Raw genomic sequence first — 71,866 nt, 5'->3', positions numbered from 1 at the left:
CTTAAGGAACAGCAGATCTAATCCCCTCCTGTTTTGCATTACCACCTCTGAAAGCGAGGTGAGGGATTCTTTTAACTGAGTTATGGAACTTTCTAATGCCCGGAGGTCAACATCTACAGCCTGCCTTAAGGCATCATAATAGTGGGGTTGTTGGATGAGGGCTGTTGTACCCATTCCTACCCCGGCTGCCATTCCTAGTCCTAGGAGTACAGCCAGGGTGAGTGTTATGGGTTCCCTCTTAAACCTTCCTCTGCCCTCATATTCATCTAGAAAGGATGAATCTGAATGATAAATGAGTCTGGGGACCAGCTGAACTAACACACAAAAATCGGTTGAAGCTTTAAGGACCTCTAAAGAAATGCAGGGGGTCAATCCTGTGTTACATGCCCACCATCCATCCGGAGGAGGGAGGAGATACCCTGAGCCCTGTGGGAGGCTTAAATTGGCACAAAGATGTCGGTGGGACGAGGGGGGCGTTCCTACACATGTACCGTTTCCTAATACTGAGGCCAGGGTCAATTTACTATTTCCTTCTTGTTTCCATCGACATTGATCTGGAGTGTTAACATTATTATAATTAGAATTATATCCTATAGCATCATAATAAGGGGGAGGAGCAGCATAGCAAAGCCAACATGATTTGGTAGCCTCCGGGTTTGTGGCATTTAAAACCTCAAAAGCCGCCTGGACCAATGAGAGCATTCGGTCCCGGGGGGGTCTTGGGCTTGATTGTTATTCCTTTTGGCTCAGAAGTTTGGTTTCTTATCTCTGGTAACGCTGTGGGAGGGGCCAAAGGTAGCGAAGAGTGCCCTATCTCAGGGTTGGGGCTTATAGGAACTGGAGTAGGGGTTTCAATTTTTGGTTTGATGGTCATTAGTAATCCATCATTATATCCTTCTTTATAAAACCTGATTCCCCATGAATGGCCATTTATCCAGTTTTTATCCTTTTTTCCTGGTTCACTAAAAGAGATCTTAAGGGGATGGCACCATTTAATACATTCAGGCCTATAAGTTAAGGGGTTGGTTGGGTGTGTATAATTGGCTGTCACCTTAATAAAGTCCCAGCCAGAGGTGGGCTTCCAATAGGTGTCTCCTGTGGTTTCACACCCCCAGCTTTTACAATAAAAATGTTCCTTTCCCCCACATTGATAATTTAGGGACCTATGGCGATGAAATCCCGGGCATACATAAAAGGTAGGGTTGCTAAGTTTCTGTCGCGTACCCGAGTTTTGGCAGCCGTATTGGCCGGCCCGACCGGGTATGGATGGGGCATTTTGACGATCATGGGAGTGTGCTGTGTCCCAATTGGGAGCTCCTATGGCTAATTTACAAACATCGGGGAAAAGGTCTGGCCACCAGGTCCAAGGAGCAGCAGTATGGCTAACAGACCATATTACATCTCCAGTTTGGGAAATTACCTGCCAGGTTAAATGCTGGGGCAGGTGAGGACTAAAATTACTCACAGTCAGTAGGGGTAACAAAGTTAAAGTTATAAATCTGATGATCGCAGAAGCTTGAGCTTGAGCGGGTTGCTGGTCTTTTGGGCTCGCCATTCCGATGTTGCAGATGCTGGTGCGGCCTTCACGTGTGAAGCGTGGATCCACGCAGCGATGCCGTCTACCTTTATAGCCGTGGGGGTGGTGAGCAGGACGATGTATGGTCCTTTCCACCGAGGCTCTAGAGTCTGGGTTCGGTGCCGACGGACGTACACGGAATCTCCGACTTGGAAGGGATGAGCCTCTGCTGGTGTTCCTGGTCGGTAAGCCTCTGCCAGCTGGGACCACACCTCCTTTTGGACCAACTGGAGTCCCAACAGCCTAGCATATAAGTCAGTGTTATTCTGGCAGTCAGGACTTAATTTCTCCCTTAGCGTAAAAAGAGGAGGTGGGGCCCCGTATAGTATTTCAAATGGAGCAAGATAATAGCAGGAGGGGGTATTTCTAGCCCGGAACAGGGCTAAGGGAAGGAGCACCGTCCAATCTGTACCGCCAGTCTCTATGGACAATTTAGTTAGGGTCTCTTTTAGAGTTCTATTCATTCTCTCTACCTGTCCTGAACTCTGGGGTCTATAGGCACAATGTAATTTCCAATCAGTCCCCAGGTATTTGGCCACACCCTGACTTACCTGGGCGACGAAGGCGGGACCATTATCTGATCCTATTACCTTTGGTGCCCCGAACCGGGGGAAAATTTCTTCTAAGATCTTTTTGGCCACCACAGTAGCTGTCTCCTTCTTCGTCGGGAAAGCTTCTACCCATCCTGAGAAGGTATCTATAAAAACTAGAAGATACCTGTTACCGTACCTTCCAGGGCATATTTCAGTGAAGTCGACCTCCCAATAGGCTCCTGGGCGGTCTCCTCTGAGCCTTTTTCCGACCTCAAGTTTTCCTTTATGGGAGTTTACCTGTTGGCATGGAATGCACTCTCGTGCAATCTGCTCAGCTATTTTGGTTAATCCAGAGGTATCATAACCTGTCTTATGTAATAGGGATACCATCTTCTTGGTTCCCAAGTGTGTCCATCTGTGAATCTGTTGTAGCATGGATTTTGCTTGTTGAGGAGATAATGTTCCTTTAGTTATGGCTGGGGTAATTGTTCCCCTATCATTTGGTTTCCCAGGACTCTCATCTGATAGTTCTAGTATGATTTCCCGTAGAGCCACTTCTCGTGCCACCCTATCTGCCATGTTGTTGCCTCTTGTCACCGGGGTATTGTCCTTCTGGTGTCCGGGGCAATGAATGATGCTGACTTTAGTGGGGAGCATGAGGGCAGCTAGCAGTGCCACTATTTCTTCTTTGTTTTTAATTTCTTTGCCCGCCGAGGTGAGCAACCCTCTTTGTTGGTAAATGGCCCCATGGACATGGGCGGTAGCAAATGCGTACCTACTGTCCGTATAGATGTTTACCTTTTTGTTTTCTGCTAGTTCCAATGCTCTAGTCATGGCGATTAGTTCAGCCCGTTGGGCCGATGTCCCTTGCGGTAATGCGGCTGCCCAGATGACCTCTTTCCCGTCTACCACGGCAGCTCCCGCCCGACGCTTACCTTCCTCTAGGAAACTGCTTCCGTCAGTAAACCAGGTAACGTCGGCGTTGGGGAGGGGCTGATCCATCAAGTCTGGTCTGCTACGGTGTGCTGCAGCCAGTACTTCCTGACAATCATGGATGACGGTAGTGCTTTCCAGGTCAGGGTCGGGTAGCAAGGTGGCCGGGTTGAGTCCTGTGGCTGAGGTAAACTTAATACGATCTGAGTTTAACAGCAGGGCTTGGTAATGAGTCATCCTGGCATTTGTTAGCCATCTGTCGGGTGGCTGGCGAATTACACTTTCTAATGCATGGGGGGCTGTTATCGTTAGGTTCTGCCCCAAAGTCAGTTTGTCAGCATCTTTGACCAAAGCGGCCACCGCGGCGATTATTTTTAAACAGGCGGGCCATCCTGCTGCCACAGGATCCAATTTCTTTGATAGGTACGCAACCGGGCGATTCCAGGGGCCCAGTTTCTGAGTTAGTACTCCCTTTGCGATGCCTTTATTCTCGGCCACGTACAGATGAAAAGGCTTAGTAACATCTGGTAGCCCCAGAGCCGGGGCTGATAGTAGGGCTCGTTTAATTCGGTCAAAAGCCCGTTGTTCTTTATCACCCCAAGCAAAAGGGATGCCATTTTTGGTCAGGGGATATAAAGGGGCTGCTAATTCAGCAAACCCCGGAATCCATAGCCTACAAAATCCGGCCGTCCCCAAAAATTCCCTAACTTGTTTGGGACTCTTGGGGGCCGGTATCCGGGCAACAGTGTCTTTCCTGCTTTCCGAAAGCCATCTCTGTCCTCCTTTTAACAAGTACCCCAGGTAACTAACCTGTCGTTGACATATTTGTGCTTTCTTGGCTGAAGCCCGATATCCCAATGTTCCCAGTTCTGTTAACAGCCTCTCGGTTCCCTTGATGCAGTCCTCTTGGGTTTCAGCAGCTAAAAGAATATCATCGACATATTGAAGTAGAGTTACCTGGGGATTGGATTCTCTATAAGATGCCAAATCCTGGTGGAGAGCCTCATCAAAAATGGTGGGGGAGTTCTTGAATCCTTGTGGCAGGCGAGTCCATGTCAGCTGGCCTGACATCCCAGAGGCTGGATCCTTCCACTCGAAGGCAAAGTAAGGCTGACTGAGAGAAGAAAGTCTCAGGCAGAAGAAAGCATCTTTAAGATCCAAAACAGTGTACCAAGTGTGCTGAGGTGGAAGAGTACTTAAGAGATTGTAGGGGTTGGGTACCGTGGGGTGGAGGTCCATCACCCGCTTATTTACCTCTCGTAGGTCTTGTACCGGTCGGTAATTATTAGTTCCTGGCTTTTTAACTGGCAAAAGAGTGGTATTCCATGCAGATTGGCACCTTACCAGGATCCCTAATTCCAGTAACCTTTGTATTTGAGGACGGATGCCATCTCGGGCTTCTTTACTCATGGGGTATTGGCGGACCGTCACTGGGGTGGCGGTTGTTTTAAGTTCTACCACCACAGGGGGCCGATATTTTGCCATTCCCATACCGGCAGTTTCTGCCCAAGCCTGTGGAAACCTAGTCATCCAATCCTGCATGTCAGCTTGTGGAGGCGAGGGTGTTTCATATATCCTGTGTTCATCTTCCAGTTTCATGGTCAAGATTTGGAGTAATCTCCCTTGGTTGTCAGTTATGGTGGGCCCTTCTGGTTGAAAGTGGATTTGGGCCCCCACCTTAGAGAGTAAGTCTCTACCTAGCAGAGGGTATGGGCACTCAGGTATGACCAAGAATGAGTGGGTTACTCGTCCCACCCCAAGATCTACTGTCCTTCGGGTGGTCCATGAGTACTGCTTATTTCCAGTGGCCCCCTGGACCCATGACCTTTTAGTTGAAAGGGGGCCCTTTGAATGAAGGAGGACTGAGTGCTGGGCTCCGGTGTCCACCAAGAACTGGACGGGTTCCCCCTCCACTTTAAGAGTTACCCTGGGCTCGGGGAGAGGGTCCGAGCCCTGACTTCCCTAATCTTCCTCTTCCAATGTTAAGATTTTATCTCTGGTTGGCCTTCCCCCGTTCCTTTTTTTAGGGCATTCTCTTGCCCAATGACCTTTTTCTTTACAGTAGGCACATTGGTCCTTGTCTAATGGCCGCCTTCTATCCGTTGTTCGCCCTTCCTGTCTATTTCTGTCTCTACTGTTTCCTCCTCTGACTACAGTGGCCAGTATCTTACTCAAATGTCTTTCTTGCCTCTTATCTCGTCTTACCTCACGAGCCTCTTGTTCCTTCTGCTTTCTTTCTTCCCTTTCTTCCTCTGTCTCCCTCTTATTATATACCTTATCTGCCTCTTTTACTAAGTCCTGAAGGGAGAAACCTTGTAGGCCATCCAGCCTTTGTAACTTCTTTCTAATATCAGGGGCCGCCTGGTCAATAAAGGCCATTGCTATGGTGGCCTTATGTTCCTCAGAGGTTGGATCATAAGGAGTGAATCGTCTAAAAGCCTCCATTAAGCGTTCTAGGAACACGGTTGGCGATTCCTGGGGCCCCTGAGTTACCTCTCTTACCTTAGCCAAATTCGTGGGGCGCCTGGCCGCTCCATGGAGACCCGCCACCAGAGCCTGGCGATACATTTTCAGGTGCTCCTTACCTTCCAGGGTATTAAAGTCCCAATTCGGCCTGACGAGTGGAAAACCGGCATCAATCTCATTAGGCAACTGGGTAGGTTGTCCATTGGCGCCTAACACATTCTTTCTAGCCTCCAGGAGAACCCGTTGCCTCTCCTCAGTTGTGAGGAGAGTCTGGAGGAGCTGTTGACAATCATCCCAGGTGGGTTGGTGGGAGAAGACAAGAGACTCTATTAGAGCAGTAAGAGCCTGTGGGTTTTCAGAGAAAGTAGGGTTATGCATCTTCCAATTATAAAGATCTGCGGAGGAAAAGGGCCAGTATTGAAGGGGCCTATTCCCGTGGTTATCGGGGGGGGGGCCATATTCTCTAAGGGGTAAAGCAGTAGAATCCGGGGAAACAGCCCTCCGGCTTCTGGTGCCCGCCGAGGGACCCCCCCTTTCCGCCATAACAGGTGGCCCTACTGGTGCGGAGGGTTGTGAAGCTGGGGGTCCTAGGGGCGACATGGGATTTAGGGCCGGAGGATAAGGAGGGGGGGAATCTAGAAGAAGCAAATCAGACTGCAGGTCAGGATATATCGCCTTTGGCGGGTCCGGGGCAGCAGATGACTTTTCCGTGTCTGGGGTTTTCTTCAGGGCCAATATCTCCGATTGTGCTGGAGCGCATGCAGACGTGCCTGTTGAGGAAACAAAGGGCCGGACCCACGGAGGCGGGGAGAGAACTAGATCTTCCCAGACCAAGATATATGGTATCTGGTCTGGGTGTCCGTGGGGTCCTGTGTTAAAGACCCTAGACTTGACTAGCCCAACCTTATCTAACAAAAAAGATCCTTCGGGTGGCCACCCTGTCTGAAATGTAGGCCACTCAGAGGTACACAGCGTTTGCCATTTTCCTTTCCTTACTTCTACCGAAAGGTTGTGGGCCCTAGCCCTAACTTCGGTCCAGTAGCTTAGGGTAAGAGAAAGAGGAGTCGTCATAGTTTGTCCCATTGTCGTCCGTCAAAAGAAAGATAATAGTACAGAAAAACAATAAAATTTCAAAAGACACACATTGATATTGCCGCCGCGAACTTAAACCCGAAACCAACTCAAATTCAGATGGCAGCTTATATAACCTGCCAGAACCAGCCGCCGCGAACTTAAACCCGAAACCAACTCAAATTCAGATGGCAGCTTATATAACCTGCCAGAACCAGATGAAGGGGAGACAAAATTTGTTTCTCCTTCCAGATGGACCACCAGGGCGTCCCCCGGGGCCCGTGGACACCAGCTTTCGGCACGTCTGCCTAGCCAGGAGTCCAATACAGATTCCACAGCAAGCCGGTTCGCACGGCTTTTTCCTAATGGCGGCTAGCAACAAACAAACGACAAACAAACAGACAATTGGGCTCGAGCCTACCTGATACCTCCGACTCCCGATGTTCTTGTGACCCGGGGGCGAGTGGGGATCCCGGACGAGCCCCCAAATGTTAGACCCAAGCGGTCTACGAGGGATTCCAACTCGCCCAAGAACCGCCAAGAGTCGAGAGCCGTTGCAACACGCAAGAGGTTTATTAGGAGCCGATGCACCGGGGTTCCCTGAACCTCACGCAGGAGGCCGATGGGGAACCCCTAAAAGCGGAATCACATACTTTTTATAGGTTTATTTACTCATAGGGCGGGTATATTCTCACAATGATTGGGTAAATGTGGTGACTTTTGAATTCATTGGCTTAGGAACTTTTGTCCCACCTTCTGGCCGTTATAGTTGTCTGTTCATTGTGGCGGTTAGGGCGTATACCTGTTATGGGCAACTGGAAAATTACCCGCTGTCTGGCAAGTCCCCGTCAACTGAAAAACTCCAAGAATTGGTTTCGATAGGGAGAAGGAGTGGCGCACGATAGGGGGAAGAATTGGTTTACGGGAACAAGTGAGGGGGTGGAAAGTCCCTAAAGGCCCCACAATTCACATCAAGTAAAGTTCTCTGAATTTTCTTTTGACAGAACATATTTATTTTACAATTTCAGATTGTTTTATTACAACTAGTTCTTGGTATGCTAAGAGTTTTGCTAACTTTGTCTCATTGTGGTTTGTTTCCTCGTGTGATTTGTAATTCTTGATTGTAAACTCATCTTCATTAGATTATTTCAGTGGGTGTTTCATGTGCCTTGGGTTGTGAAGCTTCCCTACAGAGAAAGTTTTCATTTGCCTCTGTCATGGCCTTGAAGGTTTTACCAGGTCTAAGCCATTTGTGTGTGTGTGTGTGTGTGTGTGTGTGTGTGTGTGAATTTTTAAGAATTCTGCATCATATGATTAATGTAAATTCAGACTCCATACCAATATGTGAAACAGCTTTGGTGTCTCAATTCCTTGCATATGACTTTTCCTTGCCACCTCTGGCCCCAAGTCCTTGGCTGCATTTTAGATTCTGAGATTGGGTGAGTAGTGGATGGCATGTTGGAAAACCCAGAGCTGGTATGTTAAGAACATGTAGATTATGACCTGCTGAATAAGGAGGAACAAACCACCCACACTGGTCAGCAGGTAGCTGCTCCCTTTGCATCTGAGATCCCACTTTAGGGAAGTGAAAACCCCTGGGGCCATTTTGATTGAAGGCTTGGTTTCAGTGCAGTCACATAAAGGAAGTAAAGCTGCAAGGTTTATTTCTTACAAATCCCAGAACAAGGGTGCAGTGAGCTGGGGAAGGGCAGTCCTTCCTCCGAGGTCACAAGTGAGCAGGACATAAGAGCAGGGTAGCAAGCACCTATTACTCATGAGATGGTTGAGGCAGAAGTCACTAATTTTGAAAGTGGGTCCACAGGCTCAACTCAGAGTGGTCTTTTTTAAAAAAAATATTTATTTATTTAATTTTGGCTGCATTGGGTCTTAGTTACGGCATGCAGGATCTTTCCTTGCGGCACAGGGGTTCTTCATTGCGGCACGCGGGCTTCTCTCTAGTTGTGCCACCTGGGCTCAGTAGTTGCGGCATGCTGGCTTAGTTGCCCCACAGCATGTGGGATCTTAGTTCCCCAAGCAGGGATCGAACCTGTGTCCCCTGCATTGGAAGGCGGATTCTTAACCACTGGACCACCAGGGAAGTCCCCGAGTGGTCATTCTTAAAGGTGCCTGGGGAAAAGCATGGTGGGAATCCTAAACTTGGGTCCTTATCTAAATGTCCAGACCCTGGGTGTAAGCAGGGTTGTCATACTGTAAAATGCCTAGGCAACAACTCAAAATGACTGTTTTCTCATCACAGATGGCCAGCTCAGAGACGTATCAGTCTGCAGTCTGGGTGCTAATGATGTCAGAAAATGTATGATAAAAATCTCATTCTGAAAAAAAAATGAGAATCTGTATATTTTGGTAATTTTGAGGTCATCTATTACAATCTTTCATCCAATGTAGTTTTTCCCTATGAATCTTTGATCAATGGTCATCTAACCTCATGTGGTTTAATATTAATGCTTCCAGTGACACTGCCCATTACTTCTTAGATTATCCAATTTTTTTTTTTTTTTTTTTTTTTTTTTTTTTTTTTTTTTGCGATACGCGGGCCTCTCACTGCTGTGGCCTCTCCCGTTGTGGAGCACAGGCTCCGGACGCGCAGGCTCAGCGGCCATGGCTCACGGGCCCAGCCGCTGCCGCGGCATGTGGGATCCTCCCGGACCGGGACACGAACCCACGTCCCCTGCATCGGCAGGCGGACTCCCAACCACCGCGCCACCAGGGAAGCCCAGATTATCCTATTTTATCTTTGAACAAAATATCTGGTTACTTAAAAGTTTTTTTTTTTTAATCCAAATTTGCATTCTTGTAACTTACACCACTGGTGTAATTTTTGCCTAATAGAGAATAAAGAATAAGTTATTTCTGTCTTCAGCATCATGCCTTTCAAATATTTCAAGACAATTATCATGTATAATGGAGAAATGTCCAAAAACATTAACGGTCCTTATGAAATTTTCAGTCCTCACTGTTCCCTCCCAACACACATATATCTGTCTCCCTGCAGCCCCATAAATCAGTTCCCTCTGTAGCCCTTCTGCTATCATAGACATAGGGGAGGGCAAATGCTACTCCCAGAAGAATGTGACTTATGCAAAATGTCTGCTGCAGTAGATGGGGACTAAATCCTGTCTGTCTGGCTTTATTGAATACAGGACAAAGGAGAGAAGAGAAAGAGGGAGAGAAGCCCTCTCCCAATACACACACACACTCTCTCTGTCTCTCTCTCTCTGACTCTCTGTGCTGAAATCTGAGTGTGTGTGTGTGTGTATGTGTATTGGGAGGGTGTTAGGTAGGTTGAGAGACAAGACAGAAGCAGAGGGGGCTTATGTCCCACCACTCCTCTGGGATCCTGGAAAGGGACTGCCATTCCTTGTGGCCCAAAAGGACATGTGGAAACTGTTGGAGTACAGAATGGTTAGGCAGAGAGAGGGCCTGAGGTAGTGTTCCTGCATCACCCTCTGTGCCCAGGAGATGTAAGGGCACCAGAAATTCCTCTGTGCCCTGCGTGGAAGGTGGATGAAGGCTGCACGAGAGCCCACGGAGCTGCCGTGGAGTCAGGGATGGACGAAGTAGCCCTGCAGTGGAGCCTGTGGGGTTGACTGCCAAGGCCAGACAGAGGCCCTGGGTGAGGCTCAGAGGGGTCTGCAGCAGGTGCGATTGCTGGGGTGGGACAAGCCAGTGAGTGAAAGCTCTGTCAGAGCTAAGAGTCAGACCAAGGATTTACCAGTGGCAGACTTTAAACAGCAGGGGCCAGCAGAGCGCCTAGTGACCAAGAGATAAGGGACATCACCATGGAGACAAGAGAATTTAGAGGACCTACAGGGCCTGCACATGCTGATCGGAGGCCTATCTTTTTTCCAAATGTTTTGAAATCTTCTCCCCTAATGTACGTTGTCCATGTTTGATTCTGCCCAGTTTTATCTCAATTTTGAAGTTCTGAAAGCTACATTGTGAGAAAGAAATAATACCCTGATGTCCAGAACTGGTCATTTTTTTCTCCTGTTGGAGGCAAACAATCTCAAACAGTCTGAGGAATACAAACCTCAGACATGATTACCCCGGGAACATGATAGAAGGAGACAAAACAGGGCCATTTCATACGTCTGTCTAAGCACACACAAAAACAAGATAACTGTGCAACCCCACGAAATACCAAACATGCTCTCCACTTGCTAAATGAATGACTTATACTTCTTTATCCACTCATACCCCTGATTTCTGATAGTATTCAATCTTGAACAAATCCCTGCTTCTTTATGCTTTCCCCAAATCACTCGATGGAAGCCCAAACCTATAACAGGTTCTCTCTAATACACTCTTACTGAGACACCCACGGTTACCTATGGTGTGTGTCCTCCCTTGTTGCAATGAATAGTAAAGCCAACTTGTTTAACTCTATGTGTAGTCCTGGTGTTCTTTGGCAGAGGGCATTGACAGATGAAATGGTCACTTTCCCCCAGTTCCTGTCATTGCCGTATCACCAACTACTGCTTTCTTCTTTGTTGGTCTATACTAAGTCCAAGCAACTTGAGCATCAAAATAAATATTCATAGTAATAGATTGTAACTCTTTGAATACAGCAGGGATTCATGAATCCATACTGATGTAAATCAATCAATGAGTAAAAGAAGAGGGAAAGCAGACCTAGATGAGATGGTTTATCGGAGACACTAGACTGCCATCTTCTCGGTCTGCTGGCTTTCCGAATAAAGTTGTATTCCTTGCCTCAGCACCTGTCTCCGATTCATTGGCCTGTCGTGTGGCGAGCAGAGCAAGCTTGGACTTGGTGCCAGCCTGAGGCCCTTTCTGATGAGGAACATGAACAAGACCCCAAAGAACCTAAAACTCCAATTTGCATGACTAGAGCCCATCCTTCCAACCTGTGATACTGAACAGAGAAGAACATCTGTGCTTATTTGGGTAGACTCCTAGGTACTCCAGAACATGGGAAGGAACCAAGAGGGAAAAAACTCCCCTTGAAGAAAGAAATGCTGTTTCTTGGAGGGAGGAGGTGGTTTTCAGGCTGAGAGATGGGAGGGGGATTGGATAAAGGCAGAGAGCAAATCAAAGGTGACAAAGCCAGGTATGGGGGAAGACAGATGCAGGGGAGAGAAGCATCTACGTTAGCTGTACTGGCACTGTCTGATAGAAATAAAATGTAAACTTTAAAATAGTCTCTGTGAAATATGCTAATTTTAAGAGGTTATTTTGGAGAAAATTATTAAAAGTAAATTTTATATAAGCCAGCCACACATATAATCTTAAATTTTCTAGCAGCCATAATTTTAGTCTCCAGACGCGCAGGCCCAGCGGCCATGGCTCACGGGCCCAGCCGCTCCGCGGCATGTGGGATCTTCCCGGACTGGGGCACGAACCCGTGTCCCCTGCATCGTCAGGCGGACTCTCAACCACTGCGCCACCAGGGAAGCCCCATAATTTTTTAAAGTAAAAAGAAACAAGTGAAATTAATTTGAACAAGATGCCGAAAATATCATTTCAACTTGTAATAAATATGAAAATATTAATGGAAAAAAAAGAGAAGAGGGAAAGCTCTACTTTACATTAGAATGCCAATGAATGAGTGTAGAAGAAGTGATAGAATTAGAAAATCACAATTTTGAAAAGATCATAGAATAAGTAATTCATAACAAGTAAATCATATTGAGAAATAATTCATGATGAGAAATGGGATAATTACATATTCTAAAGTATCTCTCCACAAAACACTTATAAGTTACTTATTAAGTAGTAAGTATGGCATACTTACCAATTATCTTTACAGTGGAGAAACCTGGCAGACATCATTTTAACAAGTGATAACAGTTAATATCCCCAGTAAAGGGACAAATTGACATTGTGCACTTCCTATGATATGCTGAGAAGAACCCAGCATCACTTCTTGGGTATTCCTGCAAAAAATGCATAAACTATGAGTAAATATTAGACAAATCCAAGTTGAGGGGCATTTTACAAATAAATAGCCTGTACTCTTCAAGAAAGACAAGGAGCCTGAGGAACTATTCCTAACTGAAGGAGACTGAAGAGGTATAACAGCTAAATGCAGGATTGGATCCTGTGCTGGTAAGAGACATTATTGGGACAAGAGGCAAAATTTGAATAGAGCTTATAGATTAGATGGTAATATTGGACTGATGCTAATTGTCTCATTTTGATGGTTGTACTGTGGTTATATAGGAGAGTGTCCTAGGTTTTTGGGGGTTTTTTTGCCTGCGCTGCGTGGCTTGTGGGATCTTAGTAGTTCCCCGACCAAAGATTGAACCCGGGCCCTGGCAGTGAAAGCGCCGAGTCCTAACCACTAGACTGCCAGGGAATTCCCAGAGTGCCCTTGTTTTTATGAAATACACCCTGAAGTATTCAGGGTTAATGGGTCATCAATTCTGCAACTTATTCTCAATGATTTAGAAATATTTACAGTTGGGGAATCTGGGTGAAATGTGCACAAGAGCTCTTTGTACTATTTTTGCAACTTGATGTGAATTCTAAATCATTTTTTTTTATAGGAAAAAAGAAACATAGGAAGGAAGGAAGAAAAAGCTAAGTAATCTGGAGGTTCTGCATGCATCCTCTCTTTCCTTGGAGCCAGAGTTGAATCATGGGGTATCAACCTCCAGGAGAGGGCAGCAGATCTCGTGGTGGTGTGGTTGTAGCCTTTGGTCATAATCTCAGTTATTATTTCTTTTTAATGTTTACATGGTCACATTTTTACTTCTTTAATTTGAATCTAGCATCTTCTTGGCTTCAGCTGGGGATTCATATAACCGATCTATATAATTTAATTAATATACGGATGTCTAGGAGTTAAGACTTAGTGAATCTTTTTTTTTTTTAATAAATTTATTTATTTTTGGCTGTGTTAGATCTTCGTTGCTGCGCACGGGCTTTCTCTAGTTGCAGCACGCAGGGGCTACTCTTCGTTGCGGCGCACGTACTTCTCATTGAGGTGGCTTCTCTTTGTTGCAGAGCACGGACTCTAGGCGCACAGGCTTCAGTAGTTGTGGCACGTGGGCTCAGTAGTTGTGGCTTGTGGGCTCTAGAGCGCAGGCTCAGTAGTTGTGGCACACGGTCTTAGTTGCTCTGCAGCATGTGGGATCTTCTGGGACCAGGGCTCGAACCTGTGTCCCCTGCATTGGCAGGCGGATTCTTAACCACTGCACCACCAGGGAAGTCCAAGACTTAGTGAATCTTTACTTGATATTCTTGATATATTCTTGATATTTTCTTACAGTAAGCTTGTATATTCATGGTATATAAAGTCAGGATTATTATATGTTGTGTCTTAATATTTTTTATTTGTAAAGCTTATATTCGTCTCTTTTTATAAATTAGATGTAATGTACACTGTCTTTGAAAATAGAATTAATTGTTATGCTTATAATTATTTTGTCTAAAACTTCTTTTTGGATTGACTTTATCTTGTTTTGCATGCCACAAAACAACTAAATTTCCTTGTCATCTGTGTAATTCTTGTACAGTAATGCATTTTTTGTTTTTATAAATTTATTTTATTTTTATTTTTGGCTGTGTTGGGTCTTCGTTGCTGCACCCGGGCTTTCTCTAGTTGTGGCGAGCGGGGGCTACTCTTTGTTGCAGTGCACGGGCTTCTCATTGCGGTGGCTTCTCTTGTTTCAGAGCACGGGCTCTAGGTGCTGGCTTCAATAGTTGCGGCACGCGGGCTCAGTAGCTGTGGCTTCCGGGCTCTAGAGCGCAGGCTCAGTAGTTGTGGCGTGCGGGCTTAGTTGCTCCGTGGCATGTGGGATCTTCCCAGACCAGGGCTCGAACCCGTGTCCCCTGCTTTGGCACTTAACCACTGCGCCACCAGGGAAGCCCAGTAATGCATTCTTATCAGACCTTTCACTTTTGAAAATTATTAGTAATAAGCTAAAAAGCTAACTACAGCCATTTAAAGTCATCTGCAGACAGTGTTTTATATGATGCTTCCCTGAAAGCTTGATGATCTACTGCAGGCCAGAGTACTTTGTCTTCAACAAAGGAATGCCTCAGTGTCCTGTGGAAAAGGACTATGCCATATACTTTGGGGTACAGGCTTCTGATGGTACCACTTAAACAACTTTGAGGCCATGTAGTGGACTGAGCAGGATTTCTAGAACTGTAGTCCAGAGGCCCATGGGTTCATGAGACTGCTAGCCTGAGATACAGTGAAACAAGAATTAATTACATAAGACTGAATGAACTCATGAAGGATGATTACAGTTTTTGTTTGAACTATTGTTGATATTTTTTGTAATGTTCTATTTTCTGGATATTTGAGGAAGACCTTTTTCTCTCCTGTTAAGCTAGCTATATCTCATAATTTAGTAATTATAACTGTTTTTTTGACTCTGCTTTTGTAAACTGAAATGAAATATTTGTAAACGATACCTTTCTCCTTGCCTGACCCCTTCAGAATTTGGAAACTCTTGTTGAATATTCTTAATTTCATGACACATAATGATCATATTTTCATAACAATATGGTTACTGGCATAGATTTAGTAAGAATCTGTTTCCTTTTTACCAAGACATAATTGGAAATATTGATTATACAACCAAGGCTATGCCTGGAATGTTATGTTTGAGAATGATGCTCATTCAATCAAATGTGGTCAGACACTTCTAAGGAACTAAGGTTGACTTTATGGAGCCAATGCTTACAAACCCTTCTAGGAAAACTGGCTGCTACCTGGCTTACAGCGTTACCAGCTTCTAGGTAGGTAAGGCCACCTTCTGCCAGACACAGGAATCTTAGGTCTTCAAGAACAGAGGAATTCACCCAATGGGTACTACAGGTGAAAACTTGTGGTGAGTTCTTGGTGCAGCTATCTAGCCTCAAGAGGCTTTTAAAAGTCAAATTTGAGGGCTTCCCTGGTGGCGCAGTGGTTGAGAGTCTGCCTGCCGATGCAGGGGACATGGGTTCGTGCCCCGGTCTGGGAAGATCCCACATGCCGCGGAGCGGCTAGGTCCGTGAGCCATGGCCGCTGAGCCTGCGCATCCGGAGCCTGTGCTGCGCAACAGGAGAGGCCACAGCAGTGAGAGGCCCGCGTACCGCAAAAAAAAAAAAAAAAAAAGTCAAATTTGAGATTTTTGGAAAACCTACAGCAAAGCAAACTTAAGCAAACTTAAGAATGCCTAAATGGCAGATTATCACTCTTTTTGCACCAGTGTCAACAGTGAAGACAAATGTTATGAGACCAGCCTTATTTTGTGATCAAGAATAATCTTCCACTGAGATTATTTTTGATTAAAAGGGAGGAGATTATAGAAAAAAAATTGTACTTCAATGCGAAACTATGCATTGTCTTGAGTAAGTGTTCTCAGCTGTCTGATTCTAGCCCTATTCATTGCCTTTGAATTATTTTGCAGCTCTTTTAAAATTGCAGGTAACTGAGGAATATTGTCAAAGACAAAATCAAACGATTAAGAAGGTTGGCTTTATTCAGGCTATTGCAATAGGGAGATCACCCAGATCCTCGGCAGGGTGGTTTTATTTAGACTTTTTTATAGAGAGAAGCAGACAAATTATAGGTGGAATGATTTACAGTTGAGATTGTTTTGTAATCAGGGAAAGTCTCAGTCAGTTGAGCAGGAAATGTTTACCTCTGTGTCTAGCTAGTTTCAGGGGATAAACAGTGCTAATCTCAGTTAATCATCTATGTGACAAAGAGCTGGTAGTTGGAGACTGTGTGCCTGGCCTTGTTGTTGGGGTCTGAACCAAAGGGGAAAAGTTCGTGACTGGCCTTGTTACAGGTAAACAAAGGAGAGGTGAGAAACAGTGGATAGTGCATCTTATCTAAGTCCTGGGGGAAGAGTGGTTCTTTGCAGTCAGTCATTTCCCGGAACACAAAAGGGGATTTCAGAAAGCAAAAGAGTGGGAGGTGGGCTTCTTAACCATTGTTGTTTTCTGGGAGCACAGGGCTCAGGTAAAGTTCAATATTGTCAAAATGCAAACTCAATCTCTTCCTACAGAGTTCCAGTGGACTTCTTTCTCCCTCTTGTTGAAAAATTGCCCTTATTTGCAATTCAGTATCTTTTCTCCATATAGATTTGTGCTTCTTGACTTTTGAACCAGTTAAAACATCTGCCTGGTTCTCTCATATCTTATGAGTTCAATCAATTCTTTTTTTAAAATTTATTTTTATTTATTTATTTTTATTGAGGTAACTGATTTATAACATGTTTCATGTATACAACATTATATTTCTAATTCTGTATACTCTACATTGTGCTCACCACCAAAAGTTTAGCTTCCATCTGTCACTGTAAAGTTGATCCCCTTTACCCATTTTGCCCTCCCTTTCCCCCCCGCACCTTCCCCCCTGGTAACCACTACTCCGTTCTCTATATCTACATATTTGTTTTTGTTTGTTTTGCTTTCTTCATTTATTTTGGTTATTAGTTTTTTATATTCCAAATATGAGTGAAATCATCCCATATTTGTCTTTCTCTGTCTGACTTATTTCACTTAGCATAGTACCCTCAGAGTCTCTCCATATTGTCACAAATGGCAAGATTTCATCTTTTTTATGGCTGAATAATACTCCATTATATATATATATATATATATGTATACATATTATATGTATATGACATATGTATATACCACATCTTCTTTATCCACTCATCTGTTGATGGACACTTAGGTTGCTTCCATATCTTGGCTATTGTAAATAATGCTGTGATAAACATAGAGGAGCATATATCTTTTCAAATTGTTATTTTTGTATTCCTTGGATACATACCCAGAAGTGGGATAGCTGGATCATATTGTAGTTCTATTATTAATTTTTTGAGAAATCTCCATGCTGTCTTCCATAGTAGCTGCACAAATTTACATTCCCACCAACAGTGTACAAGGTTTTCTTCTCCACATCCTCTCCAACATGTGTTGTTTCTTGTCTTTTTGATAAGAGCCAGTCGAGCAGGCATGAGGTGATATCTCATTGTGTTTTTGATTTGCAGTTCCCTAATAATTAGTAATGTTGAACATCTTTTCATATGCCTGTTGGCCATCCATATGTCTTCTTTGAAAAAGTGTCTATTTAGCTCCTCTGCCCATTTTTAAATTGGGCTGTTTGGTTTTTTTGTGTTGAGTTGTATGAGTCCTTATTGGATATATCATTTGCAAATATCTTCTCCCATTCAGTAGGTTGTCTTTCGTTTTATTGATGGTTTCCTTTGCTGTGCAGAATCTTTCTAATTTGATGTAGTCCCATTTGTTTATTTTTTGCTTTTTTTCTCCTTGCCTGAGGAGACATATCTAGAAAGATATTGCTAACACTGATGTCAAAGAGCTTAGCGGCTAGGTTTTCTTCTAGGAGTTTTATGGTTTCAGGTCTTTCATTCAAGTGTTTAATGTATTTTGAGTTATTTTTTGGGTATAGTGTGAGATAGTGGTCTAGTTTCACTTTTTTTTGCATGTGACTGTCTAATTTTCCCAGCACCAGTTATTGAAGAGACTATCCTTTATCAATTGTATGTTCTTTGTTCCTTTGTTGCAAATTAATTGTCCACATATGTGTGGGTTTATTTCTGGGCTCTCAATTCTGTTCCATTGATCTACGTATCTTTTTTTTTTTTTTTTTTGCCAATACCATGCTGTTTTGCCAATACCATGTTGCCAATACCATTACTATATTTTGTAATATAGTCTGAAATCAAGGAGTGTGATATCTCCAGCATTGTTCTTTTTTTTCAGGATTAGTTTGCCTATTTGGGGTCTTTTGTAGCTCCATAAAAATTTTAGAAATTTTTATTTTATTTCTGTGAAAAATGTCCTTGGGATTTTGATAGAGATTGCATTGAATCTGTAGATTGCTTTAGGTAATATGAACATTTTGACAATGTTAGTTTTTCCAATCCATGAGCATGGAATATCTTTCCATTTCTTTGTGTCTCCTTTCATTTCTTTCAACACAATATCTTATAGTTCAGTGTTTAGGTCTTTCATCTCTGGTTAAACTTATTCCTAGGTATTTTATTCTTTTTGTTGCAATTGTAAATGAGATTGTTTTCTTAATTTCTCTTTCTACTAGCTCATTGTTAGTGTATAGAAATTCAATAGATTTTTGTATATTGGTTTTGTATCCTGCAACTTTACTGTATTTGTTTATTATTTCTAATAGTGTTTTTGATGGAGTCTTTAGGGTTTTCTGTATATAAAATCATGTCATCTGAAAATAGTGACAGTTTTACTTCTTCCTTTCCAATTATGATACCTTTTATTTCTTTTTCTTGCCTAATTGCTCTGGCTAAGACTTCCAATACTATGTTGAATGAGTGGCAAGAGTGGGCAACCTTGCCTTGTTCCTGATGTTAGAGGGATAGCTTTCAATTTTTCACCATTGAGTTTGATATCAGCTGTGAGTTTGTAATATATGGGCTTTATTATGTTGAGGTACATTCCTTCTATATGCATTTTATTGAGAGTTTTTAAGCATAAATGGGTGTTTAATCTTGTCAAATGCTTTTCCTGCGTTTATTGAGATGATCATATGGCTTTTATCCTTCCTTTTATTAATGTGGTGTATCACGTTGTTCACTTTGTGGATGTTAAACCATCCTTACATCCCTGGAATAAATCCAACTTGATCATGGTGTGTGATCCTTTTAATGTATTGTTTTATTTGGTTTGCAAATATGTTGTTGAAGATTTTTGCACCTATGTTCATAAGATACATTGGCCTATAATTTTCTCTTTTTGTGTTGTCTTTGTCTGGTTTTGGTATCAGGGTGATGTTGGCCTTGTAAAAGGACTTAGGAAGCATTCCCTCCTCTTAAATTTTTTTGGAAGAGTTTGAAAAGGATAGGTATTAAATCTTTTAATGTTTGGTAGAATTCACCTGTGAAGCTGTCTGGTCCTGGTTTTTTGTTTTTTGAGAGCTTTTTGATTACTGTTTCAATCTCTGTACTTGTGATCAGTTTCTTCAGATTTTCCATTTCTTCATGATTCAGTCTTGGAAGGTTGTACAATTCTAAGAATTTGTCTGTTTCTTCTAGGTTGTCCAATTTGTTGTCATATAGCTATTCATAATATTCTCTTATAATCCTTTGTATTTTTGTGGTATCTGTTATTTCTCCTCTTTCATTTATGATTTTATTTATCAGAACCGTCTCTCTTTTTCTCTTAGTGAGTCTTAGCAAAAGGTTTCTCAATTGTGTTTATCTTTTCAAAGAACCAGCTCTTAGTTTCATTGGTCTTTTCTGTTGTCTTTTAAATCTCTATTTCATTTATTTCTGCTCTGATCTTTATTATTTTCTTCATTCCACTGACTTTGGGCTTCATTTGTTCTTCTTTTTCTTGTTCCTTTAGGTGTAAGATTAGATTGCTTATTGAAAGTTTTCTTGTTTCTTGAGATAGGCTTGTATTGCTATAAACTTCCCTCTTAGTACTGCTTTTGCTGTATCCCATAGATTTTTAAAAAATTAATTAATTAATTAATTTTTGGCTGTGTTGGGTCTTCGTTGCTGCATGCAGGCTTTCTCTAGTTGCAGCGAATGGGGCTACTCTGCGTTGCGGTGCGCGGGCTTCTCATTGCAGTGGCTCTTGTTGCAGAGCATGTGCTCTAGGTGGGCGGGCTTCAGTAGTTGCAGCCTATGGGCTCAGTAGTTGTGGCTCATGTGCTCTAGAGCGCAGGCTCAGTAGTTGTGGCGCACGGGCTTAGTTGCTCTGCAGCATGTGGGATCTTCCCAGACCAGGGTTCGAACCTGTGTCCCCTGCATTGGCAGGAAAATTCTTAACCACTGTGCCACCAAGGAAGTCCCCTGTATCCCATAGATTTTGGTGTGTCAAATTTTCATTTTCATTGGTCTTCTGGTAATTTTTTATTTCTCCTTTGATTTCTTCATTGACCCATAATTGTTCAGTATCATGTTGTTCAGTCTTCACGTATTTGGGATTTTTTCCAAAAAATCCCTGGTGGTGCAGTAGTTAAGAATGTGTCTGCCCTGCCGATGCAGGGGACACGGGTTCGTGCCCTGGTACAGGAGGATCCCACATGCTGCAGAGCGGCTGGGCCTGTGAGCCATGGCCGCTGAGCCTGCGTGTCCAGAGCCTGTGCTCCGCAATGGGAGAGGCCACAACAGTGAGAGGCCCGTGTATCGAAAAAAAAAAAAAGAATCTGCCTGCCAATGCAGGGGACATGGGTTTGAGCCCTGGTCCGGGAAGATCCCATATGCTGTGGAGCAACTAAGTCCATGCGCTACAACTACTAAGCTTGCACTCTAGAGCCCGAGAGCCACAACTACTGAGCCCACATGCCACAGTTACTGAAGCTCGTGTGCCTAGAGCTTGTGCTCTGCAACAAGAGAAGCCACCGCGATGAGAAGCCCATGCACCACAACGAAGAGTAACCCCCACTCTCCACAACCAGAGAAAGCCCACCCGCAGCAACGAAGACCCAACACAGCCAAAAATAAATAATAAATACATTTAAAAATCCTGTGGTTGATTTCTAGTTTCATACCATTGTGATTGGAAAATATGCTTGATATGATTTCAGCCTTCTTAAATTTATTGAGACTTGTTTTGTGTCTCAACATATGGTCTGTCCTTGAGAAAGTTCCATGTGTACTTGAGAAGAATGTGTGTTCTGTTGTATTTGGATGGAATTCTATACAAATCTTATTAAATCCATTTGGTCTAGTGTTTCACTTAAGGTCATTATTTCCTTGTTGACTTTCTGTCTCGATGACCTATCCATTGATGTCAGTGGGGTGTTAAAATCCTCTACTGTTATTGTGTTGTTGTCAGTTTCTTCCTTTAGGTCTGTTAATAATTGTTTTATATACTTCTATGTTCCCATGTTAGGTGCATGTATATTAATCACTGTATGTCTTCTTGATGAATTGTCCCCTTTATCATTATATATTGTCCATTTTTGTCTTTTGTTACCTTTTTGGCTTGAAATCTATTTTCTCTGATATGAGTATGGCTACACTCATTTTCTTTTGGCTGCCATTAGCTTGGAGTATCATCTTCCATCCCTTCGCTTTTAGCCTATATTTGTCTTTAGTGCTGAGGTGAGTCTCCTGGGTGCAGCATATAGTTGGGTCTTGTTTTTTAATCCATCTAGCCACTCTGAATTTTTTTTTAATTAATTAATTAATTTATTTTTGGCTACGTTGGGTCTTCGTTGCTGCGCGCGGGCTTTCTCTAGTTGCGGCGAGCGGGGGCTGCTCTTCGTTGCAGTGCACGGACTTCTCATTGCGGTGGCTTCTCTTGTTGTAGAGCACGGGTTCTAGGTGCACAGGCTTCAGTAGATGTGGCACGCAGGCTCAGTAGTTGTGGCTCACGGGTCCTAGAGAGCAGGCTCAGTAGTTGTGGTGCACGGGCTTAGCTGCTCCGCAGCGTGTGGGATCTTCCTGGACTAGGGCTCGAACCCATGTACCCTGCATTGGCAGGTGGATTCTTAACCACTGTACCACTAGGGAAGTCCCACTCTGTGTCTTTTGATTGGTGAATTCAATCCACTTACCTCTAGGGGGATTATTGATAGATGAGGCCTTAGTAATGCCATTCTCTCTTTTGTTCTCTGGTTGCTCTGTATCTCCATTGTTTCTTTCTTCCTTGTATTTCTGTCTGCCATTTTGGTTTGGTGGTTTTCTCAGTTTCCTCTTTTTTATGTTTTGTGTCTCTGCTCTATATTATGATTTGTGGTTACGTTGAGGTTTGTATAAAATGTCTCATAGATGAAATGGTCCTTTTTCTGCAGATAGCATCTTATCTTCACTTGCCTATACAGGTTGCATCCTTTTCCTCTCCCACTTTTATGTATTTTGTTTTTTCCTCAAACTATCTCTTTTTATGTTGTGAGTTTGTTACCAAATTGAAATAGCTAGAGTTATTTTTATGCTTTCCCCCCTTTAACATTTATCCTATAAAAAGTGCTTGCAAACCTATTCTGATAAAGATTTGCAATTTTCTAATTCTGTTTATCACCTTGCTCAAAACTCTGTTCTGTGTTCTTTTGCCTTTTTGTTTCTGGTAGAAGAGCTCCTTTCAAAATTTTTTGTAAGGCAGGTCTAATGTTTATGAATTCCCTCAGCTTTTGTTTGTCTGGGAAAGTATTTATTTCTCCTTCATATCTGAATGATAACTTTTCTGGACAGAGTATTCTTGGGTGACAGTTTTTATCCTTCAGAATTTAAAAAATGTCTTTCCACTCCCTCTTGGCCTGTGGAGTTTTTGCTGACAAATATGCTGATAGACTAATGGGGGTTCTTTTTTCCCTGGCTGTCTTTAAAAAACATTCTTTGTCATTGACATCTGACAATTTAAATACAATGTGTCTTGGAGAAGGTCTCTTGGCATTGAGGTAATTAGGTGTTCTCTTAGCTTCATGGACTTGTGTGTCCAGTTCTTTCCCTAGGTTTGGCAGGTTCTCAGCTATTATTTCTTTAAATAAACTCTCTGCTCCCTTTTCCCTCTCTTCTCCTTCTGGGATACTCATTACCCTAATGTTGCCCTTCCTAAAAGAGTCAGATTGCTCTTGTAGAATTCCCCTCATTTTAAAAATATCTTATTTCTCTTTCCTCTTCCACTTTTTTCATTTCTAGGTTTCTATCTTTGAGCTCAATAATTATCTCTTTCATATGGTCTGCTCTATTTCCATTGCTTTCTTATGCATCCTCATCTTGTTTATTGAGTTCTTTACCTCCAGCATTTCTGTTTGGTTCTTTTTTAGAGTTTCAGTCTCTGGTAAACTATTCCTTGTTTGTTAGTTTTATTCCTGAGCTCATTAAACTACCTTTCTGAGTTTTCTTGTAGCTCATTGAGTTTCTTCATGACAGCTATTTTGAATTCTCTATCAGTTAGATTAGTATTCTGTGATTTTAAGTTTAATTTCTGGAGAATTGTCATTTTCTTTTGTTGGTATAATGTGAACTGTGGCTTTTCATAGTACTTGATGAACTATTCCTCTGTCTGTGCCTTTGAAGTAGTGACAGGTTAGAAGTTAGAGGCCCTTCTCTTTTTCTAGTAGGTGGTGCTATAGTACAAGTTTTTGGTTTCTGTTACCTGGACTGCCTTTGGTTTTATTTAGGAGTCAATGCTTTCACCGTCTCTGTAATAGGTGTGGCTCTGTGCCTTCATTATAGCTTCTTATGCCTCTGGGTTCGTTGCTGCTTTGCTTCTGTCAGTGCTGCTGTCGTTGCTTCCTGGTACACTGGGATGATGGGCTCTTCCCTTGCCACTAGTTTCCCCTGAGTCACAGGATCTGCCCTGTCAGGGGAGGCCTAGGGAGAGGGGGGAGCCCAGATCACTCAGGCACCTCTGTCCTGGCTGGTGTTTTAAGGTTCACGGGCTCTGCCACTGCGAGTCTGGGGGCAAGGACCAGGAGCATGGGTGCCTCAGCAGCTGGAGGGACAGGGTCCCAGGCCCCACTGCGGCTGCTGCCCAGTTACCTGTGGCTTTCGGGGCTGCTGGAGTCGTGTGTTGCCTCCCCTGCTGCTACCAAGTTCTCTGGGGCTGTGGACTCAACTGCCATGGCCAGAGGGCCAGGATTGCAGCCACTGACTCTGCTGTTCCCTCAGTTCTGCCTCTTGTATGTGTTCCAGTCTACCACCTTTAGATGTACAGATATTTGGAATTCTCTGGTGTCCTGGTGTGTTGGGCAGAGGAACCTTTGTTGAATTTTGGATGTCTTATTCATTGTAGATTGAATGGGAGAGGCAAAGGGAGCTTTGACTCTGCCATGTTGCTGACATCACCCAGTCAATTCTTTAATACGTATTCCTTTTTCTATTTGTACGAGAGTCATGATTTTGCCTTTTTTCTGAAAATTGTCTTTAAACAGTATAATCCCTAGAGTTTATTCAGATTTCACCAGTTATACACACATTCATTTGTGTGTGTGAACAAGCCAGTTTTGGACGGTTCCAGTGAGAGGCAATGAAATCATGAGAACTTTGGAAAGTCCAAAGGCTGATGTTGGCCACGGTGAAGACTGACACCCTGAGGTTAAGGGTTATCAGAGCGAAATGGGATAAATCTTTTGGTGGGGATCATTCTGTATACAGAGTCTAATACTTAGTTTTTCTTTTTCAAGAATTATTATTTCTGCATTCCTTGGCCATAACCTGGATGTGTTAAAACATAGGATTAAGAGATAGACAAAATTGGATTAAAAATGGTTCTACCACTTACTTGCTATATGATCCTGGGGAAGGATCTTATTCTCTTTCTACCTAGATGTCTAATGCTGATATCTGCCTCCTAGAATTGTTGTGAGGATCAAATGAGATAAAGACTGTAATGGGTTTGGCATATAGAAAGTACAGTTGACCTTTGAACAACACAGGAATTAGGGGCACCCACCCTCTGAGTACTTGAAAATCTACTTGTAACTTATAGTGGACCCTCCATATCCATGGTTCCTCCATATCTGTGATTCTGCATCTGCAGATTCAACCAACCCCAGATTCAACCAACCTCGTATTGTGTAGTACTGCAGAATTTACTATTGAAAAGAATCTGTGTGAAAGTGGACCTGCTCAGTTCGAACCCATGTTGTTCAAGGGTCAACTGTACTCAGTAAATGATAGCTATTATTATTAAAACAACTTTCTATGTTTAAACCAAGAAAAGGCCTTGGTTTAGACATAGAAAACTGCAGAAGCCACCATGTCTTTATTTTACTCTAGATCCATTAATACTCAAACAAGAGTTCAAAGCAGAGTTCTTTCTCAACAAGGACAAATGGAATAATAGTTCATCAAATCATCAACCTCAACAATAGGTCAGTGATGAAAAGCACAGGTGCATGTTAGTTGATACCTGTTCTTTGTTTTCTTTGCAACTTTTATATTTCTTTTCATGTAAGAAAGGATTTATAAGGCTGTTCATATAAATGATTTTACAAATCAGAAAAAAAAATCTGACAATATGTCCAAATTCTAGTCAGGAAAATATGGGTAATGTGGGCATCTGTGCATAGTATGCTCTTCTGACATATCCTAGGTCCGCTAATGATCTCAGAGGGGTCTGAGTAGCGTCCCCACTATAGGGTGGTGAGGGACTCCTGAAGGGCTGACAAATCCACGTCCTTTCTTCAGGTCTTTCTTTCAGCTTTATGTATCACTAAGGACCTGCTAATTCAGGATTGCTAAAATGAGGCATTTGTAAACTAAAATTTGCGCACTACTCAAGCGTCATCAGGATTCAACTATTGATTCATTCTACTAAGATCCTGTATTCTCTGGGAAAGTTAAAAGTCTCCTGCCTGCAAGCAGACACCCCCATGTTGGAATTCTCTCAGTTTCCAGGGCTTATTTTAATCAGTGCATTAGCAGCATTGACCTGAGGTGGTTGAGCTGCTATTACTGCTTTTTAATAATGAACTGGTAGCTTTGTTTCGTCATCATCTATTCAGTGTCATGTAAATTGTTTGATTTCCCCCTTCAGGGTATTGCAATGCATATTTGCATCAAAAGTAGCTTTGCTATTAAGAAAAAAGTAGTTTTGCTTTCTGGTTCAGGTATCTATGCCTTATTGTTAAAGTGGACGTATACAAATTTTAAATCTACTTGTGTAGTGACACTACATTGGTGATGTACTTTCAGAGAGTGTAAGCTAGTTAAATAACTTATGATATCAGGACAAGTATAATAAAAATATTGCCTATTTTAAAGTTTATAGAGCATTGTTTTCTGATTAAAAAGACTCAGGTAAACTCATATTCTTTTATATAGTACATAGTAAACAAATTCACATGTAATTATAGCAACAAGTTTGCTGCAACTTTTAATTTTGTTCCTTTTCAATTCTGTATTATCACTGGTTCTTTTTTTTTTGCGGTACGCGGGCCTCTCACTGCTGTGGCCTCTCCTGTTGCGGAGCAGCAGGCTCCGGACACGCAGGCTCAGCGGTCATGGCTCACGGGCCCAGCCGCTCCGCAGCATGTGGGATCCTCCTGGACCAGGGCACGAACCTGTGTCCCGTGCATCAGCAGGCGGACTCTCAACCACTGCGCCACCAGGGAAGCCCCATAATATGTGGTCTTTTGTGACTGGTTTTTCTTTTACTTAGCATGTTTTTAATGTTCATCTATGTTGCAGCCTATATCATGTGCTTCATTTCTTTTTATGGTCAAATAATATCCCATTGTATAAATATGTAACATCTTATGTATTCATTCATCAGTTGATAGACATTTGGGTTGTTTCCACTTTTTGGCTATTATGAACAATGTCACTATGAACATTTGAATACAAGTTTTTGTGTGAACATATGTTTTCATTTCTCCTGGGTATATATCTAGGAATGGAATTGCTAGATCATATAGTAATTCTGTGTTCAACACTTTGAGGAACTGCCAAACTGTTTGCTAAAGTCTGCACCATTTGCATTCTACTGGGGGCTATTTCTGGCAGATGGTTTTATGAGTTTGTTCTGGACACTTGAGTCCCCTGAGTACCACGAGAATGAGTGTGTTGGGATTCTGCTTGGATCCCACTATTTAACTATTGCTGCACAAACCCCTGGATCCCATGAGGCCCATTTGCTATGATTTTACCTATATGTAACCCCAGAGGTGTATTGTGACCAGTGAGTCCTCTCAGGCCTCATGTCCCTCCATCTGTTCATACATTTTGTTCACTGCCTTCTCCACATGAAGCTCTCCTAACCTCTAGCCCAGTAGTTTCAACTCTGGCTGCACATTAGCATCTCATGGGGAGCTTTCAAATGCACTGAAGCCGTGGCCCATGCCAAAGGTTCTGATTTAATTGGTCTGGGGTAAAGCCTGGGTATTAGGATTATTTGAAAATCTCCTCAGATGATTCTAACGTGCAGCCAGGATTGAGAACCATTGCTCCAGCTAGAGGAATCCTTTCTCCTTTGAACTCTATAGCAGTTTCTCTCTCTCTCTCTTTTTTTTGGCCATGTGGCGCTCTTGTAGGATCCTAGTTCACTGACCAGGGGTAGAACCTAGGGCCCTGGCAGTGAGAGCACCAAGTCCTAACCACTGGACCACCAGGGAATTCCTGCAGTTTCTCTTTAATGGTGCTCAACAAAGCTTTAAAAACATGTTCTACATTTCATTGAAATTATTTACATATGTATTTTAGTTCTCCAGCTGTGCCACAAGCTCTTTGAGGACAGACATTGTACTTGATTCCTCAAGTCTCCCACAGGGTTACCCAAGGACATTTGTTTTTCCCCTCACCTGGGCTCAATAAACATTCATTAAGCACACACCCGAAATCTATCCCTGAAAAAATGAACTAAAAATAGCAAGAACTGCATGACTTTGGGCAAGTTACATAACCTCTGAGCCTCTCGTAAAAGACTGGGTTACAGCAGTCTCCAGCTGGCATTATTGTGGAACAATGCACAGGACCCAGCCCGGCAGGAGGTTATCATGAGGTCTAACTTGGCCACCCTCCTAAACTTTCAGCCTCTCCGCACATTTCCCATTCTGCCTTCCCTGATTTGCGTTTTCTCCTTGGTACTTAGCACATACTCTATGTTTCTCTCACTTATCTTTTTTACTGTCAGTCTCCACCCACCGCCAAGGTAAGCTCCGTGTGGATAGAGATTTTTGCCAGTTTAGTTCACTGCTGTATCTTCACAATTCAGAACAGTGCCTAGCAGGTAGTAGATGCTCAATAAATATTTATTAAAACAATAAATAAATATTTCAGCCTATTTTTCAAGAGGTTTAGTACCTGTCCTCTATTCCAGCAACATGAATTACTTTTTGGTAAATATTTGTAGCCTTTATTATAAAGCCTTCCTTTTCTAGTAAAAATGATATTTCTAACATAAACATGTATATTCTGAATTCATTGTGTTTTGGAAATATACTGTCAGTTCTGAGAGAGTCGGCAGTAGTTCTGTTTAAGCCCTGGGAAGGCTGGAGCAGGGATCACGGGCACATTTCTGGGACTGTTGTATGTGAACTGGAGCAGGGGAACAGGGCCTGGGATGGTTAGTTGAAGCCAAGGAAACCTGAACACCAGGTATTCTTGCACCGTTAGAACACTACTCCTAGGTGTTCCAGAGGATGATGACCGTGGTGATGGAGGTGGCCAAGAAAAGCAGGTAGATGCGGAAGAGCAGGGTGTCCATCATGTGGCTGAAATGCACCCACAGGTCAGCTAGCCGGGCCCTTGTCCATCCTGAGGCACCACTCAGTTCTGCCTCTCTGGGTTCCAGCTCCTTCCCTCCCAATTCCCCTGGCTCCTGTCCTGTCGAGAGGGCAGAGACTCAGCTGTGAAGTAGGAAGGAGACAGGATTAGAGAAATGGGAAGTTGGGCCCAGTGCAGAGAGTGTGGGCAGTACAGACTTCTCTTACCAGACAGGTGGGTGGGTGTGAGGCCCAGGCCCACATCCTCCTTCCAGAGAGCAGCAGGGCAGCATTTCCTTGGGCTGGTGCAGTGTAGAAGCAGGGAACGGAGGCAGCGAGGCCTGGGTGGGGGCTGGGTGGTGGCCAGGTGCAGCAGGTAGGTGATGAAGATGGTCTTCAGCAGGCTGACCACCATCAGTGACAGACACAGGGCGAAGTAGACACCTGGGTGGCGGGAAAGAGCACACCTGAGTGAGTCAGGTCCAGAGGAACCACCAAGCCCCCCTTTTTTCTGTCTCACACATTGAGCCCTTTCTAAGATGACCACTGTCTCCCTCTGCTGCCTCAGCAGATCTAGCCAGTTCACCAGCTTACCCTGCCTCTTTATTTTTTCTTTTTTCATTTTTCAACAGTGGGGTGGGGCCATACTGATGATGGAGGTGCCACTGGCAGGGAGTAAGTCATTCAATGTCATGAGCAGGAAGACGTTGTAGCCCAGCAGGAGTGTCATCTTGAATGGGGCGTGGTTCTCGCTTTCTACTGGCAGGAAGAAGCTGAGGGCATCGATGGTGATCAGAAAGCTACTGGGCATCAGGGGACTTATGACGTAGAGGCTGGGCCTGTGCCTGATGGCCACCTGGTGGGGAGGAGAGAGCAGAGAACCAGGTGAAGCTAGAACTGAAGGGAAACCAAGAGATGATTCCAGACTCTTCCTTTCTTGATGTCCTCACTCCAGCAGGGGCTCTTTCTGGGACTGGATGAGGAGCAGCTTTCATATGACTAATAGGACTCCCCCATACCCACCAAAGAAAACCTAGGCCAGAGCTGGCAGGTTCAGAGAGGGGGACTTCTTTGGGGGACTTGGGAGAGAGGAACGCTATGAGGGTTATGGTGCCCAGGGTCTGGTCTTAGGGCAAAAGGTGAGAGGCTCTGAGATTTAGAAGCGTACGATGAGAAAGATATGGGGGTTGGACAGCCATGCCAGAATCTCTGGCCTTACATAGTACATGATCTGGTCAAAAAGGCTGAAGCCCACAGATATCTTCGGGGTGGCCTTGTTGATGCCCAGGAGCTCCCACTCCCCTTGTGTGTGGCCAATGTCACGCGAGGTGTCTGTTATGTCCCACACTTCCTTGTCCATGCCCAGCAACATGTTTTCCACTGCAGGGGAGACAGACACTCACTCAGCACACATCTGCTCAGCACCTACTCTGTGTGGGGCTCAGAGAGGTGATTCAACAACTGCTTTAGCTACCTCTTTCAGACAGTCCTGTAATGTGACTTCCTTGCTGCCCAATTGCCTTCTTTCAATTCTGGGCTTTCTCAGGAAGTCTTGTTCTCTCTTAAGTTCAACTTCCCCTACCCCACCATCCACACACCCCCAATTAGCAAATACTCCACTGTCCCTTTTTATGCATTAAAAAAAATGACTGTGGGCTTCCCTGGTGGCGCAGTGGTTGAGAGTCCGCCTGCCGATGCAGGGGACATGGGTTCGTGCCCTGGTCTGGGAAGATCCCACATGCCGTGGAGCGGCTGGGCCCGTGAGCCATGGCCGCTGAGCCTGCGCGTCCGGAGCCGGTGCTCCGCAATGCGAGAGGCCACGGTAGTGAGAAGCCCGCGTACCGCAAAAAATAAAAATTAAAAATAAAAAAATGACTTTGCTTCTGAGTGTTTTTTGTTGCCCCACGGTTGATCTCAGTTTACCCCGTGCCAGAACCGCCACTGCAACTCACCTGTGTAGAGGAAAGAGCTAAAAGTGAGGGTGCAGTTCTTCTGGTCAAAAGAGAAGTAGATGTCCAGGCTACAGATGCTGGTCACCTGCATCGGTTTGTTGTACACAACATGACCTTCATTAGTCACACAGGCGGAGAGGCCATCCAGAGTGTGATCCACATCGTTGCTAAGTGGTGGAAGGGGAGGGGGCGCAAAAGCTCTGGGTTTCACATCAGTTTACGTTTTGCTCTTAAGGCAGGGCTTCCCAATGCTGCCACTCCGCCATCTTTTCTCCCTACTGCTTTCTCATTTCTAGTGGAGAAGTTGATGAGCTGTGATTGTGCTCCTCTCTGAAATAAGTTTTCAGTTGGCCCGCTGAATGGGTTTGCCCTGCAGTGCCCTCACCTGCTCCTTGCAGAAGGGTCTTCCCCTGGCTTTTCCCAGCCCTGATACCCACAATTCCACGATGAAGATGTCTCGGAGCCACAGGTTCTCAGCTGTCACAGTGAGTTTATTGATATCACCACATTCTTCTGGGTCCCAGCTGATGAATGGGTGACTCCAGATCTAGGGCATAGGGCCCAGAGGGATGGTTATGGCTGAAACCTGGAGCTAGTTTATGTCAGCATCTCCTGCCCTTCCAGTCCCTTAAAAATATATACATATGTATGTATTTTTTTTCTAAATGTATGTACTATGGGCATATGATAAAATTTCAACAATTCCAGAAAGGTATAATATAAAGAATAATTTTTTCCCTCCTTAATTTAGTCCAACTCAGTTCATATCCCCAACTCAGGTCCATTATTAACAGTTTTTTATATATCATTCTAGAAAAATATATATTCCAGCATTCATCTTTATTTACACAGAGAGAATGATACTGTGCACATTGTTATGCATCTTGCTTTTTTGTTTTGTTTTGATCTTTTTTTTTTTTTGGCCACACTGCACGGCATGAGGGATCTTAGTTCCCCGACCAGGGATGGAACCTGTGCCCCCTGCAGTGGCAGTGCGGAGTCCTAACCACTGGACCACCAGAGAATTCCCTGTGGGTTTTTTTTTTTTGTTTTTTTTTAAAGCACATTTCCTTTTAAACTCTGATTCCTCTTCTCTTTCTGGTGATAATGTCCCTCTTCTCTAGCTAACAAAGTCTTACTGGCCTTTCACTTCCTGCTCAAGGGAAATCTTAAGCTGGGTGCTGGATACATTTGGACCTTGAAGCTTACTTAGGGGCTTCCAACTGTGCTGCGCTCCATCTTTCTGTTTTTTCCATCTGAATTTCAAAGTTGATTGGCAGCCCAGAAAGCTATTTGTCACCAGCACTGGCCCCATTCTGGTTGGCTTTGAGTATTTCCTTGGGCACTGTCAATTTCAACAATTGTGATTTTTGCAAACAAAGCCAGAAAATCAGGCAAGGAGAAAAAGAGAAGAAAGCTGAGCTTACATACCAACTTTAACCACAGAAATGACATCAGCTGAAGTTGTGCATCTTGACCAAAAGATCCCCGTCCAGGATCATTAATGACATGAAATCAGGTCCTAGTCTACCTCCTTCCTTTGTTTCCTAAGTGGTCCCATGTGACAGTTCAGCTTTTCAATTACAAGTCTCAAAAGAAAGTAGTTCAGAAAAATGCAGGTTGCATGGAAAATATAGGGGAAAAAACAGCATGGGGGCCCATTGGGAATGTTTTCTTAGTATAATTTTCCTATAAGGGCAGGACTCAAGGACAAACGTTACCTGCAGAAATGTCACAGCTGTGTTCCCCTTCATGTCTCTCCACCCCATAGGATGAACATTTAACTTGTACAGAATTCATTCAGGGGACTCTTTGCTCACTACTGGACAGGTGCAGTGTTGGATTGACAGGATAAAGAGTTCTTGTTTCCTATTAGCAGGCTATGGAAAGAATGTTATCAGTCAAAACTCACCACTTTAAGGATGGCAGACAGGGTGAAGGAGATGCTGATATGAGTGGGGATGCTGTAGTTGATTACTGGACGGAAGTCCTTCTGGTTAAGTATAGCCTGGAAGACAGCAGGGTCTATGCTGCGCTGGTCAAAGACTGAACAATTGATGCTGAAAGTGTTTGTCCCTCCTGTAGAGAGTAGAGACCCTGTGAGATGGGAATAGGGCTTTTCTGTTTCCTAAGTGAGAGGAGTGCCAGGGCTGGGACTCTAGAGCCTCTCTGCAGAGAAAGAAAATGTGGACATGGGGTGGGCATGTGAACCCCTCCTTCTTAGGCCAAGATTCCCGAATGCCAAGTTCTTCCTGCCAGGGCGGTGCGGGGGGCTGGTCTGGTCTGGTAGGCAAATGATGGAAGTTGATGTGGTGAGCTGAGTCAGGGCTCAGCCCTTTCTTCCTGTGGTTTTGCTCCCATATAAATCCTACCCAAATCTGTATGCAGACTGCCTCTCTGGGGAGGCCTATTCCTTCCATAGTCATAACCCTAAAGTTTTGGCCTTTGTCTGACCATACTTTTTTCTCTCTAGCTCTATTGTGATTCTTCCTCAGAGACACTGAACAAAACTCCCCTAAAATTTTGTTTCTCAGTGGTCCCTTCCCACTTTCATGTTTTCTCATTTCCTGAAAGGAAAAGTTTGGAGAGAAGTAAACATGAGTGTGATGTAAAACATGTGGGAACTTAAGGAACGTTGCAGTCAATGTAAATTTATTGACTGCCTACACTGTTCTGTGCTCTATGCCCTTCTCAAACCCAATGACTTCCTCTGAGATCTGTGGGAGCCATTTTCATCATCACCATCTTGAAAAGATCTCATTGGTCATCTACCATGTGACTGGTGGAGCTATGTGACGAAACGTAAAAGCCCTTCTGCCCACCTCACCCACACGCCAACCGTAGGTGACTCCGGTTATTCCTGTAGCTGAGCCCAGCAAGTTCTTTCCCATGCCTCTTCTACTGTCTCCCCATACCAGTTAACTCATAAGGTACATCTCCAGACTAAGGAGAAGCATATCTGGGGGGAAGCAAACATTGTCCTTTCCCCTCCATATTACCTCCTCTACAAGATCTTCCCAAGTGAGGTGGGAAAGGAGTTATGTTATTATTAACAGGACCCAAACGGCCCTGTTCATAGTTACTAATCTTGGTATAAAGGAAGAGTTGAACATTATAAAGGGGTGGAATCAGAAAGGTGGTAAAATGGAAGGACAGACAATTTGGTAGATGTCTATGCAGGCAAATGAGATGGGCACTATGCGTACTGATCAGTGAAATGGGCGTTTCATCTGTTTCCCAAAGGAAACCAAAATATAGATACTACAGAGAAAAGCAATGTATAACCCAGTTATTTTAGATGCTTTCTAGTTCTGGGGAATGAGGGGGTTTCTGGAATTTTCCCAGAACAGTATTCCCCTCTTTCCCTATTCTTGCCCTGTCTTACCTTGAAGCAGAAGGCTGACAGGGAGGCAGAGGAGGAATTCCCCTGTCGTGGGCCACCCCCCTTCCATCCTCCTCTTCTGGACTCTTCTCTGGGGACTCACCAGGAACCCCCAAACTCTGGAGCTTAAAGGAGCCCAGACCACACCTTGGTTCCTGGTTTTGAATACTGCTCATGACAGGTAACCACTCCCTGGTGAGAGGCTGTGGCCAGAGAGATCACAGCAGAGTGTCCTGCTTTGCCCCTGTCCAGGTATGCCTTCTGGGCTCCAGGCAGGGAGGAAGTTAGGCCAAGACTAGGGGAGAAGTGCCTGTTTAGCCGTCTAGATAAGTGGTTTAAAGTTGAGTAACAAGGACCTTTCAGGAAAACTGGGGGACTTGGGAGATGGGGCAGGTGAGGCCATTGATAAAGGTCGCCTCAGGTCCTTCTGGAACTAACTGTGCCTCAGAGAAAGTGCAGGACCACCAGGAGGGGATGGGTATGCTGTCTTGTGGCGGGGACACTTGCTGATTTCACAAGGCAAGAACATGTAATTATTTTGTTGCAGACCTAAAAGTTTATCCTCTATCCAACTGCGGACATTAGGGATTACTGTCAATACTTAGTTAAGAAGCTTGCTTGAGAGGTTAAGCTCCTTTTTTTAAAATTAATTAATTTATTTATTTTGGCTGCATTGGGTCTTCATTGCTGTGCGTGGGCTTTCTCTAGTTGCGGTGAGCAGGAGCTACTCTTTGTTGCGGTGTGCGGGCCTCTCATCGCAGTGGCTTCTCTTGTTGCGGAGCACGGGCTCTAGGTGCATGGGATTCAGTAGTTGTGGCACACGGGCTCAGTAGTTGTGGCTCATAGGCTGTAGAGCGCAGGCTCAGTAGCTGTGGCACACGGGCTTAGTTGCTTCGCGGCATGTGGGATCTTCCAGGACCAGGGCTCGAACCCGTGTCCCCTGCATTGGCAGGCGGATTCTTAACCACTGCACCACCAGGGAAGCCCTAAGCTCCTTTTCTGAGACATAAACCTCTCAGAACTCTGTCCCCGCAGCTAGCACCACAGTACAGAATTGCGTCATCCCTTGTATGTACTGTTGGAATAGTTTCTTCATAAGGTTTCCTGTATCTAGTTTCCCCCAACCTAATCCTTTATTTTGCCATTCTCCTAAAACAGAACTCTCCCACTTACCCTTCCTTATCTAATGTCTATAAAGGCCTAGAGCCCTGGCGCTGTCAGGTAATGTGTGTGAGTAGAAAAATCATTTGGAGGTTTGTGTGTGTATGTCCGAAAGCTCCCTGGATGGTTCTGGTTCACACATTATTGAAAACCTGTGGGATGGGCTATATTGAGAGACCACAATCAGGATATTGCTATTGCTATTGCTATTGCTACACTCACGGTACAGAACATTAACACCAGGATTCTTTCACGTCACCCTTTTATAGCTACAACTACCTCCCTCCCCATTCTTCCACCACCTGGCAACCATTCATTTGTTCTCCATTTCTATAATTTTGTCATTTCAAGAATGTTATATAGATCAAATCATGCAGATGTAACCTTTTGGGATTGGCTTTTTTCATTCAACAAAATTCTCTGGAGATCCATCCAGATTGCTGCCTGTTTAAGTACTCACCCCTTTTACATTGCTGAGTAGTAGTCCATGGTATGGATGTACCACAGTTTGTTTTTCACCTGGTGAAGGACTTCTGAGTTTTAAGGGAAAACACTTATTTCCTCTGTTTTACTCACAACACTTTGGACACCAAATGTGTGGGGTTTTTTCCCCCCTCATACCAAGCAATTTTGACATTAACTACCCAGAGTTAGTGCAGATCCCACGGGTAAAAGTCTCATTCCCACAAGACTGCCCCCTTCTTCAGATGCCAGTCACAAACCCAGACCTCCCGTACTTCCGAACAACTGACTATAAATTAGGGGTTCCCACAGCCCCATCCTCAGGTTTGATAGTTTACTATAATGGCTCATAGAACTCATGGAAACACTTGTGTTTACTGGTTTATTATAAAGTACATAATAAAGGATACAGATAAATAGCCAGATGAAAAGACATACAGGGCAAGGTCTGGAAGGGTCCTGAGCACAAGAACTTCTGTCCCTGTGGCGTTGGGGTGTGCCACCCTCCCAGCACGTGGATGTATTCGTCCATCCAGAAGCTCTCCAAACTCCATAGCTCAGGATTTCTTATGGAAGCTTCATTACATGGGCATGATTGATTATTAACTCAATCTCCAGCTCCTCTCCTCTTTTCAGAGGCTGGGGGTTGGAGCTTCTAATCATGGCTTGGTCTTTCTAGTGAACAGTCCCCATCCTGAAGCTATCCAGGAGTCCACCAAAAGTCACCTCAGGAGAGCAAAAAGTGCTCCTATCATCCAGGAAATTCAAGGGATTTAGGAGGTCTGTGTCAGGAACAGGATCAAAGACCAAATATCAGAACAAAAGATGTTCCTAACACCCCTATCACTCAGGAAATTACAGGGTTTTAGGAACTCTGTGTCAGGAACTGGGAGCAGGGGTCAAATATGTTTTTCTTCACAGAGTTGTTTGTAGTTTTTGTCTATTATGCATAAAGCTGCTAGAGACATTTGTGTTCTGGTTTTTGTGTGCACATAAGTCTTCTGGAATAAATACCCAGAAGTGTAATTGCTGGATTGTATGGTATTCTCATGTACAATTTTTTTGTTTGTTTGTTTTTGGCTGCCCCGCGTGGTCATGGTAGTGAAAGTCTGGAATCCTAACCACTAGGCAACCAGGGAACTCCCTGCATATACAGTTTTTAAAGAAACTGGGATACTCTTCCCCAGAGTGGCAATACCATTCTACATTATCACCAATGAAGGGTGAGTGATCCAGTTTTTCTGCATTTTTAGAAATTTCAGATTTTGGATAAGCAAGGATTTATTAACATGGGACCCTAAAGTGATAAACATAACTTCAGCAATGTTGAAAATTTAAAACTTTTGTTCATTAAAGGACACTAAATATGAAAAGTCAGGTCACAAACTGAGAAAATATGTTTGCAACACATATATAACTAACAAAATAATAATAGAAAAATATGACATGCCTATAAATGAGTAACAACAACTACCTCCCCCATGTATTATAAAAATGTACTGAAGACATGTACTGAGTTGGCATTTTACAGAAGGGGAAACACAGTCACTAAACAATAAAAAGAAACTCAATCTCATTTGCAATTATGGAAAGCAAATTAACTTAAAATCACAAGAAAATATAATTTCACACTCAATAGATGGCAAAACTTTAAAAGTCTGATAATAGAAGTGTTGGTGAGGCTGTAGAGCCACAGAAACTCCTATGCACTGTGGGTGCACTGTGGGTGGGAGGAAAAGCACTTTGGAAAACAATATGCTGTGAAGATGTGTGTATTGTAAGAACCAGCAGTTCTACTTCTAGGTGCACACTCTAGCAGCGCACTGTTTAGTATGTAGCTATTAGTCACATGTGGCTATTAAAATTTAAATTAACTAAAATTAAAAATTCAGTCTCCCGGTCATAACAGCTGCATTTTAAGTGCTCAGTAGCCACATGTGGTTAGCGGCTATAATATTAGTGCAGATAATTATGTAATGGAATACTATAATACTATGCAGCAAAGAGCTGAATTAACTTCACTTCCTCTATCAACATGGTTAAATCTCAAAAGTATAATGTTGGGAAAAAAAAGTACAATGTTGAATAATAAAAAACAAGTTGCATAATATATACAGTATGATATTATCTAACATATGTGTATTCCAAAATATACATATTTAAACAACAGATTGTTTGAAATATGCTTATGCAGTAAAACTAAAACAAAAAGTAAGAGAATAATAAATACAAAATTTAGAAGAGTTATTACCTCCTTGGAGGAAAGGGAGATGGATATGCTTGGGAAAGTTCTCATGGGAGACTTCAAAGACATTAGTAGTGGCAGGTGGGGAATGCAGAAGGACTTTTCACTTTACACCCTCATATAACGTTTAAGTTTTTTTCCCTATGGTACATTTATAAAATTGTTTTATTGAGGTATAATTGGCATAAAATAAACTGTTCAAAGACTCCACTTTGACGAGTTTTGACATATATATATGCACCTGTGAAACCATCATCACAACCAAGGAGTGGTTATAACCTTTGCAACCACTCCCTCCTGCCCTTCCCCACTCCATTCTGACCCCAGGTAACCACTGATCTGTTACTACACATTACTTTCATATTTCCGAGAATTGTGGCATCCTTTCTTCTTTTCGTATATATTTATTTATAAATTTATTTTAGGCTGTGTTGGGTCTTCATTGCTGCGTGCAGGCTTTCTCTAGTTGCGGCGAGTGGGGGCTACTCCTCGTTGTGGTGTGCAGGCTTCTCATTTCGGTGGCTTCTCTTGCTGTGGAGCACGGGCTCTAGGCACGTGGGCTTCAGTAGTTGTGGTGCACGGGCTCAGTAGTTGTGGCTCATGGGCTCTAGAGCACAGGCTCAGTAGTTGTGGTGCACGGGCTTAGTTGCTCCGCGGCATATGGGATCTTCCCGGACCAGGGCTCGAACCTGTGTCCCCTGCATTGGCAGGCGGATTCTTAACCACTTCGCCACCAGGGAAGTCCCTATATATTTACTTAAAGTTACACATTTCCTTTGAAATATTTATCTCCCTCAAGTGTTGTTATGTACTAGTTTCAATTCTAAGGGATTAAAAAAATCAATTATTTTTTGATCTATGAGTTATTTAGAAACATACGTTTTAGTCTACAAATGTGGAAAAGTTTTATGTTTCTAGCTTGTGACTAAAGAGGCAGCATAGAAAAGTGGTTAAGAGCATGAACTTTAAAGCTGGACTCCCTCAGTGTGAATCCCAGGTCCACCATTTACAAGCTGTGTGATCTTGGGTGTAAGTTACTTAAGTTACTTCACCTCTTTGCCTCAGTTTCTTCATCTATAAAATGGATGATAGTAATAGCTCTTATCTCATCATGTTGTTATAAGGATTAAATAAGGTCATAATTATAAAATGCTTAGAACAGTGCTGGTACATAATTAGTACTATTTAAGTGTTAATAATAATAGCAATAATTTCAGAGAATACAGTCTGACTGCTACTAAATTTTGAGACATGCTTTATAGTCTATATATAGTTAATTTTTGTAAATATTCCAAATGTGCTTGCAAAGAATGTATTTTCCAATTGTTAACTGTAGAGTTCTATATATTCTCATTAAATCTAACTTAACTGTGTGGTTAAAGTATATTATTTTTTCAATAATGTGTTATCACCTTGAGATGTGTTGAAATCTATTATAATTACAGAACTGTCACTTTATCTTTTTAATTCTTTCTATTTTTGCTTTATATATATTTGAGACTATTTTATTAGATGCATTCAACTTTATAATGTTTATATTCTCCAAGTGATTAAACATTTTATCGTTATGTTGAGATTCTCTTTATTCTGAATAATTATTTTTGTCTTAATGACAATTTTGTCTGATGTTGATAGAACCATTCCAGCTTGCTTTTTTTTTTTTAATAGATCTTTATTGGAGTATAATTGCTTCACAGTACTGTGTTAGTTTCTGTTGCACAACAAAGCAAATCAGCCATATGCATACACATGTCCCCATATCCCCTCCCTCTTGAGCCTCCCTCCCATTCTCCCTATCCCACCCCTCTAAGTCATCGCAAAGCACCGAGCCCGATCTCCCTGTGCTATGCTGCTTCTTCCCACCAGCCAACTATTTTACATTCGGTAGTATATATACGTTGATGCTACTCTCACTTCGCCCCAGCATCCCCCTCCCACCCCAAGTATTCAAGTCCATTCTCTATGTCTACTTCTTTATTCCTGCCCTGCAACTAGGTTCATCAGTACCATTTTTTTTAGATTCCATATGTATGCGTTAGCATACGGTATTTGTTTTTCTTTTTCTGACTTACTTCACTCTGTATGACAGACCCTAGGTCCATCCACCTCACAACAAATAGCTCAATATCGTTTCTTTTTATGGCTGAGTAATATTGCACTGTATATATGTGCCACATCTTCTTTATCCATTCATCTGTCGATGGACATTTAGGTTGGTTCCATGTCTTGGATATTGTAAATAGTGCTGCAATGAACATTGTGGTACATGTCTCTTTTTGAATTATGGTTTTCTCAGGGTATATGCCCAGTAGTGGGATTGCTGGGTCATATGGTAGTTCTATTTTTAATTTTTTAAGGAACCTCCATACTATTCTCCACAGTGGTTGTATCAATTTACATTCCCACCAACAGTGCAAGAGGGTTCCCTTTCCAGCATTTATGGTTTCTAGGTTTTTTGATAATGGCCATTCTGACCAGCATGAGGTGATATCTCATTGTAGTTTTGATTTGCATTTCTCTAATGATTAGTGATGTTGAGCATCTTTTCATGTGTCTCTTGGCCATCTGTATGTCTTCCTTGGTGAAATGTCTATTTAGGTCTTCCACCCATTTTTTTTTTTTTTTTGCTATATGCGGGCCTCTCACTGTTGTGGCCTCTCCCGTTGTGGAGCACAGGCTCCGGACGCGCAGGCCTAGTGGCCGTGGCTCACGGACCCAGCCGCTCTGCAGCATGTGAGATCCTCCCGGACCGGGGCACGAACCCGTGTCCCCTGCATTGGCAGGCGGACTCTCAACCACTGCGCCACCAGGGAAGCCCTCCACCCATTTTTTTAAACTGGATTGTTTGTTTTTTTGATATTGAGCTCCATGAGCTGTTTGTATATTTTGGAGATTAATCCTTTGTCTGTTGTTTCATTTGCAAATATTTTCTCCCATTCTGAGAGTTGTCTTTTTGTCTTGTTTATGGTTTCCTTTGCTGTGCAAAAGCTTTTAAGTTTAATTAAGTCCCATTTGTTTATTTTTGTTTTTATTTCCATTACTCTAGGAGGTGAGTCAAAAAAGATCTTGCTGTGGTTTATGTCAAAGAGTGCTTTTCCTATGTTTTCCTCTAAGAGTTTTATGGTGTCTGGTCTTACATTTAAGTCTTTAATCAATTTGGAGTTTATTTTTGTGTATGGTGTTAAGTAGTTTTCTAATTTCATTCTTTTACATGTAGCTGTCCAGTTTTCCCAGCACCACTTATTGAAGAGGCTGTCTTTTCTCCATTGTATATTCTTGCCTCCTATGTCATAAATTAGGTGCCCATATATGCGTGGGTTTATCTCTGGGCATTCTATCCTGTACCATTGATCTATATTTCTGTTTTTGTGCCAGTACCATACTGTCTTGATTACTGTAGCTTTGTGGTATAGTTTGAAATTGGGGAGCCTGACTCCTCCAACTCCGTTTTTCTTTCTCAAGATTGCTTTGGCTATTTGGGGTCTTTTGTGTCTCCATACTAATTTTAAGATTTGTTATTCTAATTTTGTGAAGAATGCCATTGGTAGTTTGATAGGGATTGCATTGAATCTGTAGATTGCTTTGGGTAGTATAGTCATTTTCACAGTATTGATTCTTCCAATCCAAGAACATAGTATATTTCTCTATCTGTTTATGTCATCTTTGATTTCTTTCATCAGTGTTTTATAGTTTTCTGAGTGCAAGTCTTTCTCCTCCTTAGGCAAGTTTATTCCTAGGTATTTTATTCTTTTTGTTGAAATCATAAATGGGAGTGTTTCCTTAATTTCTCTTTCTGATTTTTCATTGCTGGTGTATACAAATGCCAGAGATTTCTTTGCATTAATTTTGTATCCTGCAACCTTACCAAATTCATTGATTAGTTCTAGTAGTTTTCTGGTGGCATGTTTAGGATTTTCTATGTATAGTATCATGTCATCAGCAAAAAGTGACAGTTTTACTTCTTCTTTTCCAATTTTTATTCCTTTTATTTCTTTTTCTTCTCTAATTGCTGTGGCTAGGACTTCAAAACTATGTTGAATAAGAGTGGTGAGAGTGGACATCCTTGTCTTGTTCCTGATCTTAGTGGAAAAGCTTTCAGTTTTTCACCATTGAGTATGATGCTTGCTGTGGGTTTGTCATATATGGCCTTTATTATGTTGAGGTAGGTTCCCTCTATGCCCATTTTTCTGGAGAGTTTTTATAATAAATTAGTGTTCAATTTTGTCAAAAGCTTTTTCTGCATATACTGAGATGATCATATGGTTTTTATTTCTTAATTTGTTGATGTGGTGTATCACATTGATTGTTTTGCATATATTGAAGAATTCTTGCATCCCTGGGATAAATCCCCACTTGTTCATGGTGTATGATCCTTTTAATGTGCTGTTAGATTCTGTTTGCTAGTATTTTGCTGAGGATTTTTGCATCTATGTTCGTCAGTGATGTTGGTCTATAATTTTCTTTTTTTGTGATATCTTTTTCTGGTTTTGGTATCAGGGTGATGGTGGCTTCATAGAATGAATTTGGGAGTGTTTCTCCCTCTGCAATATTTTGGAAGAGTTTGAGCTGGATAGGTATTAGCTCTTCTCTAAATGTTTGATAGAATTTCGCCTGTGAAGCCATCTGGTCCTCGACTTTTGTTTGTTGGAAGATTTTAAATTATGGTTTCAATTTCATTACTTGTGATAGGTCTATTTATATTTTCTAATTCTTGCTGTTTCAGTCTTGGAAAATTGTACCTTTCCAAGAATTTGTCCATTTCTTCATGGTTGTCCATTTTATTGGCATATAGTTATTTGTAGTAGTCTCTTATAATCCTTTGTATTTCTGCAGTGTCAGTTGTGATTTCTTCTTTTCCATTTCTAATTTTATTGATTTGAGTCCTCTCCCTTTTTTTCTTGATGAGTCTGGCTAAGGGTTTATCCATTTTGTTTATCTTCCCAAATAACCAGCTTTTAGTTTTATTGATCTTTGCTATTGTTTTCTTCGTTTCTATTTCACTTATTTCTGCTCTGATCTTTATGATTTCTTTTCTTCTACTGACTTTGGGTTTTCTTTGTTCTTCTTTCTCTAGCTGTTTTATGTTTAGGGTTAGATTGTTTATTTGAGATTTTTCTTGTTTCTTGAGGTGAGATTGAGTTGCTATAAACTTCCCTCTTAGAACTTCTTTTGCTGCATCCCATAGGTTGGGTTCTCATGTTTTCATTGTCATTTGTTTCTATGTATTTTTTATTTCTTCTTTGATTTCTTTGGTGATCTCTTGGTTATTTAGTAGCGCACTGTTTAGCCTCCACATATTTGTGTGTTTTAGAGTTTTTTTCCTGTAATTGACTTTCAATCTCAGAGCGTTGTGGTCAGAAAAGATGCTGGATATGATTTCAATTTCTTAAATTTTCCAAGGCTTGATTTGTGACCCAAGATGTGATCTATCCTGTAGAATGTTCCATGTGCACTTGAGAAGAAAGTGTATTCTGCCACTTTGGGGTGGAATGTTCTATAAATATCAATTAGATCTATCTGGTCTCTTATGTCATTTAAAGCTTGTGTTTCCTTATTTATTTCCTGTTTGGATGATCTGTCCATTGGTGTAAGTGGGGTGTTAAAGTTTCCTACTATTATTGTGTTACTGTCAATTTCTTCTTTCATGGTTGTTAGCATTTGCCTTATGTATTGACGTGCTCCTATGTTGGGTGTATAAACATAATTATTATATCTTCTTCTTGGATTGATTCTTTGATCATTTTGTAGTGTCCCTCCTCATCTCTTGTAACAGTCTTTATTTTAAAGTCTATTTTATCTGATACAAGTATTGCTACTCCAGCTTTCTTTTGATTTCCATTTGCATGGAATACCTTTTTCCATCCCTTCACTTTCCGTCTGTATGTGTCCCTAGACCTGGAGTGAGTCTCTTGTAGATAGCATATATATGGGTCTTGTTTTTGTATCCATTCAGCCAGTCTGTGTCTTTTGGTTGAGGCATTTAATCCATTTACTTCAAAGTTATTATTGATATGTATGTTTCTATTACCATTTTCTTAATTGTTTTGGGTTTGTTTTTGTGGGTCTTTTTCTTCTCTTGTGTTTCCCACCTAGAGAAGTTTCTTTAGCATTTGTTGTAACCCTGGTTTGGTGGTGCTGAATTCTCTTAGCTTTTGCTTGTCTGAAAAGCTTTTGACTTCTCCATTGAATCTGAATGAGATCCTTTCTGGGTAGATTGACTATTGACTATTTCCTTTCCCATGTTATGGAGGTTTTCAACTATAATCTCTTCAAATATTTTCTCAGACCCTTTCTTTTTCTCTTCTTCTGGGACCCCTATAATTTGAATGTTGGTGCATTTAGTGTTGTCCCAGAGGTCTCTGATATTGTCTTCAATTCTTGTCATTCTTTTTTCTTTATTCTGCTTCTTGGCAGGTATTTCCACCATTTTGTCTTTCAGCTCACTTATTCGTTCTTCTGCCTCAGTTATTCTGTTATTGATTCCTTCAAGTGTATTTTTCATTTCAATATTGTGTTGTTCATCTCTGTCTGTTTGTTCTTTAGTTCTTCTAGATCTCTGTTGAACATTTCTTGTATTTTCTCAGTCTGCCTCCATTCTATTTCTGAGATTCTGGATCATCTTTACTATCATTACTCTGAATTCTTTTTCAGGTAGATTGCCTATTTCCTCTTCATTTATTCGGTCTTGTAGGTTTTTACCTTGCTGCTTCATCTGTGACATATTTTTTTGCCATCTCAGTTTTTTTCTTTTATGAGTGGGATTGTGTTCCTGTCTTACTTGTTGTTTGGCCTGAGGCTTCCAACACTGGAGTTTGTAGGCTATTGGGTAGAGCTGGATCTTGGTGCTGATATGACGAACTCCGTGAGACCTCACTCTGATGAATATTCCCTGGGGTCTGAGGTTCTCTGTCAGTCCAGTGGTTTGGATTCAGAGCTCCCACCACAGGAGCTTCAGCCCGACCCCTGGCTCATAAGCCAAGATCCCACAAGCCACGTGTGGTGGCAAATAAAACAAAACAAAACAATAACAAAGTAAAAAATAAATTAGGCTAGGAAACTAACAGATATGTTAGGAAAAATATAAAAATAAAAATATAGATAAATGAACAACCAGAAGGTACATCAGAACCACAGTATTAAAAAAGAGGAGGGTAAAGAAAAAAATAAGGGGGGAGGGGGAAGGCCTTGGCTGTGGAGGGCGGGGCCTAAGCAAGGGTGAGGTTTGGGTGGTGGGTTGGGCCTGTGCTTAGGACCCACAGGGCTGGAAGAGGCCCTGGGGGCTATAGGTGTTGAGGCTTAGGCTCAAGGAACAGAAGAGGCCCAGGTGTGCCCCCCACCCCTGGTCTCAGAGGGCAGGGGACCTCGCCTGGGAGCCCAGCAGGCTTCCTGGGCTCAAGTGGGCAGGGCAATCGCCCTCTGCTCCTCTCTCGTTCCTCCCAGATGGCTCCTCCTGCCTGCCTCTCCTGATCTCACCAGGCCTCCCTCCTATGCCCCCAGGGACCCACATGGCCTGGAGGGGGCCTTGGAGTTGGGGTACCAGCTTGGGAGCTCAGCAGGCTCCCCAGCCCCAGTGGGCCAGGCGATCGCCCTCTGCTCCTCTCCCGCTCTTCCTGGAGAGTCCCTCCCACCTGCCGGTCCTGATCTCCCTGACCTCAGGGGCGCTGATCCTGTCTGGCCTCCACTTCTCCTCCCCCTCAGTCCCTCTGCTTCCTACCAGTTCACTTTGGGGTTCCTCCCATCTCCTTGGGCAACAGAGTCCCCCACCAGCGGCTGGCAGGCGTCCTAGTTGTGGGGAGACGGTAAGTCCGTGTCTTCCCACACCGCCATCTTGACTCCACCTCCCAGCTTGCTTTTAATTAGTATTTGCTTTACATAACTTTTCCTATCTTTTACCTTTAGCTTTTCTGTGTCCTTAGATTTTAGGTGTGTCTTTTAAAAATCCAACTAAACAAATACTAACTACATTGTTGAGTTTAGTACATTTAGATTTATTTTTATTACTAAAATATTTGGATTTATTTCTTCCATCTTATTTCACACTTCGTTTCTTTTTTCCTCCTTTTTGACTTTTGGTTTCATTTAGAATTTTCTTTCCCCATTTCATTTTTCCTTCTCCATTCCTTTGTCTCTCTCTGCCACTTTCTGGCAGAGAAATATTTTCAGCCTTGTCTTCTAAGTCACCAATTCCTTTTTATCTGTCTCTAATTTGCTTTAACTTATCCACTGAAGTTTTGTTTTCAATAATTATATTTTTTGTTTTTAGAAATTATATTTGCTTCTTCTAATACACCTGGTTATTTTTTTTTTTTTTTTTTTTTTTTTTTTTTATTTTTTTTTTTTTGCGGTACGCGGGCCTCTCACTGTTGTGGCCTCTCCCGTTGCGGAGCACAGGCTCCGGACGCGCAGGCTCAGCGGCCATGGCTCACGGGCCCAGCAGCTCCGCGGCATGTGGGATCTTCCCAGACCGGGGCACGAACCCGTGTCCCCTGCATCGGCAGGTGGACTCTCAACCACTGCGCCACCAGGGAAGCCCCACCTGGTTATTTTTATAGTCCCTTGTTCAGTGTACAAAATCTTTGCTTATCACAGTGTTGCAGTATGTTTCGCTCTAGTTTCTTCCAGAAGTTTTATAGTTATAATTTTATATTTATGCTAGCTGAGTGACTCTTACATATCAGGCAAATGAGAAAATACCCACATGGAAATGGGTAGGAAAGATGGAGACATACTCTCACTGTAAACCAGTTCCTCCTCCCAGCACAATATCATATGGTCAAGAGGGAACCCTCAACTCTTGAGTGAACCCTCTCCTGAAGAGAGAAGGCTTTGGACCATGCATCTAGCATCCCAACTTTTTTTCATCCCCTTCCTTGTTACAAGAAGGATTTAAAATATTATACCCTTTAACTGAGGGTATAAAGGGAGATAAGCAAGTACTGTTAAATTATCTAGTTTAATGCATGATTGAAGGCAATCTGCTGATGTTCTTTTATTTTTATTTTATTATTTTTTAAACTTTTTTTTGGCTGTGCCCTGCAGCATGTGAGATCTTAGTTCCCTGACCAGGGATAGAACCCACACCCCTGCATTGGAAGCATGGAGTCTTAACCACTGGACTGCCAGGGAGGTCCCCCAATGTTCTTTTAATGTCAGTAAGTGAGCAGTGATTTTAACTAATGTAAGTTTGAGTCTGTTAACTCCTAAATAAGACTACAATTACTAACCTAAAAGTAGTTAAATGAAAACCTATACAGCAATGAATATGAACAAACTATCGCTATTCACACAAGATAGCTAAATCTCACAAACATAATATTGAGGAAAAAAAGCCAGACATAAAAGAATACATACTGTAATTCCATTAATCTAAAATCCTAAAACACGCTAAACGAGTCTAGAAGTCTGGTTAGTGATTATCTTCAGAGAGAATAAATGGGAGTAATGATTGGGAGGGGCCCCAAGGAGTGTTTTTCCTAAAGTTGTTCTATTTCTTCACTGGGGTGGTGGTTATGCAGGTGTGATCAATTTTAAAAATTCATTGAGTGGTACACATAGATGCATACACTTTTCTGTATGTATGTTGTATCGCAATACAAAGTTTAATTTAAAAAGTTATGTGAAGGAAGAAAAACCTTCTTTATTATGTAAGGTTTCGGCATGCCAGCTGTGTGTTGCACTTAATATGTTAAAAGGCTGAGTTAAAGATTCAAGATATTGCTTAAGAATTATTGAATACTGAAATAAGAAACTACTTTGGGTGACTAAATGTCTCAGACTGGCTTAAATAATACATGAAAGATGGAATGCCAAGATGGGATAAAGGGACTACACCTAGAGCTAATAGACACTGATTCTTGGCTGGCTGGTGTTCATTCATGCATTTAATAGTTCAACAAGTCTATTAAGCACTTATGATGTGTCAGGCATCATGATCATGGTACCATATACTGAACTGTAAAAATGGATGAGACATTGTACCTGACCTTTAGGAAGGCACACTCTCCAAGTGGAGGCAGAAATATAAATAAATCCCTGAAATCTATTCATCTAACTGAATATAATTAAAACATAATCCAGATATTCATCCTTCATATTCTTTCATTTCCCTTTCAATTTCTCTCTCTCCTCAGGCCCTTGCTCCCAGCTAGCTGTTAAGAGTCCTCCGTAGGGTATCTGCTGGTGGCGGTGTGAAGTACTGTTAATATGGAACGCTTTTTTAAAAAATAGGTTGTTGTTGGTTTTTTGGTTTTTTTTTGTAAAAATAATACATGCTCATTGAAAACACAGACAAGGATATAAAAGAAGATAGCAATCACTGATAATCCTATTATGCAGGACAAAATTTGCTCTATTTTTTTTTTTGGTGTCTAGCCACCCATACCTTTTCTCTGCATTTCTATCTAGCACTCTATTTTTTAAAAGAGAAATTATGTATACATAGTGTTTTGTAACTTGTTTTCTCCACTTTATATATCATGGACCTGTTTCCATGGTTTTAACAGAGATCTGTATTCTCACTTTAAGTGGCTACAAAGCATTCCATTGTGTGGCTGTACAACTATGTAACCTGAACCCTTTAATTGAGGCCCTTAACTAGTCTTCCTGGCCCTCCTCCAGGCATGTATATTCAGAAGGCCCTCTCTATTTGATTTTGTGAAATCAGAAGAACTGTCAGAGTAAAAAATGACACAAAAGAAAATGAAATGGAAATGGTTGATGAAAGGGACATTTTGCAATTATAAGTATTTTATAGTAATTTCTTGCAAATGAGATTGACCTTTTCATTCCTTTGAATCTCTGAAAGTGCCTGAGAGACTTAAAATCAAATTAGATTACACCTGTTTAGGGTGAAGTATCAAAGCTTCTGCAAGAGAACTCTTTACCTCAGTGTTTGTGGAGCTATAATAAATGTACTGAGGAGCCAGTGCTTCCTGGAAAGTCATTTTTGTTTTTGTCTTCTTTAATTTATTTAATTAATTAATTTATTTTTGGCTGTATTTGGTCTTCGTTGCTGTGCCTGGGCTTTCTCTAGTTGAAGCAAGCGGAGGCTACTCTTTGTTGCTGTGTGCAGGCTTCTCATTGCGGTGGCTTCTCTTGTTGTGGAGCACGGGCTCTAGGCGTGCGGGCTTCAGTAGTTGTGGAACGCAGGCTCAGTAGTTGTGGCTTGCGGGCTGTAGAGCACAGGCTCATAGTTGTGGTGCATGGGCTTATTTGCTCCACGGCATGTGGGATCTTCCCGGACCAGGGCTTGAACCCGTGTCTCCTGCGTTGGCAGGCGGATTCTTAACCACTGCGCCACCAGAGAAGCCCTGGAAAGTCGTTTATTGGGACAGTCAATCAGGGAGAGACTCCACTGACCCCGATCTTCAGTGGTAAGGGAGTCAGAGGTTAGGTGTGGCTAAGGAACACCGAAAGTGTGCAGGATTGAGGACTGTGCATATGAGAAGTCAGGAGATTGTCTAGGGCTGTTCTAAACCTGCTCGGTAGGGCCCTGTTGGAGTTTTCGGAATATAGAGGGGACATGGTAGTCACTGGGGGTGTTTAAGATTAGGAAAGGGCCTGTGTCTGGCTGGCGCTAAGACCAAGAGAAACTTCAAGCTGTGGTTTGCAGGGAGAGGTGGGTGTGGATGTCTGCCTAGGTGTTCCAGAGGATGATGACCGTGACGATGGAGGGGGCCAGGAAGAGCAGGTAGAGGCTGAAGAGCAGGGTGTCCATCATGTGGCTGAACCGCATCCACAGGCTGACCGAGTGCTGCTTCTGAGCCTTGTCCTCCTGCTGGGCCCTCGCTGACCCAGGGCACCCATTTAGCTCTGCCTCCCTGGGACCTGGCGCCTTCCCCACCAACTCCACGGGCTCCTTCACACCTACGGAGAGACAGAGACTCAGCTGTGGGCTGCCAAGGTCAGCTGGGGGGTTGTGGGGGCAGGAAGGAGGCGGGAGCAGAGAAGGGAAGGTGATGAGAGGACGCGTGGGCCGTGCTGATTTCCCTCACCAGGCAGGTGGGCAGGGCTGAGACCCAGGCCTGTGTTCCCTTCTGGGGCACAGCGGGGCAGCGTTTCCTTGGGCTGGTACAGTGTAGAAGCAGGGAATGGGGCCAGCGAGGCCTGGGTGGGGGCTGGGTGGTGGCCAGATGCAGCAGGTAGGTGATGAAGATGGTCTCCAGCAGGCGGATCACCATCAGTGACAGACACTGGGCAAAATAGACACCTGAAGGCAAAGCAAACTATAAATAAATCTGGGCAGATTCCTCACTACAATTTTTTTCCCCCAAATCCAATCTTTCCTCAGAATCCATTCCCTCCTTAAGTGGAGAGGCAGCGGTTCTCCTGCTACCTGCCTCCCACCATGTCCCCTGCTGCCTTTGCTTCCCCGGAAAGTGGGAGGGACCATACTGATGAGAGGGGGCGCCACTGGCAGGGAGTAAGTCATTCAACGTCATGAGCAGGAAGACGTTGTAGCCCAGCAGGAGTGTCATCTTGAATGGGGCGGGGTTCTCACTTTCTGCTGGCAGGAAGAAGCTGAGGACGTCGGTGGCTATCAGAAAGCTCCTGGGCACCAGGGGGCTTATGACATAGAGACTGGGCCTGCGCCTGACGGCCACCTGGTGGGGAGGAGTGTGGAGGATGTGGCAAATAACCGATGCCAGAGGGCTCAACTCTTTCTCTCTCTCTCTCTCTCTCTCTCTCTCTGTATATATATATTTTAAATTTATTTTATTTATTTATTTTTGGCTGTGTTGGGTCTTCGTTGTGGTGTACGGGCTTCTCATTTCAGTGGCTTCTCTTGTTGTGGACCACGGGCTCTAGGCGTGCGGGCTTCAGTAGTTGTGGAACGCAGGCTCAGGAGTTGTGGCGCCCTGGCTTAGTTGCTCCACGGCATGTGGGATCTTCCCGGATTAGGGCTTGAACCCGTGTCCCCTGCATTGGCGGGTGGATTCTTAACCCCTGCACCACCAGGGAAGTCCCTCAACTCTATATTTGATTATCCAATCCTTGCTGATGTCCAGTTAGGCTGGCCATGGGATGACCTCGTTGGGTAACAGATGCATTTAATTGTGACCTCTTCTAAAGTGCCCCCAATTTTGTTGTCTAATTTTCCCTTATGTTCCACCTGCTGGGAACACAACTGTAGAATTTTAGGGGCAAGTGGGGCACTTTGGAGCATTGGACAGGACCGCCCATTCTTACAACAGCCCAGCTGCTCTTCCTCTCTGCAGGGCAGAGGCCTTGGGGATCCTTCTTGAGGGCAGTTATGGTAGGGGGTAGTTCCATACTACCAGCTTAACCCCCTGGAACTATTTTTACATCCCAAAGGGCCTTAGATCAAGAGGAAAATCACAGAGCAACTGGGCTCCGAAGTCAAACAGGGGCCCCTGGACTTACAAAGAACATGATCTGGTCATATAGGTTGCTGTCCACCAACGTCTCTGGGGTGGCCTTGTCGATATTCAGGAGCTACCACTCCCCCAGGTCAGAATGATGTTATGAGACGTGTCTGTTATCACCCACAATTCCTTATCCATGCCCAGGAGCATGCTGTCCACTGCAAGGGAGGCCGGGGCCGCTCAGTCCAGAAGTCTCCTCAAGTCTCCTGTACACAAGATTCAATTCCTCCTTCACTGAGCTTCTTCAACAAATTCTCTTCTCTGTCCTTTAAAGCAGGGCATCCAGGGTGTCTCAGATGGGTCACAGGACCAGCAATTCACATATGTGTGGGCTGCAGCATTGGGAGTTTCTTTGTTGTTGTTGAAGTCAAAGTTATGGGAAGATTAGATATGACTCAAACATGAGTCAAGAACTTTCCTGTTTTTCTTCTCAATTTCCCAATTCTATGATGTTGTTTCAGTGGACTCAGTCTTGAACAGCTCAATATTTTTATAATTACACACAGGCCTATTATAATGATTAATTTATCCAATTCTGCCACAGGATACCTGGTGGCATTCAGTTACGTTAATTACCAGTTTAAATGTGTTAGCTATTAATGTTAAAAGGTTTGAACTAAAAATTATAGATGTGCAGCAACTCAGGGTCAGGTGGGCCTCTTTGGTGCAAGGGCCATCTAAGATCTAAAGTAGTAGTATTTATTTATTTTATTTATTTACTTTATTGAGGAATTAAAGCAGTAGTTCTTAACCCTCTCTGCACATTAGCACCACCTGGGGAGATATAAAAAATCACAGTAACTGAGCCCCACCTGGAACAATTAAATTGGAATTTCTGAGGTAATGCATAGTTATTGGTATTTTTAAAAAGCTTCAGTGGGTAGCCAGAGTCGAGAAACACTAATGTAAAACCTTCCTAAGTAACACCTACATCATTTAAATATCTTCCCCTTGAACCTTAAATGGTTACCAAAATGTGTCTCGCTCACCTGTGTAGAGGAGGGAACTGAAGGTGAACGTGAAGTTCTATTGGTCAAAAGGAAAGTGGAAGATGTCCAGATTACAGGTGCTGGTCACCTTCATTGGCCTGTCGTACTGTATTTGACCTTCGCTGCTGACATAGGCGGTGAGATCTGGAGGTCCCTGATCCACATCCACGCTGCTTGTGAGAGTCAGGGAGAGGTGGGTGCTGTGGGTGCCTTCATCAGCTTTTGACTCCCTTCCATCCCAGGTCTTCCCCTACTGTGCTCCTTTTGGGCTCTTTCTCTAAGGTCACTCTCTCATCTCTTCTGCTCATAGTGTTTTGTGGGAGCCACCTAACAGAGACTGTGCCCCAGTCTGAATCTGTTGGTGTCCCCATGCCGTGCACTGACCCTCAGCTGTTCTTTGCAGATGGGCTTCATGCTGGCTTTCCCCCACCCAGATACGCACGATTCCATGATGATGATGTCTGGGAGCCACAGGTTCTCAGCTGATACAGTGTGTATCATTTTTATGTGATCTTTTGTGTGATCTTCATCTCTTTCCATAACATTTAAGGTATGTACCCAGCCTGGGAACAAATATTCCCTCATGGAGGCAATCCCTCAGATGGATTGCCACCCTCTGTTAGTATTTTACCTACTCCTTCAGGGCTACTCTTTTCATAGACGCCATATCAAAGGAAAAAAGACAGGGAGGGTAGGTTGAGGGTGTGGTGGAGGAGGCACTGGAGGACAGTGAAAACGTAGAATTGGAGAGGTGGTGTAATGGGACAGTTTGGTAGATCTCTATGCATTCAGGGAGAGAGGAGGTCTGTGTGTCCTGAGCAGTGGAATGTCTTTCTGTTTGTCACCAAAAGGAAATCAAAACACTGACATTATGGAAGAACTATTTAACATGTTAATTCTAATGTCCTTCAAGTGCCAGAAGGAAGTTCCTAGATATCCTTCAGAACCACACTCTGGTCTTCCCGGTTCTTGCCCCATCTTACCTTGAAGCAGGAGGCTGATAGTGAAGCACAAGACGATTCCCCTCCTAGCAGGCCACCCCCCTTCCATCCTCCTCTTCTGGACTCTTCTCTGGGGACTCACCAGGAGCCCCTAAACCCTGGGGCTTAAAGGAGCTCGAACCACCCCTTGGTTCCTGGTTTTGAATACTGCTCATGACAAGTGACCACACCCTGGTGAGAGGCTGTGGCCAGAGAGGTCACAGCAGAGTGTCCTGCTTTGCCCCTGTCCAGGTATGCTTTCTGGGCTCCAGGCAGGGAGGAAGTTGGGCCAAGATTAAGGGAGAAGCATCCTGTTTGGCAGCTCTGTGCTGAGATCAATAACAAAATAACTCGCTTTAATAATAGAGCATGGGCTGGGGAAATATGAATTATTATTTTTCTAAGGCCAAGGAATCTTCAGATTTGGAAAGGTGACAATATGTAGTGATTTGGTTATGTATTCATTCAGAATAATTGCAAATACCAAATTATAAATCTTGATTCATAGCTTCATTATCTACTGTTCATATTTTTCCAACATTCCACAGCTAGATTTCCTCTCTCCAGTCTTTCTGCCTCCCTAATTCATTCTCCCCCAGACTAATGTTCTCCATACAATTTTTTACTCTATGCATTGATTACATGATAATTAGATGTCACAAAACAGACAGCAGATCTGTTTTTAACATCTTTGTGTTGTCAATAGTGTTATACATTATCATAAACTAGTCATCTCAGCTAGCATAAATATTAATGGCCTGTGTCAATGTTATGTCTTATGTCACATCTCTGTAGAAAAACACAATCGGACCAAATGAGTGAATTGGGGCATTGTTATATCAAGTATCTTAGCTACATTTCCAGAAAGTTAGACATTTTTTCCTTGCAGAAAGGGTGAAGAGTAAGACCTAGAGTACAAAAGAAACTTTGTTTAGAATGGACGATCATGACAGCCCAAAATAGAAACTGCTAAGGTAGGCAGGAATGACTTAGGGGCCCAAAGTGGGAAAGTATAGGACAGAAGGCTGAAATATCTTTTGTTTAAAGTTTGAAATGTCTGCAGTCCTTCAGCCCCACCAGCTCTGTAAGTCATTTCTTCCCTTCTTTGGAAACTTGACCAAAGGATTGGGCCATAATGTCATGTAGGACCAAAGTACTACTGTGTCCACATGGACACACTCATGGGGCACCGGACTCTTGGACTGGCCAAGAGTGAAGGGCTTTCAAGGGACACTTGAGTTCCACGGGTAGGCTAGGCTCCCAGACCTTGGATCTAGGAAAGGAGGGTTAACTTCAAACCCTGCTGAAAGTGGCTGAAGACAGTTGACATATATCTTGTTTTTATCAAAGTTGGCTGAAAAACGGGACCTAAGTCCCAATTGGACTTAGAAGTAGATATAGCTGCGAGGAAGTGGAGGTGATAGAGGCAGGAGAAATAAAGCAGTAAGGCACAGGTTTCTTCCGACCTGGGGAGTCAGAGCTTCAACTCTGGGATCTGGAAATCTCAGAAGCTATTGCTCCTGCTGCTGCTGCTGCAGGCGGTAACTAACATATTGAGTACTTTACTGTATGCCAGGCGTTGTATACTTCATTTTATGTAGTTCCCCAACAGTCCTACAATGCAGGTATTGGATAGGAGTATGTAGAAAAAAGAAATAGAGCCAAGTAAATAGAGAGATGGCAATTGGACCTTGTATTTTCTGATCATAATTTAGAACATAATAAATTTAAGGCAAAATAAATTTTGTCATTAACTGCAAGAATCACAAACACCCACAATCTATTGATCATCTTTTTTTTTAAAACATCTTTATTGGAGTATAATTGCTTTACAATGTTGTATTAGTTTCTGCTGTATAACGAAGTGAATCAGCTATATGTATACATATATCCCCATAGCCCCTCCCTCTTGCACCTCCCTCCCACCCACCCTATCCCACCCCTCTAGGTGGTCACAAAGCACCAAGCTGATCTCCCTGTGCTATACAGCTGCTTCCCACTAGCTGTCTATTTTACATCTGGTAGAGTATATATGTCAGTGCTACTCTCTCACTTCGTCCCAGCTTACCCTTCCCCCTCCCTGTGTCCTCAAGTCCATTCTCTACATGTGCGTCTTATTCCTGTCCTGCCCCTAGGTTCATCAGAACCATTTCTGTTTTTTTTTAGATCCCATATATATGTGTTAGCATATGGTATTTCTTTTTCTCTTTCTGACTTACTTCACTCTGTATGACAGACACTAGGTCCATCCACCTCACTACAAATAACTCAATTTTGTTTCTTTTTACAGCTGAGTAATATTCCATTGTATATATGTGCCACATCTTCTTTATCCATTCATCTGTCGATAGACACTTAGGTTGTTTCCATGTCCTGGCTATTGTAAATAGTGCTGCAATGAACATTGGGGTACATGTCTCTTTGAATTATGGTTTTCTCAGGGTATATGCCCAGTAGTGGGATTGCTGGGTCATATGGTAGTTCTCTTTTCAGTTTTTTAAGGAACCACCATACTGTTCTCCATAGTGGCTGTATTAATTTACATTCCCACCAACAGTGCAAGAGGATTCCCTTTTCTCCACACCCTCTCGAGCATTTATTGTTTGTAGATTTTTTGATGATGACCATTCTGGCCAGTGTGAGGTGATACCTCATTGTGGTTTTGATTTGCATTTCTCTAATGATTAGTGATGAGCATCCTTTCGTGTGTTTGCTGGCAACCTGTATATCTTCTTTGGAGAAATGTCTATTTAGGTTTTCTGCCCATTCTTGGATTGGGTTGTTCGTTTTTTTGATATTGAGCTGCATGAGCTGTTTGTATATTTTGGAGATTAATCCTTTGTCAGTTGCTTCATTTGCAAATATTTTCTCCTATTCTGAGGGTTGTCTTTTCGTCTTGTTATGTTTTCCTTTGCTATGAAAAAGCTTTTAAGTTTCATTAGGTCCCATTTGTTTATTTTTGTTTCCATTTCTCTAGAGGTGGGTCAGAAAGGATCTTGCTGTGATTTATGTCATAGAGTCTTCTGCCTATGTTTTCCTCTAAGAGTTTTATGGTGTCTGGCCTTACATTTAGGTCTTTAATCCATCTTGAGTTTATTTTTTTGTATGGAGTAAGGAAGTGTTCTAATTTCATCCTTTTACATATAGTTGTCCAGTTTTCCCAGCACCATTTATTGAAGAGTCTGTCTTTTCTCCACTGTATATTCATACTTCCTTTATCAAAGATAAGGTGACCATATGTGCATGGGTTTATCTCTGGGCTTTCTATCCTGTTCCATTGATCTATATTTCTGTTTTTGTGCCAGTATCATACTGTTTTGATTACTGTAGCTTTGTAGTATAGTCTGAAGTCAGGGCGCCTGATTCCTCCAGATCTGTTTTTCTTTCTCAAGATTGCTTTGGTTATTCAGGATCTTTTGTGTTTCCACACAAATTGTGAAGTTTTTTGTTCTAGTTCTGTGAAAAATGCCATTGGTAGTTTGATAGGGATTGCATTGCATCTGCAGATTGCTTTGGGTAGTAGAGTCATTTTCACAACGTTGATTCTTCCAATCCAAGAACATGGTATATCTCTCCATCTGTTTGTATCGTCTTTAATTTCTTTCATCAGTGTCTTATAGTTTTCTGCATACAGGTCTTTTGTCTCCTTAGGTAGGTTTATTCCTAGGTATTTTATTCTTTTTGTTGTAATGGTAAATGGGAGCGTTTCCTTAATTTCTCTTTCAGATTTTTCATCATTAGTGTATAGGAGTGCAAGAGATTTCTGTGCATTAATTTTGTATCCTGCTATTTTACCATTCATTGATTAGCTCTAGTAGTTTTCTGGTAGCATCTTTAGGATTCTCTCTATATAGTATCATGTCATCTGCAAACAGTGACAGTTTTACTTCTTTTCTGATTTGGATTCCTTTTATTTCTTTTTCTTTTCTGATTGCTGTGGCTAAAACTTCCAAAAATATGTTGAATAAGAGTGGTGAGAGTGGGCAACCTTGTTTTGTTCCTGATCTTAGAGGAAATGGTTTCAGTTTTTCACCATTGAGAATGATGTTCGCTGTGGGTTTGTCATATATGGCCTTTATTATGTTGAGGTAGGTTCCCTCTATGCCTACTTTCTGGAATGTTTTCATCATAAATGGGTGTTGAATTTTGTCAAAAGCTTTTTCTGCATCTATTGAGATTATCATATGGTTTTTATCCTTCAGTTTGTTAATATGGTGTATCACATTGACTGATTTGTGTATATTGAAGAATCCTTGCATTCCTGGGATAAACCGCAGTTGATAATGGTATATGATCCTTTTAATGTGCTGCTGGAATCTGGTTGCTAGTATTTTGTTGAGGATTTTCACGTCTATGTTCATCAGTGATATTGGCCTGTAGTTTTCTTTCTTTGTGACATCTTTGTCTGGTTTTGGTATCAGGGTGATGGTGGCCTCGCAGAATGCGTTTGGGAGTGTTCCTCCCTCTGCTATATTTGGGAAGAGTTTGAGAAGGATAGGTGTTAGCTCTTCTCTAACTGTTTGATGGAATTCACCTGTGAAGCCATCTGGTGTTGGGCTTTTGTTTGTTGGAAGATTTTTTTTTATCCTTTTACAAAAAATATTTATTTATTTTTAAAATATTTATTTGGTTGTGCTGGGTCTTAGTTGAGGCAGGTGGTCTCCTTAGTTGCAGCTTCCAGGCTTCTTAGTTGTGGCATGCGAACTCCTAGTTGTGGCATGCATGTGGGATCCAGCTCCCTGACCAGGGAATGAACCCCGGGCCCTCTGCATTGGGAGGGCAGAGACCTAACCACTGCACCACCAGGGAAGTCCCTGTTGGAAGATTTTTAATCCCAGTTTCAGTGCTTGTGAGTGGTCTGTTCATATTTTCTATTTATTCCTTGTTCAGTCTTGGAAGGGTGTGGTATTCTAAGAATTTGTCCATTTCTTCCAGGTTTTCCATTTTATTGGCATATGGTTGCTTGTAGTAGTCTCTCATGATCCTTTGTATTTCTGCAGTGTCAGTTGTTACTTCTCCTCTTTCATTTCTAATTCTGTTGATTTGAGTCTTCTCCCTTTTATTCTTGATGAGTCTGGCTAATGGTTTATCAATTTCGTTTATCTTCTCAAGGAACCAGCTTTTAGTTTTATTGATCTTTGCCATTGTTTCCTTCATTTCTTTTTCATTTATTTCTGATCTGATCTTTATGATTTTTTTCCTTCTGCTAACTTGGGTTTGGTTTTTTTGTTGTTGTTGTTCTTCTGTCTCTAATTGCTTTAGGTGTAAGGTTAGGTTGTATATTTGAGATTTTTCTTGTTCCTTGAGGTAGGATTGTATTGCTATAAAATTCCCTCTTAGAACTGCTTTTGCTGCATCCCATACATTTTGGGTCATCATGTTTTCATTGTCATTTGTTTCTAGGTACTTTTTGATTTCTTCAGTGATCTCTTATTTAGTAGTGTATTGTTTAGCCTCCATGTGTTTGCATTTTTTAGTTTTTTCCCTGTAATTGATATCTAGTCTCATAGCATTGTGGTTGGAAAAGATACTTGATACGATTTTAATTTTCTTAAATTTTCCGAGGCTTGATTTGTGACCCAAGATATGATCTATCCTGGAGAATGTTCCATGAGCACTTGAGAAGAAAGTGTATTCTATTGTTTTTGGATGGAATGTCCTATGAATATCAATTAAGTCCATCTTGTTTAATGCATCATTTAACACTTGTGTTTCCTTATTTATTTTCATTTTGGATGATCTGTCCATTGGTGAAAGGGGGGTGTTAAAGTCCTCCCTTATGATTGTGTTACCGTCGATTTCCCCTTTTTTTTTTTTTTTTTTTTTTTTTTTGCGGTACGCGGGCCTCTCACTGTCGTGGCCTCTCCCGTTGCGGAGCACAGGCTCCGGACGCGCAGGCTCAGCGGCCATGGCTCACGGGCCCAGCCGCTCCGCGGCATGTGGGATCTTCCCGGACCGGGGCACGAACCCGTGTCCCCTGCATCGGCAGGCGGACTCTCAACCACTGCGCCACCAGGGAAGCCCCGATTTCCCCTTTTATGGCTGTTAGTGTTTGCCTTATGTTTTGAGGTGCTCCTATGTTGGGTGCATAAATATTTACAATTGTTATATCTTCTTGGATTGATTTCTTGATCATTATGTAGTGTCCTTTGTCTCTTGTAATAGTCTTTATTTTAAAGTCTATTTTTTTAGGAAAAATGTTTTCTTTTTAATAATAAGAATGTTATTATTATACTTCACTTTTTAATTTTATTTATTTATTTTTGTGTGTGTGTTAGTTTCTGCTTTATAACAAAGTGAATCAGCTATACATATACATATATCCCCATATCTCTTCCCTTTTGCATCTCCCTTCCTCCCACCCTCCCTATCCTACCCCTCTAGGTGGTCACAAAGCACCGAGCTGATCTCCCTGTGCTATGCGGCTGCTTCCCACTAGCTATCGGTTTTACATTTGGTAGTGTATATATGTCCATGCCACTCTCTCACTTTGTCCCAGCCTACCCTTCCCCCTCCCCATGTCCTCAAGTCCATTCTCTAGTAGGTCTGTGTCTTTATTCCCGTCCTGCCCCTAGGTTCTTCATGACCATTTTTTTTTCTAGATTCCATATTTTGTCTGATAAGAGAATTGCTACTCCAGCTTTCTTTTGATTTCCATTTGCCTCGAATATCTTTTTCCGTCCCCTCACTTTCAGTCTGTATGTGTCCCTAGGTCTGAAGTGGGTCTCTTGTAGACAGCATACATACGGGTCTTGTTTTTGTATCCATTCAGCCAGTCTGTGTCTTTTGGTTGGAGCATTTAATCCATTTACATTTAAGGTAATTATTGATATGTATATTCCTATTACCATTTTAAAAATTATTTTGGGTTTGTTTTTGTAGGTCTTTCCTTCTTTTGTGTTTCCTGCCTAGAGAAGTTCCTTTAGCATTTGTTGTAAAGCTGGTTTGGTGGTGCTGAATCCTTTTAACTTCTGCTTGTCTGTAAAGGTTTTAATTTCTCTGTCGAATCTGAATGAGATCCTTGTTTGGTAGAGTAATCTTGGTTGTAGATTTTTCCCTTTCATCACTTTAAATATGTCCTGCCATTCCCTTCTGGCTTGCAGAGTTTCTGCTGAAAGATCAACTGTTAACCTTATGGGGATTCCCTTGTATGTTATTTGTTGCTTTTCCCTTGCTGCTTTTAATATTTTTGCTTTGTATTTAATTTTTGATAGATTGATTAATATGTGTCTTGGCGTGTTTCTCCTTGGATTTATCCTGTATGGGACTCTCTGTGTTTCCTGGACTTGATTGACTATTTCCTTTCCTATACTAGGGAAGTTTTCAACTATAATCTTTTCAAATATTTTCTCAGTCCCTTTCTTTTTCTCTTCTTCTTCTGGGACCCCTATAATTCGAATGTTGGTGCATTTAATGTTGTCCCAGAAGTCTCTGAGACTGTCCTCAATTCTTTCCAATTTTTTCTTTATTTTGCTCTGCAGTAGTTATTTCCACTATTTTATCTTCCAGGTCTCTTATCCGTTTTTCTGCCTCAGTTATTCTGCTATTGATTCCTTCTAGAGAATTTTTAATTTCATTTATTGTGTTGTTCATCATTGTTTGTTTGCTCTTTAGTTCTTCTAGGCCCTTGTTAAACATTTCTTATATTTTCTCCATTCTATTTCTAAGATTTTGGATAATCTTTACTATCATTATTCTGAATACTTTTTCAGGTAGACTGCCTATTTCCTCTTCATTTGTTTGGTCTGGTGGGTTTTTACCTTGCTCCTTCATCTGCTGCATATTTCTTTGTCTTCTCATTTTGTTTAACTACTGTGTTTGGGGTCTCCTTTTTGCAGGCTGCAGGTTTGTAGTTCCCATTGTTTTTGGTGTCTGCCCCCAGTGGGTGAGGTTGGTTCAGTGGCTTGTGTAGGCTTTCTGGTGGAGGAGACTGGTGCCTGTGTTCTGGTGGTTGGGACTGGATCTTTTCTTTCCGGTGGGCAGGGCCACGTCTTGTGGTGTGTTTTGGGGTGTCTGTGAACTTAGTATGATTTTAGGCCACCTCTCTGCTAATGGGTGGAGTTGTGTTCCTGTCTTGGTAGTTGTTTGGCATAGGGTGTCCAGCACTGGAGCTTGTTGGCTGTTGGGTGGAGCTGGGTCTTAGTGTTGAGACGGAGATCTCTGGGAGAGCTCTCGCTGATTGATATTACGTGGGTCCAATATCCTGGACTCAGCTCTCCCACCTTGGAGGCTCAGGCTTGACACCAGGCCGGAGCACCAAGACCCTGTCAGCCACACAGCTCAGAAGAAAAGGAAGAAAAAAATCAAATCAAATCAGATTAAAATAATAATAATAATAAAATATAAAATTAATAAAATTAAAAAAAAAGAGAGCAACCAAACCAATAAACAAATCTACCAATGATAATAAGCACTAAAAGCTAAACTAAGATAAACATACAAATCAGAAACAAATCAATTGCAGACAGCAAACCCCAAGTCTACAGTTGCTCCCAAAGTCCACTCCCTCCATTTTGGGAACATTCATTGTCTATTCAGGTGTTCCACAGATGCAGGGTTCATCAGGTTGATTGTGGGGATTTAATCCGTTGCTCCTGAGGCTGCTGGGAGAAATTTCCCTTTCTCTTCTTTGTTTGCACAACTCCTGGCGTCAACTTTGGTTTTGGCCCTGCCTCTGCGTGTAGGTCGCCCTCAGGCATCTGTTTCCTGCCCAGACGGGAGGGGGTTAAAGCAGCGGATGAGTAGGTCTCTCTTGCTCTCTCAGGCTGGGGAGAGGGAGGGATACAGTAGTCATAATTGGAATGCGGGGTGAGCCTGCAGTGGCAGAGGCCGGCATGAAGTTGCAACAGCCCGCGGCGCACCGTGTGTTCTCCCGGGGAAGTTGTCCCTGGATCTTGGGACCCTGGCAGTGGTGGGCTGCACAGGCCGCCGGGGGTGGGGTGTGGATAGTGACCTGTGCTTGCACACAGGCTTCTTGGTGGCAGCGGCAGCAGACTTAGCGTTTCTTGCCTGTCTCTGGGGTGCAAGCTGGTGGCCACAGCTCGCGCCTGTCTCTGGAGTGTGCTTAGGTGGTGCTCTGCCTTCTGTGGGCACATGGGGAAGGAATCCCCTCTCCTTGCATAACCCGAAACAATGGTCTCTTGCCTCTTCGGCAGCTCCAGACTTTTTCCCAGACTCCCTCCTGGCTAGCCGTGGCGCACTAGCCCCCTCAAGCTGTGATCACACAGCCAACCCCAGTCCTCTCCCTGGGATCTGACCTCTGAAGCCCGAGCCTCAGCTCCCAGCCCCCACCCACCCCGGTGGGTGAGCAGACAAGCCTCTCAGGCTAGTGAGTGCCGGTTGGCACTGATCCTCTGTGCGGGAACCTCTCTGCTTTGCTGTCTGCACCCCTGTTGCTGTGCTCTCCTCCGTGGCTCTGAAGCTTCCCCCACCCCACCTGCCATCCGCCAGTGAAGGGGCTTCCTAGTGTGTGGAAACCTTTCCTCCTTCACAGCTTCCTCCTAGAGGTACAGGTGCCGTCCCTATTCTTTTGTCTCTGTTTTTTCTTTTTTCTTTTGCCCTACCCAGGTACGTGGGGAGTTTCTTGCCTTCTGGGAAGTCTGAGGTCTTCTGCCAGCATTCAGTAGGTGTTCTGTAGGAGTTGTTCCACATGTAGATGTGTTTCTGATGTATCTGTGGGGAGGAAGGTGATTTCCATGTCTTACTCCTCTGCTATCTTGAAGGTCCCCCCTATTGATCATCTTATATAAAAATACCTAAAATGATGAATTAGGGACCATTTTCAAGTAAAACAATAAAAATGATAGTACTTAAAATAACCAGGGTTGCAGGTTTTCCAATGCTTGTGGCTTTTTAACAAGCCATATAAGAATCACATAGTTTTTCAGCATGAATATTGGGACTCTTTCTACCTTCAGAATTCTTTACATGTACAGGGTACTTTTCACATTGGCCAGTCCTGCATCTCAGACAAATTAGTAAGCGCCTGGAATGCTTGTTTAGGAGGCATACTAGCTTAGGCTAGCTCTCGCTTAGAGTTAATGCCAGGACAGAGTTCCTTGTTACAAATGTGGTTTGGGCATCCCTCCTGGGTATGCCTGCCTCCTCCTTCTCTTCTCCACTAGGCTCTCAGATAGGGGAAGTTAACTATATTTAGACAGAGCTGCAGTAGCTGGATTATCATTTTCTGAGCCCATTAGGAATAGTTGTCCTCAACATTCTCTGGACTATCCTGGGGAGTCTCTAAGACTCCCATTTTAGCTCCAGATGCATGTCTCTCCTAAGCCAAGCTGTGGGCTTTCATGGTGACTCAGAACTAGGAGATGGTTCAGAAACTCTTAGCTGATTCAGGGGTCATCGTGGAAGGGTCAGGGACTTCCTCCACTCTCAGCTTTCTCTGGGCATCTTTGGAGCCTCCATCTTGGGTTCATATATCTTTAGGATTCTTGGGCACTCAGTCATGGCACCTAAAAAACAGCAGCTCTGAACTTGGGCTTTAGCTGCCTCCTTAGTCAAATATGGGGCCAGTTAGGACTCCTGTGAACCTGGGATTGCCTAGAGCAGAGTTTCTCAACCTCAGTACTGTTGGCATTGGGTGCTGGATAATCCTTTGTTTGGAGGACTGTCCTGTGCACTGTAAGATATTTAGCAGCGTCTCTGGCCCACTAGATGCCAGTTCGATTCCCCACCCCAGTCATAACCTTAATAACGTCTGCAGACATTGCCAAAGGTCCATTTGGGGGTAAAATATCCCACAGCCTGAGCACTGGCAACTTGGATTCCTAGAGATTTAACTTTTCTTTTTCTTTTTTTTTAGTTCCCTGACCAGGAATCAAACCTGGGCTCTGGCAGTGAAAGCACCGAGTCCTAACCACTGGACTGCAAGGGAATTCCCAACACTTAAAAAAAAAAAATCCCAAATGATTATAGGATGGTCACTGTGTCCTCTCCTCTCATTCCTTGTCCTGACTGGCTGGGCGATTTCTGGCCTCTCTTCATGGAACTCCCAGCATGTACAGTGAGCCGACACTTGCACATCCTTTTCGGGCTTCTTAGTATTGGTGTCTGGTGTCTCCATGGCTGTACTCTGGGGAATCAGGAGTAGGCAGGTTGGGCCTATTGCTTTGGATATCAAGGCCAGAGGCACAGACACTGGATTTAGGAGCCCAGGTGAGAAACAGTGTCTGAGGCTCAGAGGCTCCAGCACCCAGGCCAGTCAGCAGGGTCTGTGTGAATAGCCTTGAGAGCCTGCTCTCCCCCAAGATGAGGGCAGGTGTCACCTTCATCCTGATTCTTAAGCCCTATGCAGACACTAGACGGTAAAGAATCTCTCTGGAGACTGTATAGTACCATCGAAGTCCCCGGGGTTCACATCCGGTCACCTCCTTAATGGTCTCACTCCTAGTCTGGCTTTTTCTAACTTATCCTCCACTGTGTAGGCTGTGTAATTTGAAATGCAGAGCTGACCATGTCCTTCTTATACCTGAAATCTTTCACTGGCTCCCGTCATCTATAGCAGTTACGTTAAGATTGCTGAATCGGAGAATTTGTATTTTCAACAAGTTTTGCAGGTGCTGCTGCAGCTACTCATCCTGGGACCACACTTAGAGAACCGCTGGTTTATAGGATGAAATCTCACTCCTTAGCATGATGTAAAGTACTCTCTGACTTAAGTCCCACCTATCTCTCCATAATTTTGCTTTGGATTTTATTTTATTTTTTAATATTTATTTATTTATCTGGTTGCTCCGGGTCTTAGTTGCAGCATTTGGGATCTTTAGTTGCGGCATGCGGGATCTTTTTTAGTTGCAGCATGCGGGATCTAGTTCCCTGACCAGGGATCCAATCTGGGCCCCCTGCATGGGGAGCACAGAGTCTTAAACACTGGACCACCAGGGAAGTCCCACTTTTGATTTTACATTATGAAAGAGTTGTTCTTATCTTTAGTATGTATCAGAATTACCTAATGTGCCTTACCCTCACCACTCTGGCCCTAAATCTGAATCTTAGCCCCAAATCAGAATTGCAGGCAACAGTGCTCAGGAATTTACATTTTCAACTAGATCCACAGCTGATTCTAATGCACGTGGATCCTGGACTACACAGGGAGAAACACTACATACTAAGTAGCACCTCAACATCCAGTATGTGATTTTATTTCTGCATATTCCCTCGACCTAAAATACACATTCTACCATTGATCTCTTGTCCCACTAATAAATTCTTAAAGATTCAGCTCAACTCAAGCATCTAGTCTTCTGTGAAGCCTTCCTCAATCTCTCTCTCTCTCCTCTCTTTCTGTCTCTTATACAAACACACATACACACATGCACACTTGCGTGTGCATGCTTGTGCTGCTGAATGCTGTTGTGACCCTTACACTGGAAACATCTCTTTACATGTGTGTCTGTCCTCCTGCTCTGTAATTTCAGGGAGAGACGGAAACATTTTTTTTTTTTTGGTCCCCCAGTGTGTGGCATACAGCAGTAAGTAGTCAATAAATGCTTTTCAATTGAAATGTAGTTGATTTACAATATTACAATATTAGTTTCAGGTGTACAACATAGTAATTAAATATTTTGATAGATTATACTCCATTTAAAACACTATAAATTATTGGCTATATTTCCTGTGCTGTACAATACATCCTTGTAGCTTATTTATTTTATACATAATAGTTTATACCTCTTAATCCCCTATCCCTATCTTACCCCTCCCCACTTCCCTCTCCCCACTGGTAACCACTAGTTTGTTCTCTATATCTGTGAGTCTGTTTCTGTTTTGTTACATTCATTTGTTTGTTTTTTTAGATTTCACATGTAAATGATAACATACAATATTTGTCTTTGTCTGACTTATTTCACTAAATATAATACCCTCTAGGTCCATCCATGTTGTTGCAAATGGCAGAATTTCATTCTTTTTTGTGGCTGAGTAGTATTCCATTACATATATATTATATATAGTATTATAGTCATATTCCATCATACCTCTGTATCTATATCTTTATATCTATCTCCCATCTTCTTTATCCATTCCTCTGCTGATAGACACTTAGGTTGCTTCCATGTCTTGGCTGTTGTAAGTAATGCTGCAGTGAACATTGGGTTCATGAATCATTTCAAATTAATGTTTTCATTTTCTTCTGATATATACCCAGGAGTAGAATTTCTGGATCATACGGTAGTTCTATTCTTAATTTTTTGAGGAATCTCCATACTGTTTTCCATAGTGGCTGCACCAATTTACATTCCTACCAATGGTGTACTAGGATTCCCTTTTCTCTATATCCTTACCAACATCTGTTATTTGTAGACTTTTTGATGATAGCCCTTCTGACAGTGGGAGGTGATATTTCATTGTGGTTTTGATCTGCATTTCTCAGATGATTAGCGATAAGGGTTTAATATCCAAAATATATAAACAACACATACAACTCAATATCAAAAAACCCAGACAACCCAATTAAAAATGGACGGAAGATCTGAATAAACATTGTTCCAGAGAAGATATACAGATGCCCAGCAGGCATGAAAAGATGCTCAATAAATTTTAGTTAAATATCTGGCCTGTCAGTTTACCATGGATGGGGAGAGAGATGAAGGCACCTTTGCAGATGTAAGAAAGGTGATTGGGATCCTCATGGGAGTCCTGAGGCCACATCAGAGAAGTTACCTGCTGTTCCTCTGGTGTGGCTGAGGTGTGGGCCTCCACCTTGGGTGCAGTTTGGTGGAGCTGGGGTTTGGCAGAGGCACAGCAGCCTCCAGAGAGCTGGAGCCAGGGCCCAGCCTTTTATTTCTGACTGTCCCCTCTAAGTATCCAGTGAAGACCATGCTCAGAATGGCCTAACTGGAGCTACCATTTATTTATTTATTTTTGCTTATTGCTTTTATTCATTATTTTTTTCACATCTTTATTGGAGTATAATTGCTTTACAATGTTGTGTTAGTTTCTGCTGTATAACAAAGTGAATCAGCTATATGTATACATATATCCGCATATCCCCTCCCTCTTGAGCCTCCCTCCCACCCTCCCTATCCCACCCCTCTAGGTGGTCACAGAGCACCGAGCTGATCTCCCTGTGCTGTGCAGCTGCTTCCCACTAGCTATCCATTTTACATTTGGTAGTGTATATATGTCAATGCTACTCTCTCACTTCATCCCAGCTTCCCCTTCCCCCCCACTCCCTGTGACCTCAAATCTGTTCTCTACGTCTGCATCTTTATTCCTGCCCTGCCACTGGGTTCATCAGTACTGCTTTTTAGATTCCGTATATACGTGTTAGCATACGGTATTTGTTTTACTCTTTCTGACTTACTTCTTCACTCTGTATGACAGACTCTGGGTCCATCCACCTCACTACAAAAAACTTAATTTTGTTCCTTTTTATGGCTAATATTCCACTGTATATATGTGACACAACTTCTTTATCCATTCATCGGTTGATGGACATTTAGGTTGCTTCCATGTTCTGGCTATTGTAAATAGTGCTGCAATGAACATTGGGGTACATGTCTCTTTTTGAATTATGGTTTTCTCAGGGCATATGGGCAGCAGTAGGATTGCTGGGTCATATGGTAGTTCTATTTTTAGTTTTTTAAGGAACCTCCATACTGTTCTCCATAGTGGCTGTATCAATTTACATTCCCACCAACAGTGCAAGAGGGTTGCCTTTTCTCCACACCCTCTCCAGCATTTGTTGTTTGTAGATTTTCTGATGATACCCATTCCACCTGGTGTGAGGTGATGCCTCATTGTAGTTTTGATTTGCATTTCTTTAATAATTAGTGATGTTGAGCAGCTTTTCATGTGCTCTTGGCCATCTGTATGTCTTCTTTGGAGAAATGTCTATTTAGGTCTTTTGCCCATTTTTGGATTGGGTTTTTTTTTTTAATATTGAGCTGCATGAGCTGTTTATATATTTTGGATATTAATCCTTTTTCCGTTGATTCATTTGCAAATATTTTCTCCCATTCTGAGGGTTGTCTTTTCGTCTTGTTTGTAGTTTCCTTTGCTTTGCAAAAGCTTTTAAGTTTCATTAGGTCCCATTTGTTTATTTTTGTTTTTATTTCCATTACTCTAGGAGGTGGGTCAAAAAAGATCTTGCTGTGATTTATGTCAGAGTGTTCTTCCTATGTTTTCTTCTAAGAGTTTTATAGTGTCTGGCCTTACATTTAGGTCTTTAATCCATTTTGAGTTTATTTTTGTGTATGGTGTTAGGGAGTATTCTAACTTCATTCTTTTACATGTAGCTGTCCAGTTTTCCCAGCACCCCTTATTGAAGAGGCTGTCTTTTCTCCATTGTATATTCTTGCCTCCTTTGTCAAAGATAAGGTGACCTTATGTGCATGGGTTTATCTCTGGGCTTTCTATCCTGTTCCATTGATCTAAATTTTTTTGTGCCATTACCATACTGTTTTGATTACTGTAGCTTTGTAGTATAGTCTGAAGTCAGGGAGCCTGATTCCTCCAGCTCCGTTTTTCTCCCTCAAGATTGCTTTGGCTATTCGGGGTCTTTTGTGTTTCCATACAAATTGTAAAATTCTTGTTCTAGTTCTGTGAAAAATGTCATTGGTAATTTGATAGGGATTGCATTGAACCTGTAGATTGCTTTGCTACCATTTATTGAGTTTGTGCCATGTGCTCTATACTGTGTTATGTACTTTACGTACAGTGTTCATATCCTCACAACTGCTTTGAGAGGTCAGCACTATTACTCCCAATTTTACAGATTAGAAAACTGAGGTATAGAGAGGTGAAAAAAATCTAAATCTTGCTCAGTGCCCATCCAGGTGGATATTGGTAGAATCTAGATTCAAACCCAGGCCAGTTTAGTTCCATTGTTCTTTCCTTGCTCTTTTCATTACTCTATAGCTGGGGAGTCTTGTGGACTAGATTATTAGGCCCCTAGGTTTCCACAAATGAAATCCTTTGGCCTAGACAACGTTTGGCTCCAAAGGTAAACAGTAGGGACAGGAGCTGTAGTTTTGCAAGTCAGATACCAGCACCTTTCACCTTAGCTTATATTCCAAAGGGGATCACACTACATGGCCCTCTGGTGGCCCCATTCGTCTGGGATCATGAGGGATCAGATTTGGGAATATAGCTGTAACCTGGCAAGGGCAGAATTAGCTGGTAGAGGAGGGAGGGTAAGTGAAGGCCGTTCTCTTGCAGCCCTGATGAATGGCAATCACATACAGAGGGCATTGGCCAGGGCTAAGGATCCAGGAGTATGGAGGCAGCCAAAACATCCAAACTGCAGGGTGAGTCACTAGCTGAAGTCAGGTTGGCTATGGTGCCTGGAACAGAAAGAGGGAGGGTCCTGGGACTCCTCAGCGGCACCTGGGACGAGAGACCAAGACAATCACTCAGCTGTGGCTGCCACTTTAATGGGCTTGAATTCTCTTGAAGTGTGACAACCCCATACCTATCACTTCACTTTTCTCCACTTCATTCTTCTCATCTAAAAAATGAGGGGGTTGTGCTAGAAAGTCTGTAATTCTTTATGTCTAGTGCCTCCCACCTAGATGTCGATTTTGCACTCTAGGTGTCAGTCTGCATGATGAAAAGATGCTCTCTATAGTATCACATTGGGCTTTCTAGTTTCTATAAGCCTATAAAGGGTTTTTTAAATTCATGTTTTAAAAATAATTTAATCTGGGACTTCCCTGGTGGTGCAGTGGTTAAGAACCCACCTGCTAATGCAGGGGACACAGGTTCGAGCCCTGGTCCGGGAAGATTTCACATGCCGTGGAGCAACTAAGCCTGTGCGCCACAAGTATTGAGCCTGCACTCTAGAGCCTGCGAGCCACAACTACTGAGCTCATGTGCCACAACTACTGAAGCCCGCATGCCCAGAGTCCGTGCTCCAAAACAAGAGAAGCCACTGCAATGAGAAGCCTGCACACCGCAACAAAGAGTAGCCCCCACTTGCCGCAACTAGAGAAAGCCTGCGTGCAGCAACGAAGACCCAACGCAGCCAAAAATAAATAAATAAATAATAATAAAAAAACAATTTAATCTGTGTTATTGGCTCCATTTCATAAATGAAGACATTTAAACTTGTAAGGTTAAGTCACTTGTACAAGTAATGGAATCAAATTAGGGCTGCCAGATCCCAAAGTCTCTATACTATGCTAGTTTTTTCCCTGCTATATAGAAGGACCAGTGCCAGCCGATGATTAAATAAGAGAGTTTATCAAAGGGAGAATCATAAACTGGAGAGGAGGAAAAGGATAGGCTTGAAATGAATTCCGTGACTTCATATCCTAGAATGGGTCTTCAGGAAGAGGAGAGAGAGGCAAAGACAATAATGAGATAATACACTTTAATGCTGTGTTAATATGGAACCAAAAAAATATGTAGAGAATGTGGAGAAGTACTGCTTATAATGGTTTAGAGAAAAAGAAAGTGAACAAAAATGTGTGCAAGAACCAAAGGGTAGCAGTGCAGATGAGTGGGCGGTGAGGAGCTGTTGGCAGAAACAGGCCATCAAATGCAAGATGGCCCAGGCTGGACCAGTTGCCTGTCAGCAGATTTTCCTAAAGAGGTCATAAATTACCTTGCAAAGCCCTTTCAAAGCTTTGCCACCTAACAAGAGGAAAGTCATTAGCACAAAGTGTGCTTATCGTATGATTCTGTTATAGATGGAATAGAAAGACAGCTACCACATTTGTTACTTTTCTGTGAGCTCTCTGATTTCAAAGATTCTGTATGATTATCCAGTGTGTGTTAAGGTCACATGTTCAGATTTTGATTGTGGAAAAAATAAAATCACTATAATTATATCATGCCTTCTTTTACTGAAAGGAGATTTAGTATCTTAATCCATATGTCAAAAAAGATAAAGTGCATATTTACTATTCAAATAAAACATGAAGCTATGTAATGGAAAAAATGTGAAGAAAATAAGTAGAGAAATATGTACCGTGACAATTGGTGGAAAGAACGAACAAAATGATGCAAATGGACCTCACATAATTTTAGAACCTCTTGAAATCTGGGTAAGTGAGCTACTCAGCAAAGTCAAGGATGAGTCTCCAGGTAAGGTGACTGTCTCAGGATAGGGCATAGGAGTGGAACATCCTAAAGTATCTGGCAATAGATATCAGCAACAAAAAGCTAAATCCATAGAGAATACAAAGGAAGGAGGGATTGTCCAGATCAGATTTGGGGAAATATATACTCCAGAAAGCAGTGGAGAAAGTACAGGTAGTGGACTTGGGTGTTATGACTTATGATGAGGGTGGGCAGGAGGGGTGAGGAGTAGAAAAAACTGAGGGAGGGAGTAAAAGGAAATTGAAAAGAAAGTTTGTCTTAGGGACCCTGGTCAGAGACTTGCGCTTCCTGTTTTAATTCTCCTATAGTGTTAGCCGATGAAGACTTGAAGTGGGGGCTTCCCTGGTGGTTCAGTGGCCGACTCCGTGCTCCCAATGCAGGGGGCCCGGGTTCAATCCCTGGTCAGGGAACTAGATCCCACATGCCGCAACTGAAGAGTCCACATGCCGCAACTAAAGATCCTGCATGCCTCAACTAAGATCCTGCATGCCGCAATGAAGATCCCGCATGCCACAACCCGGTGCAGCCAAATAAATAAATAAATATTAAAAAAAAAAAAAAGACTTGAAGTGGATTGATGTCTC

General features: G+C 42.7%; 1 protein-coding gene and 1 pseudogene across 1 annotated transcript; both read right to left on the bottom strand.

Moving 5' to 3' along the window:
• Window positions 1–28,590: 28,590 nt before the first annotated feature.
• Window positions 28,591–34,073, bottom strand: LOC116753274 (5-hydroxytryptamine receptor 3C-like). Its single transcript, XM_032630866.1, has 9 exons — window positions 34,007–34,073; window positions 32,530–32,700; window positions 32,053–32,093; window positions 31,059–31,168; window positions 30,622–30,788; window positions 29,889–30,049; window positions 29,318–29,525; window positions 28,898–29,113; window positions 28,591–28,790 (listed from the first exon to the last, which is right to left on the bottom strand). The coding sequence occupies exons 1-9, from the start codon at window positions 34,071–34,073 to the stop codon at window positions 28,591–28,593; spliced, it is 1,341 nt and encodes a 446-aa protein (XP_032486757.1).
• A 15,433-nt stretch (window positions 34,074–49,506) lies between these two features.
• LOC116752623 lies at window positions 49,507–52,746 on the bottom strand (annotated as a pseudogene).
• Between the last annotated feature and the right edge of the window lie 19,120 nt (window positions 52,747–71,866).

Source organism: Phocoena sinus, chromosome 4 (assembly GCF_008692025.1).
Source record: "Phocoena sinus isolate mPhoSin1 chromosome 4, mPhoSin1.pri, whole genome shotgun sequence".
Lineage (NCBI taxonomy): Eukaryota > Metazoa > Chordata > Mammalia > Artiodactyla > Phocoenidae > Phocoena > Phocoena sinus.
The sequence above is the reverse complement of the archived record's forward strand: the minus strand, read 5'-3'. Positions and strand labels throughout refer to the sequence as shown.

Bases quoted from the DNA above. Each gene is read 5' to 3' on its own strand.
- LOC116753274 (XM_032630866.1), bottom strand. From the start codon at position 34,073: ATGGAAGGGGGGTGGCCCACGACAGGGGAATTCCTCCTCTGCCTCCCT. The intron at 32,701-34,006 runs GTAAGACAGGGC...TACTCTCTACAG, and splicing joins TGTCAGCCTTCTGCTTCAAG to GAGGGACAAACACTTTCAGC. The intron at 28,791-28,897 runs GTAAGAGAAGTC...CCCTCTCGACAG, and splicing joins CACACCCACCCACCTGTCTG to GACAGGAGCCAGGGGAATTG.